This window comes from Juglans regia, chromosome 8 (assembly GCF_001411555.2).
Source record: "Juglans regia cultivar Chandler chromosome 8, Walnut 2.0, whole genome shotgun sequence".
Classification (NCBI taxonomy): domain Eukaryota; kingdom Viridiplantae; phylum Streptophyta; class Magnoliopsida; order Fagales; family Juglandaceae; genus Juglans; species Juglans regia.
Genome location: NC_049908.1, coordinates 28,073,591 through 28,142,026, shown reverse-complemented (window position 1 = coordinate 28,142,026; position 68,436 = coordinate 28,073,591). Strand labels below are relative to the sequence as shown.

The 68,436-nt window shown below is 35.1% G+C and overlaps 8 protein-coding genes across 17 annotated transcripts; 4 read left to right on the top strand and 4 right to left on the bottom strand.

Annotated features, from left to right (window-relative positions):
* Nucleotides 1-8,367: 8,367 nt before the first annotated feature.
* LOC108987712 (transcription factor bHLH149-like) lies at nt 8,368-9,377 on the top strand. The gene is made up of 2 exons (XM_018960688.2): nt 8,368-8,488; nt 8,594-9,377. The coding sequence occupies exon 2, from the start codon at nt 8,615-8,617 to the stop codon at nt 9,197-9,199; it is 585 nt and encodes a 194-aa protein (XP_018816233.1). The 5' UTR covers nt 8,368-8,488; nt 8,594-8,614; the 3' UTR covers nt 9,200-9,377.
* An 8,041-nt stretch (nt 9,378-17,418) lies between these two features.
* Nucleotides 17,419-20,255, bottom strand: LOC108987709. Its single transcript, XM_018960686.2, has 3 exons — nt 20,083-20,255; nt 19,207-19,355; nt 17,419-17,794 (listed from the first exon to the last, which is right to left on the bottom strand). The coding sequence occupies exons 1-3, from the start codon at nt 20,189-20,191 to the stop codon at nt 17,717-17,719; spliced, it is 336 nt and encodes a 111-aa protein (XP_018816231.1). The 5' UTR covers nt 20,192-20,255; the 3' UTR covers nt 17,419-17,716.
* A 10,028-nt stretch (nt 20,256-30,283) lies between these two features.
* On the top strand, nt 30,284-37,876 carry LOC108987754 (rhodanese-like domain-containing protein 6). 5 transcript variants are annotated; one of them, XM_035693612.1, is made up of 10 exons: nt 30,284-30,521; nt 30,649-30,810; nt 31,630-31,735; nt 31,871-32,069; nt 33,023-33,104; nt 33,893-33,975; nt 35,179-35,311; nt 35,449-35,611; nt 35,977-36,459; nt 37,364-37,876. In XM_035693612.1, the coding sequence occupies exons 1-10, from the start codon at nt 30,348-30,350 to the stop codon at nt 37,411-37,413; spliced, it is 1,635 nt and encodes a 544-aa protein (XP_035549505.1). In that variant the 5' UTR covers nt 30,284-30,347; the 3' UTR covers nt 37,414-37,876. The 5 variants fall into 5 exon arrangements, with proteins under 5 accessions (XP_035549505.1, XP_035549504.1, XP_035549503.1 ...); XM_035693611.1 differs by having other exon boundaries at nt 35,446-35,611; XM_035693610.1 differs by having other exon boundaries at nt 35,446-35,611; nt 37,312-37,876.
* A 2,055-nt stretch (nt 37,877-39,931) lies between these two features.
* LOC108987755 lies at nt 39,932-40,703 on the top strand. The gene has a single exon (XM_018960754.2). The coding sequence runs from the start codon at nt 39,995-39,997 to the stop codon at nt 40,484-40,486; it is 492 nt and encodes a 163-aa protein (XP_018816299.1). The 5' UTR covers nt 39,932-39,994; the 3' UTR covers nt 40,487-40,703.
* Nucleotides 40,704-44,744: 4,041 nt separating this feature from the next.
* Nucleotides 44,745-50,290, bottom strand: LOC108987751 (pentatricopeptide repeat-containing protein At3g62890-like). Of its 4 annotated transcripts, none has more exons than XM_018960741.2 (4): nt 50,219-50,290; nt 46,423-50,148; nt 45,678-45,887; nt 44,745-45,021 (listed from the first exon to the last, which is right to left on the bottom strand). In XM_018960741.2, the coding sequence occupies exon 2, from the start codon at nt 49,380-49,382 to the stop codon at nt 47,022-47,024; it is 2,361 nt and encodes a 786-aa protein (XP_018816286.1). In that variant the 5' UTR covers nt 49,383-50,148; nt 50,219-50,290; the 3' UTR covers nt 44,745-45,021; nt 45,678-45,887; nt 46,423-47,021. The 4 variants fall into 4 exon arrangements, with proteins under 4 accessions (XP_018816286.1, XP_018816287.1, XP_035549017.1 ...); XM_018960742.2 differs by having other exon boundaries at nt 46,423-50,143; nt 50,219-50,272; XM_035693124.1 differs by lacking the exon at nt 50,219-50,290 and having other exon boundaries at nt 46,423-49,971; nt 50,060-50,212.
* A 227-nt stretch (nt 50,291-50,517) lies between these two features.
* Nucleotides 50,518-52,255, top strand: LOC108987753 (psbP domain-containing protein 1, chloroplastic). Its single transcript, XM_018960748.2, has 3 exons — nt 50,518-50,809; nt 51,066-51,500; nt 51,732-52,255. Exons 1-3 carry the CDS (start codon nt 50,618-50,620, stop codon nt 51,951-51,953), a joined length of 849 nt encoding a protein of 282 aa, XP_018816293.1. The 5' UTR covers nt 50,518-50,617; the 3' UTR covers nt 51,954-52,255.
* A 1,336-nt stretch (nt 52,256-53,591) lies between these two features.
* LOC108987752 (AP-3 complex subunit mu) lies at nt 53,592-58,776 on the bottom strand. Of its 2 annotated transcripts, XM_018960745.2 has the most exons (8): nt 58,606-58,776; nt 58,223-58,322; nt 57,523-57,633; nt 57,263-57,352; nt 55,680-55,927; nt 54,852-55,061; nt 54,418-54,625; nt 53,592-54,096 (listed from the first exon to the last, which is right to left on the bottom strand). In XM_018960745.2, the coding sequence occupies exons 1-8, from the start codon at nt 58,638-58,640 to the stop codon at nt 53,851-53,853; spliced, it is 1,248 nt and encodes a 415-aa protein (XP_018816290.1). In that variant the 5' UTR covers nt 58,641-58,776; the 3' UTR covers nt 53,592-53,850. The 2 variants fall into 2 exon arrangements, with proteins under 2 accessions (XP_018816290.1, XP_018816291.1); XM_018960746.2 differs by lacking the exon at nt 58,606-58,776 and having other exon boundaries at nt 58,237-58,323.
* Nucleotides 58,777-60,779: 2,003 nt separating this feature from the next.
* Nucleotides 60,780-64,538, bottom strand: LOC108987707 (Golgi apparatus membrane protein-like protein ECHIDNA). Of its 2 annotated transcripts, none has more exons than XM_018960682.2 (6): nt 64,324-64,538; nt 63,348-63,404; nt 63,028-63,231; nt 62,833-62,892; nt 62,216-62,342; nt 60,780-61,149 (listed from the first exon to the last, which is right to left on the bottom strand). In XM_018960682.2, the coding sequence occupies exons 1-6, from the start codon at nt 64,336-64,338 to the stop codon at nt 61,058-61,060; spliced, it is 555 nt and encodes a 184-aa protein (XP_018816227.1). In that variant the 5' UTR covers nt 64,339-64,538; the 3' UTR covers nt 60,780-61,057. The 2 variants fall into 2 exon arrangements, with proteins under 2 accessions (XP_018816227.1, XP_018816229.1); XM_018960684.2 differs by having other exon boundaries at nt 63,028-63,123; nt 64,324-64,510.
* Between the last annotated feature and the right edge of the window lie 3,898 nt (nt 64,539-68,436).

Here is a 68,436-nt window from a genome sequence, read left to right as displayed (position 1 = left end):
GCGCATAACAAATCCATCACAACAGAATAGATTCCAGCATAGTGCAGTGCGTCCTCCTTCCAGAATATTCTTGTAACAGAATGCTCAATACGTGTTCCATTGTAAATGGCCAATGGCCATAGTTTGTTATACGATGATGCCTTTATAAGGAAAGGCAATCTGTATCAAATGAATAAGAAAGGAAATCATTTTTACAATACTATTACTTTCTCTCTACTCTGTCTATGGCCTTTTCACAAACACGTTGTGTATGCTCTTCATTTCTATACTTCAACATGGTATCAGAGCCAACTAGACCTGCGTCTCTTCCATGGCAAAATCAGATAAAACAACCCCACCCTCACCTTCCCTCAACTCGTCCATTGCTACTGCTGCTTCTCATCTTGTTACTATTAAGCTTATAATCGACAACTACCTTCTTTGGAAGGCTCAAATAGAACCTTTTCTTTGTAGTCATCAATTGTTTGATCATCTCGATGGCTCTGCCTCAGCACCTGTTCCAACCATTGATGGCAAACTCAACCCTGCGTATACAACTTGGTCTCTACAAGATCAATTGATCTTATCGGCTCTTAACTCAACTCTCTCAGAATCTGTTCTTAATCAAGTCCTTGAATGCAAAACTGCTCAACAGGTATGGCAAACCTTGCAAAACCTCTTCACTGCCCAGTCCTCTGCCCACATAATGCACACTCATTTTCAACTAGCTACCCTAAAAAAGGGCTCCGAATCCATTACTGAATACTACAACAAAGCAAAATCTCTCGCTGCCACCCTTGGTGCAGCTAGTCATACACCCAGTGACCAAGAATTTACGATTTACTTACTTGCTGGCTTAGGGTCCGATTATGAGTCACTTGTTACTTCTCTTACTACCAGACCTAATCCCCTTACCCCTCATCAAATCTATAGTTTCCTTCTCAACCATGAGTCTCGTCTCTCTCATCAGACCAACTCTCTACTTTCTGGAATGACTATTACTGCCAATAACACTCACATTCGACCTCCTGATACCTCTGGTTCAGCTGCTCAAGGACGTAACTCTTCCTTCCGAGGAGGTCGTCGAGGCCGAGGTTATGGTCGTCGCGGTGGTGGTCGAGGTTCTTCTCCTCAACAAAGTCATTTTTTCCAAAACTCTGATTCACGACCACACTGTCAAGTCTGCCATAAATATGGGCACACAACTGCCACCTGTTACTATCGCTATGATCACTCTTATCAAACCCCTCCACCATCATCGTTTGCAGCTAATTTTACCTCTGTTTCCCCACCCATGCCTCCAAACGTAGCTTGGTTCCCTGATACTGGAGCCTCTCATCACTTTACACCTGACTATACAAACCTCAACCTCGACTCTGCGTCTTACCAGGGGTCTGATCAAGTAAGCATCGGAGATGGCAGCTCGCTCCCCATTCAGCATCATGGTTCTGCTATTCTTAACTCTACCTCTCGCAACTTTCTTTTACATAACTTACTTCATGTCCCTTTAATTTCTCGCAATTTACTTTCCGTCCGCCAATTCTGTGAAGATAATGCAGTTTTCTTTGAATTTCACTCTAGTGTTTTCTTTGTGAAGGATTCTCGTTCCAAGGTGGTGCTACTTCGGGGAACCGTTGAGAATGGCTTCTACGTCCTTCAATCCACCAACAATCCGTCACCATCTTCCTCGCCTCCTCAAGCCTGTGTTGGTACTCGGACTACACCTTCTCTTTGGCACCTCCGATTGGGTCACCCCTCCTCTCGCACCACTGCATTCACTTTGCATCATCATCGTCTCCCTACATTGGGTACTAGTCTCTCCACATGTTCAGCATGTCCTCAGGCTAAGGCCCATGTGCTTCCTCATCCCACGTCGTCGACCCGATCCAATAAGCCTTTTAGTTTAATTTTCCTTGATGTATGGGGCCCGGCCCCTTTACTTTCCACAAATGGGTGTCGTTACTATCTTTCTATTGTAGATGATTTTTTCAAGTATATTTGGCTTTTTCCTATGCAAACTAAATCTAATGTGTCGGCCTTAGTTCTTGCATTCTTACGCTTTGTTCAAAATTTTTTTTCCACCACCATAAAATCAATCCAATGTGATTGGGGTGGAGAATTTCGTCCCTTACGCTCAATTTTCCAAACTCATGGCATACAACATCGCATCACTTGTCCATATTCTCATCCCCAAAATGGAAGTGTTGAGCGCCGTCATAGACATATTGTCGAGACCGGTCTTGCTCTTTTAGCTCATGCATCCATGCCTCATCATTATTGGGCTGAGGCTTTTCAAACGACTGTCTACCTTATCAATCGCATGCCCACACCTTTGCTCAAAAATAAATCTCCCTATGAAATTCTCATGGGTCATGTTCCTGATTATGGATTTCTTAAAGTCTTTGGATGCACTTGCTGGCCCAATCTTAGGCCTTATAACAAAAATAAATTGGCCCTCAGATCTCTTCCTTGTGTCTTCATGGGCTACAGCCCAGACCATAAAGGATACTTCTGTCTTCACATTCCCACTGGCCGAACATACACCTCCCGAGATGTCACATTTCATGAGTCCAATTTCCCGTTTGCGTTTGCGTCTGGGTCGGGTTCTGCTCCTCCTCCTTCGTCTACATCCCAAGCTCATGGGTCGATCTTCCTTCCCCATTCTATGTCCGCACCTTCTGAGCCCACTACACAAGCTTCATCCAGCCCAAATACCCAGCCCGACTCCACAACTCCTATTTCCTCTAGGTTTTCATCGCATTCCCAATCTCCTCCCTCGTCTTCTTCTTCGTCGCCTCCTTTGGAATCTGATGAGCCTCCCACAGTATCTCTCACTGAACAGCCGCCTCTCACCACTACTCATCAAATGCTCACTCGATCAATCCCCAACAAGGCCGCATGCATGTAAGCTGCCTCGAAAGTCTCACTATAAGCTGCAGAAGGACATTAATCCCCAACATTGTCTTCCAGTAATCTTGGTTTGGCTGTCGTGTTGGCATGATTGATCAGGTTTTACATCTTCAACTGAAGTATGTATAGCTTCGATCGGATTGCAAGCTTTGCATGGATTCTTGGGCATGCTTTGTATTTTAGATTGAGTTGCAATTTATTTAGAAATATCAATTTTTCATGAGTTGCTGATGACTGATGGGGATTCTAATGGAACCCGTAGCTTGTACGATGTTCCGTACCTCTCATGATTCTATTCCTCCAATTTTTGTTTTTTGTTTTTAAAAAAAGGAGAGGCGAGACGGTTAGTGTAATAATCCTCTTTAAACGTGACTATATGAGTCATTCTCTGCTGCAAGATGTTCGGTTTGAACCATAGCTATTGCTCCAAGGACAAGCTTATTCTCACAGCACTCCCAAAATTTCTAACTAGTCGAAAGCCCATCTCATGACCCAAAGGCTAGGCTTTACTACTACAAGTAATTTCAACTTATGTCTTGACTCGAATTCCTAACCTCAAAATCATAAAATACGAGCTCGTACCAACTGGACCACCACCTTAATAGTCTATTCCTCCAATTAAACTTTGGTCATCAATCTCTATTCTTTTACGTGTACATGTTTTCATCAAATTATATTATTTATAAAGTATTCTAAGAGTCTCCAACACAACCAAGTGGTGTGAATTCGGACACGAGCATGAATATGTAAGGACCGACGAATAGAAGAAGATTAATGAATGTTTAATACCTGAAAACCAGCACCAGCATATTAAAGTGGCACGACTGACCTGTTTGCATCATTCTTGGAAAATACCACTGCATGATGAGCGAGTCAACAACAACCTCAACAACTTATATTATGCGAGCTATACAACATATTTTTTAATTTTTAATTTTTTTTTAAAATTTTTTTTGAATTTATTCTTTTTAAACTAATTTAAGTCTTCTATTCATTATTCATATATTAAATATTTGATAAAAAAATAAAATAAAAATTAAAAAAAAAATATGGTGTGTGGAGATTGTGTGAATAGTATGAAGTTGTGTAGATTTTTTCATTATGCAATTGGTGGTACTACTCCCACTGCTGGAACTCCCGTTAGTTATTCTCTAGTTTTTTTTGTTTTTGGTTTTTTTTACATGTATTTTTTAACATTTTTAAATATTTTTTAAAAAATAAAAAAATTATAATATTATTAAAGAATACTTACATAATCATTAAGTAAATAATAAAAAATAAAAAATAAAAAAGTCCTAGTGGTAACTTCCAGCATAAAGAACTAGTGGGAATAGTAGTATTTTTTATTATGCAAATGAGTAATGCTATACACCATATTTTCATCCTATTTTGATTATACTATGCAGTATGTAACACATTCATCATCATTAAATGACAAAGAAGCATGCAATAAATGATTATTTAATAGTGATAAATGTGTTACTTCTTACTTAACAGGATGATAATATGGTGTATAGAATTTTCTTATGCAAATTAGATGGTTTGTATGTCAAATTCAAGCATTCATAAGTTATTTGTTAGTGGAAGGAGAGAAAGTACTGGCAAACCATAATATAATATATTGTTAAAGTATTATTTTTTAATATTATTATTATTTTAAAATTTAAAACAATTGAATTATTTATTATATTTTATATGAAAATTTTAAAAAAATTATAATGATGAGATAAGATGAAACACTTTTACTATCCAAACGAGTCGTTAATTTATTTTAGAATGATCAAAATATCACCCATGGCCAACTTAAAAAAGAGAAAAAAAGAAAATATCACCACAAGGCCTTTCCTTCACACAAACGGGGGAGCATACGCTGCATACCCTTGTGATCCTTATTCCTCCATGTCGAGCTACAGACCTATCTACAGTGAAAACGCCAGTTGGACAGAATATTTTGAATAAAATATTCATTTGGCTAATCAAATACATATATTTTTTAAATAAAAAAAAATTCTTCTCATCAGTTATTATTTATTATCTTATATATCACATCTTAGACGGCCCACATCTTATAAAAAAATTATAAATATAAAACGTGTGACGTGAATAGTTACTGATTTATAACCAAACTGGAAAAAATTTGGAGGAGCCATAAGAAAGAAAAGGAAAATTGCAGAGGCGGAAGGAAATGTGGATCAAACGTGGCCACATCTATAAAGTGGGGTTGAGTCGAAAGCCTCCAATGCAAAAAACAAACGTAATAAAGGCCCAGATGGTAGAAAGTGCCATGAAAATATCCACATGCTTTCCCTTTTCTATTTATTCGGTGCATCACCCACTAATCATTGCTCTGCAAAAAGACAAATTATTCCATAACCTATTTCCACATCATCAACCAACTCAAATTAAAGTCTCATTTATTTTTAAAAATAAGATGAGATGAGATGAGATGAGATAGAATTAAAGTTAAAAAATAAAATAAAATATTATTAAAATATATTTTTTAATATTATTTTTATTTTGAGATTTGAAAAAATTGAATTGTTTATTTTATTTTGTATTAGAAATTGAAAAAATTGTAATGATTAGATGGGATGAGATGATATATTTTCTCAAAACAAACGAGGCCTAAGAGCTCCCCAACTTTTATTTCTTTTTTATCCAATAATATGTAAAATAATTAATTCATTATAATATAAATGCTCATTTTTTTGTGTTACTTTTTATTGCATGGCCTTACAACTTACAAGTATCAAATGGGGCATACCATACCTAAAATAATGTACTATTGACTGTTATTTCCCAAATTGCACTACTCGATCTCGACCCATCCAATGAGAATGACACTCTTTGATTGGTCATTTTCAGCTTGGTTGCTTGGTGAAAAGCTAAATGCTATATTTAGATAGTGAGATGACTTCAAATAATAATAAAAAATTATAAAAAAATAATGATAAAATATTTTAAAATACTTAAAATATTTTTTTTCTTTCTTTTAATGTTGTGTTGAGACGAGATCACAACAACAACATATGATTCACTTGGCGGGTGACGTACAACTTAGAACATTTATCATCACCAAACACTTCACAAGTCCCTTCATAAATAATTATGTCTCATTTAAGCCCTTTTGGTTGATTTAATCAATCTTTATTATTGTCACAATTTTTTTTTTATTATTTTTTTGCTTAACTTTGTGTTCAAGGTGATATGATTGAATTAACATTTTGCCTACAATATCACATTCACCATAAGCAAAATGTTTGAAGATTAGATTAGATGATTTTAGATGAGTTAAATAAAATATTATTAAAATTGTTAAAATCTTATTTTTTAAAATTATTATTATTTTGAAATTTGAAAAAGTTGAATTAAATTTGAAAAAGTTATAATGATGAGATGAGATGAAATAAAATGATTTCTGTATCCAAACGAGCCCATATGCTTCAAGTGATATGCTTGAATGAATCACTACTTATCTTTTTGTGGATGCATATTCATTATTAAAAAAATTATATAAAAATTATGGAATAGTTATGTCAAAATCATATTTATTTATAAATTATATCCTTGCATCTAGGTGCATATTTGAGCCCATGGAAGCTCATTTGTAAGGAATAAAATGCACTTTATGATTATAAAAATTCAAAAATAAAAATGAAAAGATTGAGCTTGCTCATGGGTAACGTAAGGCACTCTCAACCAATAACAATGTGAGGTGGTATCTTTTGATCTTTACTACCTAGCTAGTGTAAATTAATAGTCTATCACTATTAATTAATAAAACTTCCCTGTTAAGCTAATTAAGTCCATGTTCATGATACACGCACCAACACTTTTTACAATCATTTATATTGTATTTTAAAATAAAAAGTAATGTTATTTTTATAAAATATTTTTTATTTAAAACACGGTTATATAAAGGTTTGTAGACAACATTGGATGCCTATCATTTTTCATTACCAAATATTTTCATATAATTACATAGAGAAATTTTATTTGTAATCTTCATTTAGAGACTGTATGTGCAAACTCTTTATTAAATAAAAAAAATATATCATTTTAATAAGAATATTATTATAATTTTAAAAAAATTTAAAGATAAAATTAATTAGATTTGTAATGTAGTCTCCATTTAAAAACTATACGTAACATTGCTAAATTATATATATATATATAATTATTATTGCTCTCTTTTGTTTTCTAACCAACAATAACTAGGATCGAAGTTCACATACCATTGGCTATACACGCACGTTGTAATAGGCTAATCAACTTAACCACCCGACAAAAGCAACCTCTCGAAGACTTATGGTTTGTTTGTTAAAATTCTCATCCCATTTTCTTCTATTTTTTAAATTAATTATTATAACTTTTAAATAAAAAATAAAAAATAATTTAAAATTTTCAAATCTTTAAATAAAAATAATATTAAAAAACTATATTATAACAATATTTTAATTTTATAATATTTTTTATTCAACTTTTTTCACTCATTTTCTAAAATCTCATAAAACATTAATTCAAATTATCTAATTACTATTTATAAAATTCTCATATCATCTCACTTTTCAAACTCAACGTAGTGCTATATGTACTTGTATTTTTAGTTATAATTTTACTTATAAGACTCATGTTAATTTTTTTAGAATTTAAAATTTAAAATTTCATGATTTTCAATATCACCCGCCCTTTTCACTGTTCTTGAATAAATCAATACCGCGTTTAGATATTGAGATAAGATGAGATAGTTTTATATGAAAGTTAAATAAAATATTGTTAGAATATTAATTTTTAATATTATTATTATTTTAAAATTTAAAAAAAATTGAATTATTTATTACATTTTGTATGAGAATTTTAAAAAATTTATAATGATAAGATGAGATAAAATAAAATTATTTATATATCCAAACGGAGCCAAGTGAAACCATTTCAAATGGTGACGGATTAAGTTATCTTTGTAAATTGCAATTATCTTAAATTTTTTCCTCTTATGTGATTAGAAAATTAAATTTTTTGTAAATTTTTATTTAAATACATTTAACATTTTCCAACTAAATTTGGTCACTCTCTTTTTATTTTCACTAATAGTCATTGTTGAAGTGCAAAATAAATAAAAGGGCCAACAACAAGTTATTCCACCAAATAATTCGTTCCTAAAAAACAACTAATTTTCTTAATTACATTTCTTAAATAAAAATTCTTCAATGGGCCAAAAGACGTTGCGATTTAAAATTCTTTGAAGATGATTTGAGATGAGTTGAAATGAGTTGAGATGGATTGTGAATAGTAATGAGATGAGTTGTGAATAGTAGTGAGATTTGTGAGTTAAAATTGCTGAATAATAATAAATAGTAATAAGATGAGTTGAGATAAGCTGAGATGACTTGTGAATCCAGTCTCCCGAAGGACTAGTCCGCGTGGTTACCCACCCCTCCCCGTGACTGCTTTTAAAGTCTCCCCTCTCCTCTCCTCTTTCCCATCTCTCTCTCTCTCTCTCTCTCCCGAACTAAAATCTCCAAAACTACATATTTCCCCCTCACTCTCACACAACCTCCATATTCATTCATTCTCCTCGTCGTCGTCTTCCTCCTCGAAGGTATTATATTATTCATACATATATATACATACATTGCAAGGCAGGTTCTTAAAGTTTGTTTCTAAAGTCATCTTTTCTCGTTTTTAATTTAGTGATCCATCGAAGGTTGCTGTTGGATTGCTTTCCATGGCATCTTTGATCTCCTACTTAAACTTAGAAGAAGAGTCGAAGCGGAAGAAGCTGTGGAAAACCAGGTTCGAGCTGAGGTATCCGAATTCGAGACCCGAAACCAGCTGGAGATCCGAATCTGAGCAGAGGATCTACTCCACCAAGCTTGTTGATGCTCTCCGGCTTGTCCGCCGGAATCCCTCGGCAGCGGATAAGGTATCCAGCTTCCGTGAAATACGGGAAGCTGCGGACCGGGTCCTGGCCGTGGCGGCCAAGGGTAGGACTCGGTGGAGCCGGGCGATTCTGGCTAGCCAACTCAGGTTGAGACTCGCCAACAACATGAAGCATAAGAGGGCGAAGGTGACTTGCTGTAGCCGGCCGAAGAGGATGGAGAAGAAAAGATTTTCACCGACTCTGCAAAGAAAAGCAAGACTTCTGAGCCGTTTGGTTCCCGGTTGCCGGAAGGTCTCGTTCCCGAACCTTCTGGAAGAAGCCACCGATTACATTGCAGCTTTGGAGATGCAGGTCCGAGCCATGACTGCTCTCACCGAGCTCGTCACCGGTCCACCGGTCGATCGGCTCGGCTCGACCTCCAACTCGTAAGACCTTGGCTTTACGTAGGCCAGGTGTTCTTTTTTTTTTCCCATTTAAATATTGTTTTATGGATTTATATAATCCTGTATTTTACAGTGTACATTACCGTCTCTGTCTCTCGATCTCCACCATCTTAGTTTATTCTTTATTTGATTGAATCGGAGATGCTACCCAATTTTGTTCTCTTCGAACAGATATCGCCTGCATGATGATTTTTTTTTTTTTTTTTCCTTCTTCTCTGATATTTTAAACTATGTAGGATTAAGGAAAACACTTTAGACACAAAAATATTTTTACATTAAATCACTTTAATTTATAAATATATTTTTATAAAATCTTTATAGTTGTAGTATTTTATTTAGAGAAAATATATTTATAACTATGAATTATACAACCGTCACGTAATTATTTTAAAAAAAATAAATAAAATATGAGTCTATTATTTTTTAAAATGATTATATTCTGTTCACGCACCTTACGATTATATTCAGAATTACTTTTTTGCCCCATTTCTTCCTAACAAAGTCAGTTACTATGTATGGACATATTTGCCTTAAACTTCAAATGTCCATTTTTGTTCATTTCCCACTTGGGAGGGGGGACAAATGAATCTTTTGGCAAACAAATATGATCTCCTCAAGATATTGCTGTAAGAATTATATTTTCTCTGGGCTATTTGCAAAATTTCTAGAAGACAAGAAATGTCACTTAAATTCAAGTAGCCTGCATTTATCAACCAGCTGTCTAGTAAGGGTCCTAAGGGAAATGTTAAGTGGCCCCTAGTTTTGTATCTTCATTTTGACAGCTTGTTTATTTTGTTTTATTTTTATTTCTTATATTTTTAATAGTTAACAAATGACTTTTAATAAATTTATGTATTTTTTAAATTTTTAAAAAATATTTGAAAGAAAAAAAAAAATACAATTACTCTAGGATTAACTTTGAGAAGATAAAATAATGGAATTGAGGAGCAACAAACAATTATTTTTATTTTTTATTTTTTTTATTTTATTCATTTTAAATTAATTGAATTTTTTTTATTCATCATTTATATACCACATATTTAGATTGAGAAAATAAAAATAAAAATAAATATAATATGTAGTGTGTGAGAATGATGAATATAATTTTTCTTTGAGAATAACATTGACCAATGCACAAAATCCATGAAATCTTACTAGAATTAATAGCCAATTTCAGTCAATTAAATGGCTTCAAGCCTGACATTTGAAAAGTATCTATAAACTCTAGAAATCCTATTAAAATGTATACTCTTCTTAAAATGAGGTAATTGAATCATTCTACATCTCTATCTGGTTTAAAAATTTCTCTTCATGTACATAATTGGTTGATTTATAATCATTGAAGTGTTTTCCAAAACACGACCATATTCTTGTTTTTAAAGAATTTTAGTATTCATTTTTATGTTCTTAAATGCGAGAAAAAGGAAGGAGGTCATGAAGATGAAAGGTGAGAAGGAAATAGAAGTGATATTTACAATTATAGAATGTGTAAGCGCCGCGTAATTCCTTTAAAAAAATGAGTAATTACGAGATTTACATGACAACAAAATTAATTTTTTAATAATAGACTAAACTTTTTTCTAAAGAATTATACAACGCATACACACTTCACCATAATATCTAGCATTATTTCGTTTTGAAATGAGGGGAAGCTGCGCGCCACACCACTTCATGTGCCTCAACATGCATGCATGCCCTACAATCTCAAGTGCTCTGACCCTCAACCCCACTCCTCTCCCAAGCAATATTGGCTTGGATGTGAGTATGAAAAATCTTCAGTGTTTCATTAATTTTAAGAATATTACGATTTTGTTTTTCCTTTTACACAATGTCCATTCATCTACATTGTTCCGAGAACAAACATTATGGTGGAGGACAAGGCATTTTGGGGACCAGCCGTGGAATCACGTGGTAGCCAGGGCGATGGCCCCCCTCCGCCCTCTAGCTAGAAACTATACTTTCTTTAGCTCCAAACAAGAATTTAAAAAGAAAAAAACAAAAGTAAAAGAAAAACTTCTTTGACTTTCTCAAAAAGAATATGAAATATCTCTTGACCTCTCTCAAAAAAAATGGTATGATTTTAAATAAAAATTAAAAGTTAAATAAAAAATTTATTTGAAAACCTGCCTGGAGTGAAAAACGGTGAGGCCGAGACCCAGGACGACAGGAGGAGATAGCTTTATTTTTTTCCAACCTTTAAGGGCGAAGGCGTGCGCATTCGAGACTGCCCTAGCTGTCAGTTTTTGGATCAAGACAGGAAGACCGAGCTAGATAGGCTGATCGAGTGAATTTTATTAATTAAGGACCACATGAAAATTTAATGTGTTGTTTTTATTGAATGCTTTTGTCTGTCCAGAAAAACCTCATTCATGTCTCTGTTGTTTGCTTTCCTTCATTTCTTCCTTTTATCTTTATGCACCATAATAACTCACATGCATCCATGTGCCTTTTCTTCATTTCATTTAACAAACAATCTCTCTCTCTATTGATGAGAAGTATTACATACAGTCGTAGAATACGTAAATGATGTACAATCATTTTAAAAAAGAATAGAATCTACTCATAAAAAATTAATTTCTTTTCATGTGGATCTCATATTTATTTACTTTTTTCAAAATGATTGCACGGCACTTACATCAATGTTTTTAATTTCGTACCGTACCGGCCGGTACGGCCGAAATTTTTCGTTTCGGCCGTCCGGCCGGTACAGGTACTAGATATATACCGTACCGGCCAAAATACCGGCCGTATCGGCCGGTACCGGCCGTTTCGGCCTAAATTTCGGCCTGTACCGGCCTATATTTCGGCCGGTACCGGCCGATATTTCGGCCTGTATTTTTTTTTTTTCGTTTTTTCAAACTACAAGTTTATTTTTTGACCCCCAATTTAGATTAGACTATTTATAATTTATATGTATGTATGTATTTATATATAATTTATTTATATATAAACTATTATTTTAGAATATAATTGTTATATATATTTATATATATAATTTATTCATATATCGACTATCCTGAAACGGTACACGAAACGGTACCGGTATCGAAATATTTCGTTCCAGTGTCTTGACCGGTACGCCATCCAGTACAGTATTCAAAACATTGACTTACATACTCACGACTGTAAGTATCATTTTTCTATATTGATATATAGCATATTCATGTGCATTTATGTTGTAAGGAAATTAGTATATAGCTGTCTAGCGAGAGCTAGCTACTTGCTGAAAACAGCATAAATTTCTGAATCTTAGTCGATGAACCATTTAAAGCCTGTGGATGTGGTAATTGATCATTTATGTCTCAGTCTCTCCCTTCAATTCTCTAATGCATGAATTGCTTTTTGGATCTTCTAGGAAATATACCAAATACTATATATGCTTTCAATTTAAAGTGTGCACCTCCTCATCATGTATCTCCCATGCCACATTTAATTCTAAGCTTATTCTTGATTATGTTTTAAATCCTCCTTTTCACCCCCTTTTTTTTTTAAGCAAGTTACATAATATTGATAAAAGTAGAGTACATAAAGTTTTGGAAACAGGAAATTAATAAGTTACATTAATGGAAGGATCCTTCACGCTATGGAATTGCAATAATGAATGGAGAATTTGGATTAGATGGATGTTACCAAAGGCTTACGTTGCCGCTGCCCATTGCGTTAAGTTATGTGCACATCGATTTTTGGATCGATGAATTTTTCTTATCTTCCATTCGTTGAATGAGTCTAGATGATGTTTGAAGCCTCCTTTTTATCGTTTGCTTGCTTTTTCTATTTGACATTTTGCAATCTCAAGCTCAAATACTTTTTTTTAACGAGTAATGCTATGTACAGTTGTAGAGTATGTAAGTGTTGCACAATCGATTTGAAAAATAATGAGTTCTATTATTAAAAAATTAATTTTTTATTTAGATCCCATATTTATTATTTTTTTAAAACAATTGCGCGATATTTACGATTGTAAATATCATTTCTATTTTTTAATTATGCTATTTCAATGACACCACATGCATGTATTCCAACTTGCTTGTTTATGATCTCATAAATTAAGAAAATAATAGGGTTACTATATTTCTACTAATTATGTATTATTTTTTTATATTTAATTTTTTTAAAATTTTTTATTTTACTTAATGGTTAAAAAAGTTATTATTAGTAAAATTATATATTTTTAATTTAATGATTAAAGATATTAAAAAAATATTTAAAAAAATAATAAAAATTAAATTCACTTTAAATAATAAATAAATAGCAAAAAAAAATACTAACCCTTCACTACCAAGTTATATCCCTCCAAAATTAGGATGAGGTGTCCTAAAAATGGCTACTGAATTCCGACACGTGGACTAACTCTGTAGGCCACATTTAAACTTCTGAGTAGTATTTTGAAACTGACAAATTGTCACCACATGGCACCATCATTGCACCTGCACCGAATGGCGTGTCACCATTTTTGATCAAGTCCACGCATATTTAAATATATATATATATTTATATATATAAATATTCTCATTTTTATTTATATAAATATTTATTATTTATATATATATAATAAACATAATCGGAGGAGTACTTCAATAAAAAAAAAAAAAAAAAAAAGCATGCAGAACTGAAGGAATTATGTTCTTTATCATGGTTTTATCCAAAAATAAAGAAACAAGCAGCAACTTGACCATCAAAACTTGGGGATTCTATGTTTCTATGTTTTCATTGAGGGTTTAAGGCCTAGGCTTGGGTTCTAACCACTAGTGTGATTATTTTTAAAACAATGAGATTATGACTTATTTGGATTAGAACTCACCTTAATTTATTTTAGAGTCGGGTTATTTATAGTCCAGAGTAACTCACTCTACTTGATCGTTAGTTGGTTTTTAATTTTTTGTATTCATATTTTTTAATATATTTAAATATTTTTAAAAAATAAAAAAATATATCATTACACTTAAAATTACTTATTTAATCACTAAATAAAAATAAAATTTTTTACCTAACGATCAAGTAAAGTGGTACAACTTGGGAGGTAAAATAATTTTTTTTAATTAATTAATTATTATTATTATAATTTTTTTAAATTATTACATAAAATATAATAAATAATTTAATTTTTTTAAAAAATTAAAATAATAATAATAAAATAATATTTTATTTAATTTATTTAAAATTATCTCAACTAATTTATAAATTCAAAGGAGTGAAATGTGTATTTTGACCATTTAACTTGACAACCCAAGTTGCATTCCAAAAGCACAAAACGACAAGGAGAAAGAGAGAACTGAACTTTTGAGTTATCAAAGTCGAAGGACAAGCACCCCAGAAGTGCGGGTCACATACTCACGTTTTTGGGTTGGGACCCTGACAGAGTTAGAGACAAGAAATGATTGTCGAATCAGGCTTTTGGACAGGTAGTCTTACCGATTAGCAACATTGTGCGTGGGGGTCATGTGGTGCCATAAATTAAATTAAATTAAATAATTGAATGAACACGTGGCACGCACGGCACCATTCATAATCAGCACAATTTCCTCTCTAATAATATTAATACAGTCGTAAAATATATAAATATCATACCGTTATTTAAAAAAAATAAAATTTATTATTAAAAAATTAATTTCTTTTCATGTGAATCATATTTATTTATTTATTTTAAATCAATTACATAATATTTATACATTCACATCTATAAGAATCATTTCTTTAATATTAATTGGTTCCTAATTTGTCTTGTTACAAACATAAAGTTTGATCCAAACATCAAACACGTACGTGGTTGGTTGCTCTGTGGCCTGGAAAATGACACCTGATTCTTTCTAGTTTCTATCTCTCCATCACCATGGACAGGATTAATATTGCAGTAATAAGATATGAAAAAATGGCAATGATTTTCTGAAATTAATTGGATAGTATTTCTTCACATGTACATTAATATTTTATTCTAATTTTTTATTTCTTTGGATTCTAATTTTTCATATAATACATGCAAACGGCACGTTCTACGATGATCGTTGAGACTTTTTTTATGCTTCTGGTTTCACTTTTTGTTTGGTTGTGGAGAAAACCAACGAAAAACATTACCAAAGAAATTTTAATCTTACAAGTCGTTTTTTGTTTGTTTGTTTGCCTAAAGGCCAAATGAAAAAACCCATGCTAGCTAATTCAATTTAACTGTTTATGGCTCATGTAATAAGTACGGTTTTTTATTTCCTCGTCCAATTCCGAAGTTATTTTTTACGTTTTCTCTGCGACCAAACGGAGCCTTCCGGTTCTTCCAATGTGATTGCTTTGTATTTTTTTTTAATAATATATAGGTTTAGTAATAATGAGATGAGATGAAACATTTTACTATCCAAACGGGTCTTAATGTTAGAGGACTAATTTGGTGTAAACATTTGGGTTATTGAGATTAGACAGTTGGAGGGAAAGTGAAAGGAACTGTTTATGTAATGGATCATAGTTATTTGGAGGAAAGTGATTCAATGGTTGATTTGGAAAGTGGCGAGAAAACAAGCGAAGCTGATGGAATTGAAGATTTGGATGTGTTTGGTAAGAATGCAAAGAAAATGTTGGGTAGTCCGAGGAGTGTATGTAAGAGAAATGATACTTGCAGTCGTGAGCGTGCAGTCGCCGTGCAGTCGCTTTGAAAAAAGTGAATAAATAAGGGACCCACCTGAAAAGAAATTAATTTTTTAATAGTGGACCCCATTCTTTTTCAAAGCGACTGCACGGCGTTTGCGCATTCTACGACTGTATGTAGCATTGCTCGTGTATGTAATGGTATGTTTTACAGTCTGCTGAGGTGGAGGGGAAGGCAGCAAGAATGGTGGAGATGAAAATGGCAAAAGAGAAGGAGAAATAGGAGCTCTAAGAAGCCCCTCCCAAGCCACCTCGACCTCCTAATAGTCCATCATTGGATGTAGCAGATATGAAGTTGGTCACAGAAATTTCTGAGCTTGCAAGATTGAGGCGTGCAAGGATTGAAAGAAGGAAGGAAACAAAGAAAAGGAGAGCAGGTAAAGCATCATCGTCAAATGCTAACCTTATTGCGTTGGTCATCACCACACTCCTCTGCTTTGTGATAATCTTCCAAGGTACTTTTGTCCTACTAATCAAGGTTACTGCTTTGGAGATTGCATTACTAATGAATCAGCACTACTAATTGCATTTTTATGATACTTTTCAAAGCAGAGGACTTTGTAGTTTTACGTAGCCTTCGATAGCACATTGAACATGCCGTCATGATTTCTTTTTTTTTTTTTTTCCTGTTCAAGTTTGCTTTTGCTGTTTAATTCCAATATTGCTCGGAGTATGTTAATTATAGGATAATATCCTTAGATTTGAGAATAGGCATGTAAAAAGCTTTTTTTAAAACCAAAAAAAGAAAAACTATTCTACCACTCAAGAGTGATTACATTGCAAAAATTGAGAAATGATAGTTGCAGTCGTGAATGTGTAAGTGTCGTACAATCACTTTGAAAAAAATGAATGAATACAAGACTCACATGAAAAGAAATTAATTTTTTAATAGTAGACTCTACTCTTTTTCAAAGTGATTATATAACGCTTGTACAATTTACGACTGTATGTAGTATTACTCGCAAAAATTATAAGGTTATAAACTTATAATCCTATCAAATTTCTATAACAAGGGAATTGCGATGAAAATGAAGGCTCTGTGTATTAGGCCAAATTACCCCTTATAATTTTTTTGCTTTGTTTTGTGTTTGCTTGTACATTTCCATATCTATAGTTGCTCTTCATTAAGGAATCATAATGTGTCTCCTTTTTTTCAACTTTCAGGTATCTTGGATTCTCGTGTGTGATGTCTCTAGAAGTGTTGGTCTAGAGACATCACGTATATCTATTGTTTTGACCCTTTTGTCCTTTCTCTCCCCTGCTATTCGCATCAGCATAGCATGATAGAACTGAGATGAAAATGTAATATAACATAAATCTTTCTCCATCCTATACGGAGATAAGATAATGCAATATCTAGCATAATTATCCATTTTATGTATAAAGTCTGGCGTTTGCTTTGAACTATAACTTTCACTTTTAGACACATTGCTAAATGCTGGGGATTTTGGAAATATTAGGCAAACAATCTTGAATCGCAGAATTCAAACCTCTCATCCTAGTTAGATTCACTTTAATCAGAACAGAAAGATGGAATCATATGTGCTTAGAACAGAAAGATAGAATCCAACTCCATAACAAGGCCTCCTGCATTTTTTTTTTTCGTTAAGAAGTCACTCTGCTATAACAAATTATATGGTTAATGCATGCAACTACCAAGCTGTTTAACCATGCATGGTACACAACGCACAAGTACTTAGAATTAAACCAACGAATCCTGTCCATTAAATTCTTCAGAAAGCTTTCAAACATTTAGATGCTAAAACTCTTCAAGACAAAAACAGTTTCATGTGTAAATGTCTAGCTATCATGTTCTTCAGTAGACAACCATCTTGCTCTTAAATCCTTAAATGACTAGTTACTAAGAAACTAATTACGATTTCAAAGGCTTAGCTTGAGGCCTCCAGAGTCCCAGCCGATACTTGTGGGCATATTTCAATATCAGCTTCCTCTGCAAAACAAAAATGAGATGTCAGAAGTTATGGAAGTTGACCAGAATATATCATGTCTACTGTCCGCAATCATGCCCCAAATATAATATATAGACCTGATCATGACATATTTTCCCCCCTGAAAATCTCATAATCGAAATTCATTCAGGCTAAGCCCAATGTTCTAAATGTAATTTACCAATGCAAAAAAAAGTTAATGATGAAATTCATCCATCAGACCATGAAATGACATCTGGCTAAGACAGCCATGGTCAAAGGTCTAAACATTCATACTCACAAGTAAACAGTTACATATATCAAATAAAAGAACCATAATCAAACAATACGATGATAAAATAGAAAAATGTGAACACTAAAGTTGTTACATGACATCCTCAAAACCATCATAAATCTATCAGTCCAATTATCTTTTGGCAGTCAACCAAAGTCCCATATTCCATAGACCAATGTCTATCAGATTCTCATAGCATAGAAAAGAATAACACTAACATATCATGACATGCTAACTGCAACCTTCGTGTGATAAATGCCAAGCTGTGATATCAGCCAAAAGCCACGAAAGAAGATCACAGGGTCATCAACATGGAAACTCAAAGAAAAATAATCAGCTGCCAAATTGGAATGTATTGCCAGTGATTTCAAACAAACAAAAAAACAAAAAACTATAACCCAACACACAGCAAGAAATTTGAGGCAAAAAACATATCATCTAGAGAAACATTATTCGTTGCAACTGCGACAGAAAATTGGTTGCATAAATACAAAATAGTGAAAATGGAGCAGATTTGAATGTTAATCAATGCAATGTGCATCTCTCTTCTTCAAGTCATCTGACTCATCTTAAAGATAACAAAGTAATGAAATCTCAAACAGGTGTATAGATTATTGTGCCAGGTGAGCAAAAATGGAGCTTTGCATATGTTATATGAGCTTCTATCTATCCTTTTGCCAACCTAATACCGTGCAAAAATTAAGAAATAGTTCATTGTGATTCTGCACTTAGTTAGACAAGCATATCATAGCTAGGCTACTATGGACAAAATATAGAGAACCTTTCAGACAAGACATGAATCAGGCTGTATAATCTCTGGCCTAACTTGAAGTCCTTGCACTATATCGGCATAATGGGGCCATAAGGTAAGTTATAGTTTTGTTGCAAGCTCTGGCTTTATATGCATGTATGGCAGGACAGAACTTAACTTATTGATTTAGGAGCAACCTTTTGTTTTTCTCTTTTATATCTTACATCTTATTTTCTGCCCTAGAAGCAACCTTACAAAAGGAGAAATGAGAAACTTCTAGATACAAACTCCAAAGTACAAATATTTCTAGCCACAACTATGATGAAACCCATGTGAATATCAGACATGAATGCATGCAGGCACAACTAAGAAGAATTTGCAGTGACTACCTGTTGGCATGGAATGCCAAGTTTCTTGAGCTTGAGAGTGCGAGTGACGAGCAGCTTCTGAAAGTCACCAATCTCAGATTCAAGCTTAGCCACGTGGGATTCAACCCCTTTACCAATTCCATTTAAAAACTCTGGTATGCCAACCTTTTCTGCAACGACAACAATCAGAGCCTCAAACTCAATTACTGGGCCTCAACAACCAGAACCAAAATTGGTGAAAAATATTAGTAATTAGAGGCATGAGAAAACAAGAACTCTCCTCAACTGAGCCTAATCCAACGATTTGGCTTAGTTTAAGCACGTTTTTTTTAAAAAAAAAAAATTCAAAAACAAAATTCAGAAAACCCAGTCAGCTCAAAAAGAATATCGTGATCAATTTCCTTTTCCTTTGGAATTATCTCAGTAATTCAGAAACCAAAAAAGGTCAATGCTTGGTTTGGTTGCAAAGAAATGGAATCAAATTGGTGCAATTTCCATTTTTTTGGAACATCCGGGACCCCATAAAGAACCAACCTTTACTCTCACCCGACATTTATATTCGTTGATATATGTTTTTCGTTATTTAGAAAATATAAACAACATCAAATCTTTGGAATGCCATCCTAAGTTTGTTCAGAAACCAAATGAAAGTAAAAAGTAATCATACAAAGCAAAGAAAAAAAAACAAAATGCTTCATATTACCTCGTATAACTATTTAGCATGGTAGACACAAATTTATTTTCAGCAAGATCCGAAAAGAAAAAAAAATAAATCCTTACACCCAGTAATTGCTTTTCCTTTCCCAAAATTTCTTACATTTGTAAGCAACGAAACGGGGAGAGAATACCGTGTGATGGCACTGATGGGTATGTGATAAACTCAGAGAAAAACCTCACCTACATAAAGAGATGCTTTGGAGAAGAATCTAGAGAACCCAGGTGTTGTATGCGGCTGTGGGGAGATGGAAATCGCTCTCGCTTTGAAGATTATTTGCCTCCATGCCATCGTCTCCCCGCCAGCCTCTACCAGAGTTGAACTCGCGAATACAGACCATTGCAGCTCTAAATGGGGGAGGTCTCGTGATAGGACTTCGAGAGTGATTCACAGACGGCATGTCGTATATGAAAATCCAGGAAAGGAAATACGACTTTAAAGAAGCCCAATTCCACGGCCCAAGCCATCGTCGAATGTATACATATTACAAACAGACATGGATTAACAATTAATTAATTTTTATATTTTTAATAGCGAATAATGATATTAACCATTCCAGACTACCAGTCGTAGTAAAAATGGGCAATCGACCAATAAGTACTTTTGTTTAACAAAGATATTTGGTGTGAGAATAGGTTTGTTTGTTTTTTTTTTCTTCTTCTTCTTAAGAAACAGATTTCATTCAACATCTAATAAAACTCTAAGCTGGATAAAATCTGGATATTGATGCCACTATTGTATAGTGTCTTCCACAAAACAAGCATGTCTTGCAAGTAAGTGAGCGGCTTCATTTCCTTGTCGACCAACATGAATCACATGATCATACACTTTGAACCGAAGAAGAAGACATTGAATTCTACAGTCACTAACCCCTATCTAGATAAATTTGATTATTTAGAACGAATCACTTCAATAATAGTCAAAGAATCCCATTTTAAAATCATATTAGAAACACCCAAATGCAATATTAATTATAAACCCCGTAATGCAGCTAAAACTTCAATATCATCTACCTTAAACAACACTTATATCATCTCTTAAAATAACACTAATACCAAATAAGACACCATCAAAATTAAGTTCAACTGTATTTTGTGGAGGAGCTTCCAAGAGAATAGTTGAAAGAGGTGATTTGTTGCAGCCTATAGTCCAACAAGGGAATTGAAAATGCGCTGGTCTTGACTCTTTAGGGGAATTTGTTGCACAGTCTGGGGTGGGTTTTGGAGAATTTATCTCTTTCTTGAAGTGTATAATTTCTCATATGAAATTACTTATAAAAAAAATTTCTCATATGAAATTATTTTCTTGTATGGAAGTTGTGTAATTAGTACTTGTGTTATCAAGTGTGCTGGTCTTGACTCTGTATTCCTCATCCTTGATTGACTATTCTTATTATTTATTTCTTTCCAAGTTGTTTTCTGCAATGATGGATGATCATTTTTCTTGATAATTTGCATGTTGGTTTCTCTTACATGTTTTGCATGAAAAGAGATCACACAACATAATTGTTTTGTGTATGTAAACCCCATCCCTCTTTTTTTTTTGAGTTGAGGGAGGGGGGTTTCGAACTCCAAACCTTCATTTTGAAAGTTGGGGGTTATGCCAATTAAGCCCGTGGCCTTTGGTTGTAAACTCATTTTTTAATGGTGAAATAAATTGTATGAAAACCCACTTGTTCACTGAGAAAGATTTTCCTAGGAGCCATTGTTTTAGGTGGTTAATCATTTAATCAAAACCATGTGGTCAGCAAGAAATGCTGAGAGTTGTGGGTTTGCATGTGTTTCTCATTGAATGGACAACAAGGTAACAAAGTTAAACACATCTTACACTCACTTCTTTATAAGGCAGCAAGCAAGTTTGATGAATATAGGTGTTTTAAGTCTAAGGTGCCATTTCATCTTCTCCAAAATGCTGAATTTGACATAAAAAAGGAGGCTGCTTGGGCTATATCAAATGCTACCTTTGGAGGACCTCACGAGCAGATTCAGTAGGCTTTACTCTTACACTGGCTTTTCTTCTTTACATTGACCTTTTCTCTTGCATATCTATGTATGTGATAGTTGACACGAATAGAGAGATATTTGGGTTGCTGATGCCCTTATTGACTGGTCCGTTTTATATTCTTTTTATCAAGTTTTTCATTTATCCGTTCCCATCTTCCCTCTTTGCTAAACTAAACAAAGTAAGCACCATATCACTTACTTCTCATTGTATTGCTTGGCTATTCTTATGCTTGTTCAAGGTAATTTCTTGAAGACCATTCTTATCTTTGTAATTGTTAGTAGACTGTTCTAATTCCTACAATCGACAAGTTGGAATAACATCTTTTGTTGGTTTTAAGTTTTGACCTGAGGGACTCATATCTCGTAAAATGCATCATTTTCATTTTATTTTATCCATCTGATAAAGTTCGTCTTGTATTTTTACTACCATTATGCATGGACAACAAAGCCTTACACTTACATGCCTGGTCTATGCTCTTGTAGATTCCTGGTGAGCCAAGGTTGCATTAAGCTGCTATGTGATCTTCTAATCTAGCCAGACCTGATGATTGTGACGGTGTGCCTAGAAGGGCTTGAGAACATTATGAAGGCCGAAGGGAAAATGGGAATGAATAATGCACAAATGATTGATAATTGAGATGGGTTGGATAAGATTGAGAATCTGCAGACCCATGACAATAATGAGATTTATGAGAAAGTCATGAAGATCTTGGAGAGATATTGGGCTGTGGAGGAAGAGCAAATCCTCAAGGAGAATGGGAATGGAAATCAACAGGGGATTAGTTTTGGAACAAACGAGCCTAACCTTCCCCCTGGCGGCTTCAAATTGGGTAAATTGACAGTTTAGGATACTGTCTTCCCCTTGACAATAATTGTGTTATGTTTTACCCAAATTTGAGTTTATTATTGTGTTATGTTTTAGGTTTATAAATAACTTATTTAATTTTTTAAACGAGCTTAAACTTGTTTTCGAGTCATTTAATTTTAAAAAATTAAATTATTTATTTCATCTCATATAACTTTACCTATAAATATTGACATAAAAAGATGAGGATTTGTAAATCTATTTAATAGTTTACACACACACACACACATCCCATTAAAGCACATGGAGTAATTGATTGAATAGAAAACAATGACTTAAGATGCTGTATGTTGGATCTCCCAACTCCAAGATGAGCTCTCACCACCTCCCTAGTGAGTCAAACCCATCCTAAGGATCTCCCAACCAGCTTCCCCAGCTTAGAACAAGCTTTCCCAAACAACATCTCCTAGTCCTCCCATACTACTGATTAGATCTCACTACTGTCACAAATCCTCACCAACAACACTTAACAAGTACCTTTCTTATTAATCACCACAAACAAACCTCATTACTACCATTAACCAACACTCCCATCCGAGCTTCCGAATCTGTCATTCACAAGAAACTAGAAAAGGAAATGGCTGCCCAGGTGCTATAGTCTAAGGATCTCCCAACAACCAAATCTCCCCAGCTCAAAACCAATTCAATAAAAAATCACCAACTTCCTCCTTAGATCATTTATCAGCATTGAAGCCTCACTAACCAAACCAAAATGGGCATTCCTCATTAATCACCACATCCCATTACCATCTTTATTTAGAATCCCACACATGAACCTTTCAATCTGCCACTCACAAGTAATCAAAAGATCAACAACCAGATTTTCAGAACCCAAACCTCGAGCCATGACTTCCACCCCTGACACAGAAAGCCAGTCCTCAACATCCATAACCCTAAACTGGAAAGAATTGAATCTGGAACCATAAACTGAACTTGTTGCTTACCTATCCAACAATGCACTCATAGGCAAGATAGTATCATCCAAACCTCTCAATAAGAATGCCCTTCATTCTACCATAAAGGCAGTTTGGAGCTTTGCTACTGGACTAACCATTGAAGCCATGACCATCAACACCTTCCAATTTACATTTTCATCTCAACAAGAGAAGAATCGAGTGATGGATCAAAAACCTTGGAACATCAAGGGTTTTAACATGTTGATACGTGGCTGGCCTCCATGTTTGAGTTTACAAAAATTGGATTTAAAAATTACTTTGGATTCAAATCCATGGGCTTCCATTAGAGTTAATGACAAACCAAAATGTTGAAAAGATAGGAAGGAAATTAGGAAACTTCATCCAAGTGGAACAAACAAATAATCCAGGCATAGTCTTTAGAAGATATATGAGGATACAAGTTGAGATTAATGTCGAAATTAGGAAACCCTCTGCCAGATGGATTCCCTCCAGCAAGAAAAAGAAGGCCTGCCACTTGGATAAGTTTTGAGTATGAGAGGCTATCAGATTTTTGTTATTGTTGTGGCTGCTTAGGCTATATCCAACAAGTTCAAACTGAGGTTACTAATTTTGGACCATGGATGAGAGCAAAAAATCAAGCCTTTAGAATAACACCCCTCGTTGTTAACTATTATGAGCATGTAGGAATGCAATCAGTTGAAATGGTAGCCTTAGGAGAAAATGCAGCAGGTCAGCCACAAATTCACCAACAACCACCTGCCACAAGGCAATTCTTCCCACAAGCTCCTAGCAAAGGAAATGACAAAATGATTCAAGAGGAGACAAGTCAAACTGTGAATCAGAGTTTATGCTAAGATCAAAATAATGATGCAAGACCCAATTGCATCCAGCTTGAAGCTCGAGGCTCACCCTTCCATAGAAGCCAAACCTGCATGGGAATGAGATTTTTTGAACTGCAATCAGTCACACGTGCTAAGTATACAGTTTAGAAGACAAAAAATCATCATGATTTTCAAAACAAGAGAGACTATCACATATGATCCCCTAGACAGACCCAGATGGTACAAGCTGACCTTCCCATCACATTGGTCAAGACAATCCAGCCATTCCATACAAAAAGTGAAGATCCAATGGCAAGTATCAAACCTCATGCATTAAAACTTAGCCCACAAACCTCCTCACCTATCACTTCATCTGCTACTAATTCCCTCTCTGAACAAAGCAACACCTTAGATTCCAACCTGTTCAAACAAATAATCACTCAATTTGAGAACTTCCAAAGCCCAACAAACCTGGACCCAAAGCAACTTTGAATTTCACTCCTTGTTAGTCCATTTGGCAAGTCTTGCCTAGCAATCAGGCCTACCCCACGTATACTCAGCAACACAGACAATATATTTGATCCAATACAAGAACTCAATCTGTTTGACCTACATTGTAATAGAAATATCTCCTCAAACAAACCAACTCTTATCAACTCACTCCTGAATAACCCACCAAATCCAAAGATATGAATGGTATTGACTCAAGGGGGACAAGGGGATTCGAGCAACCTTGGAGAGAAGGGACTCAAACTGCAGATAGAGGAAGAGGATGTGCCAATTGCTAAGTACATCCAATCAACAAAGAATAAGAGAAATGAGGCCAACTGCAAGAAATCCAAAAGATTCAGGTTCTTTCCATATCAGAAAGAGAACCACCAATCTGGTAATAAGACTCAGACTCATTTTCTTGAAAAGGCTAGTGTGACAGGGCTCAAACTGCCACCAAAGCAGAAATGAAGCTACTTTCTTTGAATTGCAGGGGTATAGCCCGACCCCATGCAATCAGAAGTTTGAGGGCTAACATCAAGGCCTATAACCCTGATGTTGTCTTTATCTCGGAGACCATTATGATGCATGTAAATATTTCTAGCATTGTAAATAGAATAGGGTTCTCCATGTATATAGAAGTGCCTCCCACTGGCAGAAAAAATGGGTCTTTTGTTCATAAGGAAGCATGGTCTAGATATGGAACCAGTTTATGTTAATAGCAATATTATGTCTTTGTTTGTGTATTCTGACCCTACTCACAATCCTTGGCTTCTTTTAATCTTGTTCATTGTCTTACTCAAAATAGTCAAAAATGGAAGTTTTGGGATACCATGAACTTAATTGCTAATAATTTCAATAGACCTATCTTAGATATTGGGAATCTTAGCTCAATTCTGAACCAAACTGAAAAAATAGGTGGGAGACCCTTTGCCTGCTCCTCACATGGAAATGGACTGAGAATCTATATGGATAACACTAGCAAGATTGATCTTGGATTCCATGGTCCCAAGTACACTTGAACTAATAACAAACAGTAATTAAGTAACATAAGGGAAATGTTTGATAGAGGGATTGCTAACCATCAATGGATGAATCTTTTCCCTAATGCAAATATACAACACCTCCCAATCAATGCATATGACCACTCCCCTATTTTACTTGATACCTCAGGGAGAAAACATCATAAACCCTCTTTTAAATTTGAAGAATTTTAGATGAAGGGCCTATCCTGTCAGATGGTAATCTAAAAGGCATGGAACAACCAATTCTCTGGAACACCTAACTTCATTCTTTCAAAGAAACTGAAGGAGGTTAAAAAAGTATTGAAGATCTAGAATAGAAACCATTTTGGCCATATTCAGACTGCTATTAGATACCTCACACAGGAGCTTTCACAAATCCAATCAAAAGATCCAGCCATTCAGTCCATGAGCAAAGAAAATGAAATCAAGGCTAATCTCAATGAGCAACTTAGAAGAGAGGAGACCATTTGGAGGCAAAAAGCTAGGTTAAGTTGGCTTACCACAACTGATCAAAACACCAAGTTTTTCCACATGTCCACCACTATTAGGAGGCTCACCAATTCCATTGAGAGCCTTAAAATAAACCCTCAAACATGGACAACTGAGACCTCTGTGATACAGAATAAGTTCCTCGAACACTTTAAGGATATCTTCACTACTTTTAATCCAATTTTAAACACTGAGTTGAATGACCTTTTCCCTGACAAAATCACTGACTTGGAGAACCAATTCCTCTATGAAATCCCTTGTGATCTTGAGATCCTATGGGAAGTTGCTTAAAGAATGGAACCACACTCCCATTGCTCTGATCCCAAAGACTAACAGTCCTAATACTGTTCATCAGTTTATGCCAATTCGTCTTTCCAATTTATGCTACAAAGTCATTGCAAAGCTATTGGCCAACAGGCTTAAAAAGATCATTCCCAAAATCATTTCTCCCTACCAAACAACCTTTGTCCTAGAAAGAATTATCCAGGAAAACACCATAATGCCTCAAGAGATATTCCACCATATCAAGAGCAAAAAGAAAGGAAAAAAAGGACTTATGACTATTAAAATAGATATGAAAAAATTCTTTAACTTCATTGGGTGGAATTTCCTTCTTAGCATTATGTCCAATCTTGGTTTTCATAGCAAATGGATAAACTGGATCAAAGAATGTATTTCTATAGTCTCATACTCAATCCTCATAAACATCAATCCTTGTAGCTATTTTCATCCATCCGGAGGTCTTAGGCAAGGGGATCATCTATCCCCATTCGTCTTCATTCTTGGTACTGAGGTACTAACTCGAATGATCATTAGAGTGGAAAGTCTAGAGTAGTTAAGAGGAATTTCTATTAGCAGAAATGGACCCAAAATCTCCCATCTGCTTTTTGCAGATGATCTTATCCTTTTTGGTTTAGCCTCTAAAAACAATGCTCAGAATTTAAAAAACTGTCTTGATAAATACTCCCTCTAGTCTAGCCAAAAAATCCATGCAGCTAATCAATCCAATTCAACTGTAACACCTCATTTCACTCCAGAAGAGAAGTGAAAGAAATATTGGATTTCAAAATTGCTTCTTCTAATATAAAATACTTGGGTTTGCCACTCCTTTTCAAGGCCTCTAAAAGAGAATAGTTTAAGGAAATGCATCAAAAGATCGCTTAAAAATTGGCTGGGTGGAAAGCTAAGCTTCTCTCTCAAGCTGGTAGGACCACCTTAATAAGATTAGTAGCAAGTTCTATTCCTTTATACCAAATGATCATTCTCTCAATTTCAAAATCAGTTGCCCAATTCATTGACAATTCTTTTATGAAATTTTGGTGGGATTCCCTTCTCAAAAAACTCACAATTTCACTCATAATTCTCGGAAGTCCATCTATAGACCTAAATCAATAGGTGACCTTGGACTAAGAAACACTTCAGACTTTAACAATGCCCTCGTTAGCAAGCTAGGCTGGCAGATGGTAAATGAGAGTGACAACACTTAGAAGAGAATGCTTCTGAGAAATACTTGAATAATTCCTCATTCTTCAATATTAGTTCTAAACCCTCTGATTCTTGGACTTGGAAATGGATACTTAAGCAAAAGGATTTCCTAAAAATCAGTGTCTGTTTTTATGTCAACAATGGAGTGAATATTTAAGTTTGGATTGACCCCTGCATCCCTACTCTCCCATCCTTCCAACCCAGTCCAAAATCAATTTTCATTCACTAGGACCTTGACCTTACTGTTTCTGAACTTATAATGGAGGAACCAAGAAGATGGAATACAATCCTACTTCAATCCCTCTTTCATCAGGACACTGTGAATGAGATCATGAAAATACCTCTTGCTCAATTAGACTATCATCACCAAAAAGATAGGATCCGATGGACCCACCATAACTCAGGGAACTTTTCTGTTAAATCAGTATATGCAGCCCTCTCCATGAACCAAGTCCACACTAACTCCAGTGACCATTTCACTAACTGGAAAAAAAAAACTTTAGAAAATTCGAATCCAGGATAGACTCAAATTCTTCTGTTCGAAAGTTATTCACAACATCATTCCCACCAAGAAGAACCTGAAGAGGTTCATCCCCTTGAGTGAAGAGGGCACTAAATGCCCTATATACAAAACTGAGGAAGAATCTCAAAACCATCTTCTATTCATACTTTGAAGACAATCCCCATGGCCTATTGATACCACTAACTTTGCAAGCAGGGACATACAAGACTGGCTAGAATGTATAATCACCCCATCTAGGAGACTGAATATCCCTGCCAGTGATGAGCATCATTTCCAAATCTTTGCTATCATAGCCATAGACAACATATGGTTTCTTAGAAATAAGATAGTCCATGAAGACACCCAACCTTGTGTTAGCAGTTTTGGTAATGGCACCATCAAAACTTTCAATGAGCACTGTTATGCATGAGGCACTAAACAGGTGAATAAAAGCCACTAATGGAGAGCGCTACCTAGAGATCACTATGCCATAACCTTTGATGTGGTGGTCAGAAACTTTGACAGTACAGCAGCTGCCATCTGTGGAATAGAAGAAGGCATACGAGTCTTTGTTCAGACAACATTCATCCCTAGCCAAAACCCTAATCAAGGAGAAGCCACAACACTGCTTATAGGAGTCAAGGAAGCAATGGAAAGAAGCATTGAAAATGTTGTAATTGCAGGGGACTCACTACTCACCATACAAGCAATGAATGATCCTAATACCACAACAACTTTTATGGGTAGCTTCCAATACAAGTAATTGCAGGAGACTCACTACTCACCATACGCGCATTCTATTGCACAATGGTTAGCTTCCAATAACTTTTATGGAAGCATACCCTTCATTTTTATTCCCTCATGCCTCCTAGACTTTGTAGAGGCAAAGACCCACCAGTCTCTAATGTTAATTCCTTTGGTTAGTAATGTGTTATGTAATGCTGTACTTAGGATGAACTATGTTGTACTTAGTTTTTCAGGTAATGAAGCTCTATTTGCCGAAAAAAAAAAATCATTAAAGCATATTCAACACTTATTGTGTTATGAACCTTTTTTTTTTCATCTTTTAAACATTTAACATTGTTGCTGTAACGCTAAAAATAGAATTATAAAATATAATAAATACAAAATTATAATTTTATGTTTGAGATCTTGGTTCATTTTATAATTATAATAAATGATTTGAGTTGATGTCTAGTTTGAAGTTGAAGTTAAAAAAAAAAAAATAGCTTAACTAAGTTGATTTTAAAAAATTTGCTGAGTAGTCTTATTTACTTGCATTTCTATTTTACTCATTCTTCACTTGAATCGGCAATTGTGCAAAGGAAAATGATATTACCCCCATGAGCTTATCTCCTCAATTTAATAGTTCATGTATTTTATTTTATTTTTAATTTTTTATTTAATAATTAAGAAAATAAGTATTAATATATTAATAATTTTTATATTTTAAAAATATTTTAAAAAAATAAAATAACTTCCACTAAGAACATGTCCAGTGATAGCATAATATAAAATTGGACTAAAAAAAAAGAATAATATTAGTATAAATCTTAAATAAACAAATTTCATATAATATTTTTATAAAATAATGATTCTTACTAATAAATAATAAGTTTTTTTTTATATTTTTTAAGGTGAGATCTATTTTTTTTTACAAAAATTTACATAAAATTTATTTATTTGAAATTTGTAAAAATATTAAAAAAAAAAAGAAAAAGAAAAGGATGATAATAAGAAGAAGTCTAAGGGCAGAAAAGAATTTTCAAATAAATGATAATTCCGGACTCACCTTCTTCCTCCACCATATTAGCCTGCAACTCAAAGATAGCTGCCATAGAAACCCTAGCAATGGCGAAGACCCATGCCGAAGAGCAAGACCGACAGCAGTATGGCGTCCTCCTCTACTACAAGTACACCGAAATCCCCGACCTGAACGATCTCGTGGCCTTCTACGAGTGCAACTGCAACTCCCTCGGTCTCCTCGGCCGTGTCCGCCTCTCACCACAAGGCGTCAATGTCACTGTAGGCCCCTCCTTTCCCTCTTCACTCTCCTGTTTCTCGAGAGAATACAGATTCTTTACCAAGTGCGGCATTAATATATGTTCTTCTGTCTCGCTTTGATGAGTTATTGTGATTGGTACGTGAGTAGGTTGGTGGGAAGTTGTCCTTGTTGGAGAAACACATTGCTGCTGTCATGTCAAATATTTTGTTTGAAGGGACTGACTTCAAGCTCGCGACTTGTGATCACCCACTGAATGACAAGGTTGCAAAGGAATGTGGATTCACTTCTCTTTCTATTCGAGTCGTCAAGGTAATTGTGATTGATTTTTCTTCCTTACAATTTGAGTAAGCTTGAAGACATTTTATACACACCCTGTACATGAGGGTTCTCCTCTTTCTAATGAATTCTCTTATTACTTGCAAAATTGAAAGGACTACATTTGCATACACGATCTTCTTTTCATGGTTCCTTTGTGTTTTTTTCAAAACTTTAGCTTTGATTAATCTATATTTAGTTTTATCTAATTTTAAATTTAAGATTTAAATTCTTATTTTTCTTCATTATGTCATGGGATACTAGAGGGACTTCTTCATGACGTATGCTTGCTGTGGCGTTTCGTTTTGCTGAGTAACCGTAAGGAGAGGGGATAAGGATGGGGTCCGTAAATGCACTCCCAAGCCCACCCCAAAAGGATTAATCAATTCTCAGAATAACTAGATTGTTATAAACCATCATTCGTCATCTGTTGTTAGCAGTGTGAGATTGAACTTTCTGGTGTGGAGGCTGATACTTTTGCACGCGTAATTCCTCACACAATGACCATAAGGAGTTCATTTGTTTAGAGGTTGGAATTAAAATTTACCTCCAATTGGTTAGGTCTAATTGCGCTGTACCTCCATGACTGCTACAAAGTTATTGTAAAGGTCATTTTACTTCAAATTAATTATAGGAAAATTGAAGACAAGCATGGAGGAAAGATTATGGGCAGTCAAGGGATCAAACAGATGAAGATGATATGGCATCACTTAACTAATTCACCAAAAAACTATCAATTTAATTCAAATAATTGCAAGGTTTAGTGTAAATTTCTTTCAACCATTTAATAATATAACTTTACCTCATTTTCAGGATCTGGTTACGCTTAGTTCTCAACCCATGTTAAAGTCACCTGAAATTTCTAATGCTGGGACACATCTCTCTGCAGTTGATTTTCATTCTGCCCTTCAGAGTGCTGGTAAGTTTTTTGGTTTTGGCACACAGAAACTCTTGAATATGCTTCTCTCTCTCTCTCTCTCTCTCTCTACACTCTTATGGAGGAAATATTTGGAAATTGCAATGGTCATCTTCTGATTGCGCATATGTTTGCCAGGAAAACTTTTGGAGAAAGAAAGTCCTGCAGACACCGAAGGACTTGTTTTATTGGATGCAAGGAATTTATATGAGACAAGAATTGGGAAGTTCCATGCACCAAACGTGGAAACTTTAGATCCAGGAATTAGGCAGTATAGTGATCTGTCCTCATGGATTGATGATAACTCCGAGCAATTGAAAGGGAAATGTGTTCTTATGTAAGTTCACCTCTGGAACTCGTACTCTTCTGGATGGTTCCTGCTATTCACTTTCTGTTTATCTTACTGCATAGCTGGAACAACATTATCGTGTAAGATATTTTTGGAATTTTTTTCCTGGGGTGCAAATTGTTTTGATACATATTTGTTGAGATGAATGATTCTATCTGCACTTCAGCTTTTGGTAGAGATTTAAGTTGGGACAACATGATGTATGCATCTTATCTCTAGCTATTTGTGGAGCCTGCTTATGTTTATGTTGTTTATAACATTGGTCTGTGTTTCCCATTGCTGTTTTGTTTATCACTTATCAAAAAATGGTGTTTCCTTGTGTAGAAAGCCTTGTTTCCACTATTTTTTTTTTATTAAAAGCAAAGAAAAGTGCAATCTAATACATGGGAAAACCGGAGAAATGCCAAAAAAGAGAAGTAGCAGCTTCAAATCCACAACAGAAGCTTCTTAAGCCTAAAAAATGCAAGCATTCATTTCCCTTCATGAACACCAAACAAGGCCCAACAGTTTTGATACTGTTTCTTGCACCATATGTTAGTACCCTCAGTTTTAATTTACTGGAGCCAATGCTCAAGTGAGTAGCTCATATATTTTTATTGATTTATATTTCTGCAGTTGAGTCTAGGAGATTGTAGGCTGTAGCTGTTTGAGAAAGTACAAGTTCAGTGCAGTTCATTTTTAAACTTTTTTATTTGCATTTCAGGGGGTTTTACATTTTGTCAATTGCTTACTGATTGATTGGAAAAGCCAATATGTTACTTATATAGTTTTTCTAATGTACCTTGCTTGGAATGGTGATTTAACTATGGACTACCACGACAAGCATTTCTTATTTATCGATTTCTGTGTATATGGGCAATACTACTTCCGAGTCATTTCTGTTTTTCTAATCCTGTGATGCATACTTCATTTTGGCTCCTGGTTCGTTGTTTATGTTTCAGGTACTGCACTGGCGGAATTAGGTGTGAGATGGCATCGGCCTATATTAGGTCTAAAGGTGCTGGATTTGAGCATGTGTTTCAGGTGAGCTCCTGCAGAGAAAGTTTTCTTCCCCAAAACAATTTTTTCTATTGGCGATGTTGCTACTACTTCTGTTTTCTTGGAAAATTTTTCCTCGCCATAGGAAGTATTTATACTTCAATAGTTGCTGTATCCATATCCGGTATGTATCTGATGGGATAATCTTGGATACAGCAGGATACTTGTTTGCTCTCTCCCTCTCTCTTGATAAATACTCTCTCTCATTAATAGCTTCTTAGTTAATTTTATTATTTTGACACATTTGATGTCTTCTAGCCTTTTGATTTTTCTGTTGAAGTAAGGCTAAGCATATTATATAGTTATAAAATATTTACTTATATCTCAATACATTAGAGAACCTGTATTGTATCATATCTTAAATTTTAGAGAATTGATACTTGTGTATTCCGTATTTATATTAGTGCTTCCTAGTCATGAACCATAGACTACGACAAGCTTATTTGAAAAGCTCATGAATTTGTGGTCTATTTTTCATTTTCATTATCTTTCCTAAGACAAGGATTGCGTTACCATATTTACCCGAGTAATTGTGTTGTTTGGTCATCTTATTGTTTTATAGAGATCTGCTAGAACTCATGACATGATACATACCTCTATATTTTGTTTGGGTGTTATCTACATAAAGATAGTGTATGTACTTCTAAAAAAACGTACTTTCCTTGATAAAATGGCATAAAAACATGGCTCTTATTAATGATGATAATGATTATATTTGTTGACAATATGGTCATTGTTGCAGTTGTTTGACTTAGCAAAAAAAATTATTGCAGTTATTTGGTGGGATACAGCGTTATTTGGAACAATTTCCGGACGGCGGTTTTTTCAAAGGAAAGAATTTTGTTTTTGATCATCGGTATGTTGTTTTAATCTCTCAATGCCTCTACTTATACAGATACTGCTATCTATCATGTCAGGTCTGGAATGTGGTACATCCAATTTGAATTTGCAAGTGTTACATATTCAAAGCCTCTATTGGAAATACGTTTCTTTAAACTGTCACAACGTTTCCCAAAGAAATTAGTTGAGATAGTCTCTTGTTTCTCATTATCTCAACCTAAAAGAGACATCCTAGATGTCCTTGTTCATGAGCTTTGGTTCCAGAGTACTATACAAGTGATTTGAATCTTTATAATTATTTTAATTATGATGGTATACATGGTTTTACATAGACTTCAAGGGCTATGGTTTTGTGCTGGTTGGCTTAAAGGTTTTATCATCTTATAAATAGTGAATTTTTCATGTTATAAATAAATTAGTAAATAGTGGTTGTGACAGCTATCTATATATGGACCCTTCACTTTTTATGTAACAATAAAACTGCCTTTGGTTTCCAGGTTCTTTTGAGAGCCCTAGATTTGCTAGATTAAACACCTAAGAAGAGGCTTTCCCTTTGTTTTACCGATAAAAAAAAAAAAAAAAAAAAAAAGGAACAGAGGTTTTACCAAAAAGATACGCTATTAAGATGAGAATCGCTATTGAGATGAGAATCTCATGGTTTGAACTTCAAACGTTTGAATTTTTTTGGATGTTTATGTACATATATGTGTGTATAGTAAATGACATGCATACGCGGTTCACCCTTCATTTGGTTCTTAAGGCTTTCTCTTTGATGTCATTAATATTCTTAACTATAGGATGCTTATAATATCTGTTTCCATTTTTCTTTTAACTTCAGGATCTTTCTATTTTAATTTTTTTTTTCTCTATGTATCAATTTTTTGTTATTTTTTTCTTCCTTTATGATATTATTGTCGTGTCCTCTTTTGATGATCCTTATCTAGTTTTATTAACATTGAAAAAAGGTAAATGACATGCCCCATGGGTGCGTGCTTAAATATGCCAAGCAAAAAAGGAAAATGTAAATGACTCGTGCTATATTGCAATATAGGCTTTTTTGATACATACACAACTTTTTTTTTATCGGTGATACATATGCAACTTACATTGTGAGAACTGCTGAAATAACATTGACAATGTTGCAAACGTAATTCCTACTCTTTTGACTTGTAAAAAGAAAAACTTTGATTCCTACTATTTTTTGTTTTGTGGCTGGTAGGATATCAGTTGGGAGCTCGGATGCGAGTGTCATTTCCACCTGCCTACTTTGTGGCTCTGCATTTGATGATTATTCTTCACGCTGCCGATGCACCCATTGTAGGATGCTAGTTTTGGTCTGTGGTAGTTGCAGGGTACAGGCAAATAATCCTTCTCATGATTAGAAATTGGCTGAGCTATTTTAGATTTCACTTTGTCTTGGTTTTAAATGATTGTAAGTGCTTCATACCTTGTATTTTTTTCTTCTGAATTTTGTTATCATGGTCAGCAGAAGGAGAAACCTCTATATGTTTGTGAGCTTTGCCAGAAACATGGGAAGGGTGTTGGATCAGTGCCATCAATCGAAAATGGCGAAACACAAGCAGGATCATCAGAAGAGCTTAAAACTGTTTTCTCAGATACAGAGCTCTCACGTCAAGTGCCTTGGAGCCATGGTAAGGTCTGAAATTTACATCACTCCAAATGCCGTTTCTGTCCCAACTAGCCAGAGCAAATTAATCAATATTCCTGATTCTCTGTTGCTGGCAGTTAACACTTATCATACACAAAGACCCCAGTATATATTAGCCAAATCTGTAACTTTCAGGAACACTATTTTTTGTTATTTTCCCTTATTTGGATGAATCGGAAGAGTCTTTTTAACAATGGTATAATATTTTTTGTGTTTTTCCTTTTTCAGTGGTTAAATTAGAAATATTCATTTAGTGATTAATGGCTTTCCTGAATTCCGAAGAGTTGAAAGTTGAGGGTCCATGTTTTGGCTTCCTTGTTTTCTTCCTAACATCCTGATACATTGTAGATAACCAACCTCGAAGAAAAATAAAAATATTATGCCTGCACGGCTTTCGGCAGAATGCCTCCAGTTTTAAAGGAAGAACTGCATCATTAGCCAAAAAGCTCAAAACCTTTGTTGAGCTCGTATTTGTTGACGCACCTCATGAATTGCCATACATCTACCAGCCCTGCTTCACAGAGTCGCATGGAGATTGCACATCACCTTCATTCGAACGAACCCAGCCTCCACCATCTGAGAATTGCAAGAAAAAGTATGGATGGTTAGTGGCACCTGATTTCAATGGAAGGAGTGAAGCAGATTGGAAAATTGCAGATTGTCCATTTGATCCTCTCCAGTACCAGCAACAAACTGATGGCTTTGAGGCATCACTGGCATACTTGAAGACCGTGTTCTCTCAGGAAGGGCCATTTGATGGGATATTGGGATTTTCTCAGGGAGCTGCAATGGTGGCTGCTTTAGTTTCTGCACAAAAAGGGAGGCTAACAGGTGAAATGGATTTTAGATTTGTGATTTTGTGCTCTGGATTTGCTCTTAAATTGCCAGAGCTTGAGTGTAAACAGATCAATTGCCCTTCGCTTCACATTTTCGGCAGTGACCATGGGAAGGACAGGCAGATTGCAAACCAGGCTAGCAGGGACCTTGCTTCTTTGTTTGATGATGGTTGTCGTGTGATTATTGAGCATGACTGCGGTCATATCATTCCTACACGGTCTCCTTATATTGATGAGATCCGAAATTTTCTTCAACGTTTTCTCTAATTGGTACTCTTGAGTGCAAGATTTGGACCTTTTTTTGGCAACGAGTGGACTATACATAAGAATTAGAACTGAGATTAATGTTTAAATATTTTAGTCTTTATATTTAGCCAAAATCTTGTGAGAGTAGATTTCTTGATGGCGAGGTCATGGTGACCCAATTGCGCAAGTGCTATGGATGTGAATATTTTTTGTATAATTATAATTGGTTTCACAAATAAGTGGTGTGTTTAGACTGTTTGTAAGCAGCAAAATTTGTGTATCTTCTTGCTATTAATAGAAATTATGATGGGACATCTGGTATAGATCTCATGTTTAGATTCATTTGAACTCCACATGCCTTTCCTTTTCTTTGCAAATGTCCACTTCTCTAGCTTTAGCACTCTTCAATGCCAGACACACCTTGAATGCTACTCCCAAAGAAACTAGCCATGACTATCATTACTGCTATTTCATTCTATATAATTGCAACAAAATGCCTACTGTGCCAAAACCTTCAAAAGGAAACAACTTCATAAGATATAATTGACAGCTCCTATCCTCTCCTCCTTTAACAGGACATTGCCATTTCTTTCATATGCAGGTGTTTTCATCCAGTCAGTTGATAAATGTTATTTATGCTGGGCTTATTGCAGGAATATATGATTTGGTAAGAGATTTTGCTGCAAAAGACAAGTATTTCTAAAATGCTGTTTTGGATGATACTTGAACCGTTCCAGCTAGGCCAAAGAAGCAGTGTTTCAACTTGGTTATTTGCTGAGGTGGATATGACCCTGGGTTCAACCTCCACTCAGTGTCATGGACCAGGGCAGGAGGCATTTTGGTTGGTTTAGGTTGTGTTGGGTATAGAAGCAATGTTGAAGTTGGTAATCAGGTGTGGTGAATATGCGCCTGGGTTTTACTTCCACTTGATGTCATGGACCTGGGGTAGGTGACAATTAGGTTTGCATCAGGATGCAGTTGGTTGTTATGGGTTGTGAGAGGGACAGTTCGTATTTAAATGCTTCATTCATTAGCTGATTAGGCAAGTGATGGGCTTCCTAATGTTAATTTTCACCAAGCTCACTAATGATATCAAACTGCCTATATAATCACATGTCCCACATGTAATAAATGGGATCTAACTTAGAATCTGTTTGGATATAGAATCATTTCACTTCAGCTCATTTTGTCTCATCTAATTTCAACTAATAATCTCACTACTATTTACAAGTCATCTCAATTCATCTTATCTTATCTCACTATCCAGGACCCGTTTGATGAATCTGTCAAACACATAGAAAATATACCTTTCTATGATACAAAAATCGATATCACACTTGGCAAAGGTTTTTCTTTCCAATATCCTACCTTCCACAATATAATTATGAATTTAATTGAAAATATAAGATGTTTTAATTATTTTTATTTATCATTATTGATAAAATCACTTTTATATAAATAAAATAATCAAAATTTCTCATTTATTTAATTGAAATGAATAGATCCTTGGATGAGATTGATATAAATTACTCGATGTTTGAACAAATAAAAATAAATAACAACAAAATACATTAATTTATTTAGGTGTGGTGTTTGTTGGCGGATGGATATATACTTCCCATATATTCAATTGACAACTCGGTCATACACGTCGAACTCCCAACCCCCAATACATAGATCAGCATTCCCAACTGCATCGCATGTGGCATAATATAATTGGCTGCTTCCTCAACACACCTTAATTCCACCATAAATGTTCAACCATAATATCATTACCAATACCTATATATATGTTGCCCTTATTATTTAATCTTCATGTATTAATCGTGCCAAAGGAAAATAATTTATGTAATAATTCATTTGAAAAATTATAGGATCTATATATATATATAAATTAATTTAATTTAATTTAAATTTTTTTATAATGGATATCTTTTTCAAAGAATTTACTAGAGTTTTGCACTCTTGTTGAAAAAGTGAAACTCATAGATCATAATGAATTTTAATAAGAAAAATTACACCAAGCCATCCCAAACTTGGTGGATAGATGGGAACCAATAAAATCTGAAATTTAAAATATTTAAATTGAAAGATCTCTTAGAGATTATATAAAAGTAAATTTATAAATTGACGTTACTAATTTATGTGATCAGTTAAATTTACCTTATAATAAAAATAAATTTATAAACTGACGTATGGTATCAAATTACGTCAATTTATGAATTTGATTTTATATAATCATTTTGTGGCTAAATTATTTCTCTACTGATAATATCTTTTTCATTCCAATGATATAAGTTCAAATTGGCCGTGAGCTTAATTCTAATTGTTTTGGTTCAAAGAAAATATATCCGTTAAATAGTTTGTCCATTTTAGATATTCACTATCATCAAGAAGTATTATATCTGTTTTCAGGTAGGCTTTGAAAGGAATTATGCATTGACTTACTCATTAAACTAGGATTTTTTTCATTTTAAATAGAATGGATAGTATCCATAGTACAAAATATGAGAAAATAAGTGTTATTTACAAAAAAAAAAAAAAATATTTCATAAAAATAAATTTATAAAATGAAATGATCATAATAATCTTACGGTTTATATTAAATGATTCCATCAATTTTAAAGAATAAAATGATCCAATTTCCTTCAGTTCACCTGGAGTAGATGGTATCCAAGTATACAATATATTTAATTATTTTATTTGTCAGCATAATGCGAAACGGATAAATTATTTTTTAATAATGGATTTTTTTTTTCCTAAAGAGAACACGAGACTTATATATTCTAAAACTATATCTAACGTTAGTCTTATGTTATATCTACAATTAAGATAATCCATAACCAAATTAAGATTTATAAACAAGTTCTCATTTTTTAAAGAGAAATACTCTAACTATAAAATGATTATATAAAAATAATCTTACAAAATGATGTGGCTTAATGTGATTTATCATTTATTAAATAGAAAATACTCTAGTCATAAAAGGATTACAAAAAAAAATAATCTCACAAATTAACGTAATTTGATGTGATTCGTCATATTATTTTAAGTTACTTTTATTATAAAGTAGATCTAATAGATTAGATGAAGTCATGATAGTTTATTGGATTGTTTTTATAAACCCCAGTGGCATTATTGAAAATTTTAGAAGAAACAAGGGTGACTTTATAGCTTCACAACCATATAAACCCGAGCTCTTCCTCCGAGCTTTTACACATTCATCTTCCTCTCACTTCATCAAACGAAAGGAAGGAGCACCCAAGAAGGAAGCTAGAGCAAAAATGTCTACGGTCACAGATGAGATCAAAGCCAAGGCAGAGTTCTACCAAGGAGACGAGATTTGTCAAGCAAAGTCGAAGGAATTGCTCATAGAAATGGGGTTGCCAAATGGTTTACTGCCGCTGCATGACATTGAAGAATGTGGGTATCTGAGGGAGACTGGGTTTGTATGGCTGAAGCAGAAAGCGAGCATAACCCACAAATTTAAACAGATTGACAGGCTTGTGACCTATGGCACTGAAGTCACAGCCTATGTTGAGCCCGGAAAGATCAAGAAGCTCACCGGGGTGAAGGCCAAGGAGCTCTTGGTCTGGCTCACACTCACTGAATTCTCAGTGGCTGATCCCCCTACGGGGAAGATCACTTTCAAGAGTACCACAGGTCTCTACAGGTCATTCCCTGTGTCAGCTTTTGAAGTTGAGGAGCATGTCAAGGAATCTGTGAAGGAAAACCTGGAAGTGAACGAAGCTCATGTGGAAGTGCAAGAGGTCTGATTTTTAGGAGTGGATATATCTCTTTTGAGTTAAAAAAGTGTTACCGATAATAAAATGGAGTTATCAGAATAATTTCATATGGGGAATCATTGTATGGTCATAGATATTTTTAAGTTTGTGAAGCAAATATCGATCTGCAGAGTGCAGAAGACTATCTTTATATTGTATAAGCTGTTATTTCAATTGGGACAAGTAAAAGAACCGTTTTAAGGATTTATTCTGAATGCAATATGGGAAGCAAACATATTGTTTTTGTCATATACCCCAACAGGAGGTGGCTCTGTAAGGATGCCATGGTAAACATGGAGTTATGGTAACAAGACATAACTGCTTAGAGGGACCAAGAGATCAGTAGGTCCCTAGTTTGAAACCTTGATACGATAGATAGATCCAACACTTTTTGAGGGTTTTCCCATATTTTTTATGTTGATTGAAAACAAAAAACAACCTATTCTTTTGTCCCTATTGAACTTGAGTACTTCAAAAAGTACTTTTAATTAAAAAACTTTTAAGTTCAGGTAATATCTAATTAAAACGGGGGAGGACATGCTTAAGGGTCACTCAGAGTCTACCTAGACCTAATAGTTATTGGTGTGTGTAGAACAAAAGGATTGCAAATGCTGCTTAGATCTTGAAAGAGTATAATCAAGGATGATCCATTTAAAGTGTTAGGTCATTTAATTACTGCTTGGCAGGCTTGCCAATTTAACAAGAGTAGCGAGCGTTGGATACAATTATTAAGTATGTATGTTACAACCTGTTTTGTAGGGACAGACTGAAGAGGGTGAAGGGGTCATTCCCAGTGCACAGTGACGATCGAGTCTCGAGTGGTTTGGATTCGGGTGCTCGGTGGCGATCCGGAGTGGCAATATAGTGTGCGTACGTGTGTCAATCATAGTGAATAAGAAATAAGCACAACAAACATGAACGAAGAATAAGACACACATATTTAAGTGTTTTGGTACTAGACTTACGTCCATTGGTCATTTAGATATAAATCCACTATAAATATGAGTGTTTTATAGTCTCTCATAATCTCTCTTGATTCACTATACATGTGATAAAGTTGTGTCTCTTGTCTCGATGTAGAAGAAGCTCTACTTCTCTCAATCGCCCAGGAGCCGTGCACGAGAAGCCTGGAAGTTCTCGTCTCTTTTTTTTTTTGATCTTCCATTATTTCCCTCTCACCCGTTGTTTTATGTCCCCTCCATCCTCCTTTACGTCACATTTCCTCTTTCTCCTTGACACCCTATCACATCTAGGGAAGCAAATGGTCCGGTTAAGTCCGGTCTGGCGATGGATCGAATATTTTCGATCCATCATTTTTTCGGACCGGACCGAACACCCATAAGGACCGAACCGGACCGATAGCTATTAGTCCAGTCCGGTCCGGCCTAATTTTTTTATTTTTTTAAATAATTAATAAAAAAAAATCTATTTAAAATACTAAATTAAATCAAGTGACTTAATGTGGATTATGTAACAAACTCAATAAAAAAATATTTTATATGATTAATGATAATAAATTAAATGACAATTATATTATTAATTTATATAATTACTATATAATTAACTAATTGATATTATATATTAATTAATTCATAGAATATGAACAAGCATTAGTAACATATTTAAAATTTTATATTGTTAATAGTGATAGGTTAGATAAGATATATATAAAATATTGTTAATTTATAGAATATTAACAAGTATTAATAACATATTTAAAATTTTATATTGTTAATTGTACAATTATTATATAAATCATATATATAAAATATTTTTTTATTTTTATTTTCATTCGACCCGGTCCGGTCCGAAAAAATCCTAGACCGTGGACCGGACCAAAACTTTTTGGTCTTCTAAAACGTGGATCAAGACCGACCAGTCTCAATTTCGGTCCGATCCAGATCGAAACTGTCAATCCATTCGATCCGATCAGATTATTTATCACCCCTAATCACATCCCGACCTTTGTCCTCTATATTCCATTCTCTCTCTCCCCTCCTATTGTAGGGATACTTTTACCCTTTCCAATGTAAGCCATGCCCTTTGTCTCCCATACTCCATTCTCTCTCTCCCCACATTTTGTAGGGATACTTTTACGCTTTCTAATATAAGTAATGCAAGTTCCTTTTGAAAAGAAAAACGAGGTTATTATAAAAAATTGATTTCTTTATGTAGATTTTATAATATTTCTTCTACTTTCTTCAGTAAGAGTACGAGCCTTGTATATTTTAAAAGAATAAATATAGATAGAAATTATTATTAGGAACATTCATTTTGCACACATAATATAATATCATCTAGACTACACATTTCCCCAAATGAGTACTGGAAACAAACAACTAGAAGCAGCCACACAGTGAGTACAAAGTGTGCACTATTATAGTGGCTTCTCTCTAGCATTACTCATTTTAAAATTATATAAATCATTTCCTATTTAGCAAACATAATGTCGATATTTACAATTTTATAGTGTACAAGTCTTTACACTTTTTTTTTTTAAATCTAAAATTAAAAAAAAAAAATTATTTTTTAATAATAAATTTCACATTTTTTTTTTTAATGAGTGGGTGAGACTCATTCTAAAACTGTATATAGGATTCCTTACGTCGAAAATGGTCTACCAATCACTCTATCGATCTGTAACGTCTCTGCACGTGGTATATAAAACGGTCGTAAAGAGATTTGGAAGATAAAAACTCGCGTGTTTTTTGCAGTTGCAGATAATTAAAATTGGAAAAATATTTGCATCAGCCCCACGCCAGCACACACTCAACCTATTGAGTGTGAAAAAAAAACAAAAAAAAAAAGTGATGTGAAGTGTGTGCCGGTGTGGGGCTAATGCATAGCATTTCCCATTAATTTTAAATAAATCAAGTTGAGGAAATACGCAGCCAGCAGCCTCGGCTAATCTTGTTGCTGTTGGGCCTCTGCACAAGAAAAAAAGAACGAGCAGTGCTAGCGGGCCGTACCGCTAGTGTGTTTCAATTTCTTCATTTTCCTTTTATTTATTTTTCAACAATTCTTAAGATCCTTAATTATTAAAAAAAATAAAAAAATACACAATTTTATTAATATTTAGTTCTTTAAGTAAAAAAAATTAAAAATTAAAAATTAAAATAATCAAGCAGTAATTTTAAGCGGTATCTTTGAGGGGCTCCACTAGTCTTTTTTAAAAAGAAAACAATTTTATCAAATATTATCGCTAATTATATGTTATAAAAAAAACCACAATTGTCTAAATTATTAACAATTATAGTATGTTATTCACATGCCTTGTACATTTTCTGGGTAACTGCATGGTCTGTGTTTCTTGTAATTTTGATTGAATGGTGTTATTTAGTTTTTATTTTCCATCAATGGCACCATTTAAACCTTTGCTCAATAGACATGTGATGGAAGTGTATGCAGAGTAAGGGCTTGGTGAGTGTTTGGATAATAATATCATTGTATTACTAATGTCTGTGAGAAAACTATTTATTAGATCAAATCATTTTTTTAAAGATAGAGGACGGTACTATAATTTTATTAATAAGCTTTCACCGGTGGTTTAAAAAAAAAAAAAGCATGGTAACAATTTTGAATACCTTGGCAATTACAAGTATTTAATGAATTCAAAAAACCAAGTATCCTAAAATTCTTAGAATTTAAAAATGTTAGGACATAAATCTTATACCTTAGTATGTGAATTCAAATACTGATATGTTATATGTAATACGTTAGATTTATTTTATAATAAAAGAATTTTACAATTTGATGTACCACAACAAGTCTTATCCAATTTGTGAGATTGAATTTTGTAAAATAGATCTAACGTATCTCCTCGATCTGCTTGAGGGATTGTATTGAAGTTTTATCCGCTTGTAGACTCTTTGCACTTTATTCCACTGCATAGTTTCCCCTTTTTCCTTGTCCAAACCTGGCAGTATAGTGAATTTGATTTTGCATGGTGTGCTTTATCATTTTCAATTAAATGTTCGTATTGTGTGCAAGAAGAGGCGAAATGCAAATTTTGAATAGTCCAGCTGAAATGGTACTTCTCAAGTTGTGACCTTTGTAAATTAACCTTTGTAATGAAAAGTTGTGTAATGAAAACAACTTAGCAATTGGTTCGGATTAAACAACGTTGTAATGAAAAGTTTTGTAAATTAACCTTTCTTGAATTGAGTTCATAACTGGAGAAGTTGAGAGTAGCCCTTTTTATATTACTTTTAAATGTCTTGGACGTTAACAGCATGGCAGGTAGATCTACTCACGTTAATAGCATGGCAAGATTAATGGTACTGCTGCTCTACACTGATATCAGCACATACAGATATTACAGCAAATGAAACACAAATCAAACAAATATTACTTGATGTATATTACAGGTCTCATTTTCCCTTTTATTTTCCTCTTACAATCACTTACAATCAGTGCATCCTAGTCATGTATTCGCTTCCAATCTTGTCAAAATCCTCCATCCGAAAGAAGTGCCACAAAGCCATTCAAAATACTTGGTGGAATGTTTACCAAGTTCAAACCCAGATCTGAAAAATAGCATAAACAAACATATCAAATACTCAATTAACATCCTGCACATATTTAACATCCTTATAGTCATCCAAGACTACAACGGAACAAATAAATGCAGCCTTAAATAGAAGACCACGTTCTACCAAGAAATAAGCATGGAAATTCAACGACCTATATTGTAATAGATAAGATGAACAAAGCAATTAGTGCATAGACTATAAGCCATATATTATTACTACTAATGAATCTCGGAATTTAGTCCCTTTTCCAATAGATTGTTACAAACTTACGGAGAAAATATGACTTCTCATCATTAACTGACAAAGCTACGGAGAGCAGCTTTAGTAGGGAATCAACACAAGAAACTAATGGTGGATAAGCATATGCAAGCGACTATACATCTAAATTTATAGATGTAAAGCAGGTTTTGTGGAAGAAACTTCTTGAAAAAAATAACTTGCATCTTTTAGATCTCAGTCACTGCCTTTCATATGCCTTCATTCTACAGATTATATAGGCATAAAAGGCTTGAGTTTGAATCTTCTAAGAAGAAAGTGCGAAGAGGATGGAAAGGGAGGGTCTAGGTTAAGGTTTAATTAACAGAACAAAAAGGAATCCAATAGAGTAATTAACACCACAAAAACAATGGATTTGTATACAAGGAGCTGACCTTGAAGATCCTGCTTATACAGATCTGCACTATGTACTTGCTCTGCGGAGGGGCGGCGCGTTGGAGGAGTGTCACGGGGTGGCGCTGGGCAGAGGGAGGCGATGCAGGGTGGCGCTGGGCAGAGAGAGGCAATGCAGGATCGCGCTGGGTTAGGAAGTGGTTTTCGCAGGATGTCAATTCGAAGTGGGGCTCAATCCAAAACGCGCATTTCTGTAGTGGGGGAAAAAAAATATTCCAGCTCAGGTGTGGGGTGTGGGGTTATAAACAGTTGCTGGTTTGTAGCATTTCTCTATAACTTGAATGGCTCCAATGAATTTCCAATTAAATTAATCCACTATCTTTAACAAGACATTAGCATCAACTATTGCCAACGATATAAGGCATAGATTTATGTCCACAATGAATTGTAAAATAAAGTTACAAAATAACCAAAATAATTTTGTTTACTCCAATGAATTTCGTTTACTTCCTCAACCACAATATTAGAGTGCAAGAAAAAATAATTTATTTGACAATGAATAATGTGGATGTGAATGGGGTAGCTTTGGGGTAAATTTTCTGGAACAAAATCTAAATTTAGAGTGCAATATTTTTTACTCAATCATGCCTTCCATAAAGGTTCAACCTTATAGACCTGGGTTAAATTTTCAGGTACAAACAATATACCAACAACTCCTACAAAGATGCATTTCAGAATTTAAAAAAAAAAAAAAAAAAACAGTAAAAAAAATTTAGAAAGACAAACCATTTTCAGAGGATGGAGATAGACAGAGGACGACGGCAGTCTGGTTGCGACGGCGAAATGGTCCCAACGGCAGCGAAATGGTTGATGGTGTTGGGAAGAAAAAATTGTAAGGCTGTGGAGAAGAAGTCCTGGGAGTAAGCCAAGTGAGAAAGCAGCGGCTCATACACAAAAGGCAGGATTTGTTTTCTCTAGATCTCCTGTTATGCGGCTCAGGAGCTTATTATGTGGAGGGCTTACATGTCTATATGCTATTGGTGTCCGTTATTCTCAATAGAACAGCAAATCCGCTCCAAAGCGGAACTGTTCCTTAAAGCCTCATTATAGGCCTTAGCCTTCCAAGTTTTCCTTTTCGTCGTAGGAACTATCTTCAAGTCTCACAAGAGTGGTGCTGCATCAATCATCGCCAGTAAGCAATTAATTGCTGCCATGGTGGTTCACCAGCATGCAACTTGGAACTGTAAAACTATCAAGCTTCACAGCAAACTATCAGGCAGCAGTGAAGCAGATGTCTATTGTACAGCCAGAACTGGATAAGCTCTCGGGGAATAAGGTGAATAATCAATAACATTGAAATATATTTGGTTGTGTATAATATATTACTACCAATAGTCCGTGCATGAACAAGAACCTTGCTTAAAGTGGTGAAAGCGATGCCGATCCCTGATCACAATTTCCCGATTAAAAGCTCTAGAAATGAACTTAGCTGCTGCATGACAATCATTACAGATTCGTAAATTCTTTATAATCCTTATTGGTGTTGGTGGACTGATAGCAATAAGCCCAAAGGCAATTGCAAGCTTCTCACTATGCCTAAACAGAGAGGTTTCCTTCTCTTCTTGATCAATATCAAGGGAAATTTCATTTGTGTCTGGTGCATAACCTTCCATTTTTAATTTCTTAGCTATTTCATCCAGCTTATCCTCAATCTCCTTCATCCAAGGATGGGTCTTATCTCCAGCTAGAAATTCATGAACTACTCCTTTTGCTTCAATCATGCTACAACCTGGGGTCTTCACCACCCCATGTCGCATCATCATGCCCCTAACTTCAAGAGCACCATCCCAATTACCTTTTGAAGCATATATATTGGACAATAACACATGGAAACCATCATGGTCAGGTTGAAACTCAATGAGCTTTCTTCCTACCCTCTCTCCCATTTTATTGTCACCATGTTTCTTGCAAGCCCCAAGCAAGGCACCCCAGGTAGCAACATCTGGTGCCATGGGCATAGTTTCGATGAGTTGCTCTGCTTCTTTGAGCATACCGGCACGCCCTAGAAGGTCCACCATGCATCCGTAGTGCTTAATATTGGGTTCTATCTTGTGCTCTTGAATCATTGAATTGAAGTGTCGATACCCTTCATCTACTAAGCCCATGTGTCGACAAGCCCCAAGAACTCCCATAAATGTTATTTCATTAGGCTCTACACCACATCTCTTCATCTCGGAAAACATGTCAAGCGACTTATCTACCAACCCATTTATTGCCAAACCAAGAATGAGAGCATTCCAAGTTGAAACCCACCTTTCCACCATGCCATAAAAAACTTCCAATGCATTTTCCACACACCCACATTTCATGTACATGTCTATTAGGGTTGTACCCAAGATGACGTTAACCTTTAGACCATTCTTCTTTATATAAGCATGAATCCATTTGCCTAGATCAAGGGCAGCCAGGTGAGTGCAAGCTGATATTACACTAACCAAAGTTGTCTCATCGGGGCTAAGTCCATCAAGCTGCATCTCCTGGAAGAGTGCCAATGTCTCTGAGAAACGGTCATGCTGAGCATACCCCGATATCATTGCACTCCAAGACACGACATCCTTGTTGGGCATGGAATCAAATAACTCCTTGGCAATTTCAACTGATCCGCATTTCAAGTAGCCAGATATCATGGAGTTCCAAGATATCTGATCCAAGTGGCAGCCTCCATTGAACAGTTTTCGGGCTGCTATTATGTCCCCACATGTTGAATACATGTGAATAAAAGCATTTTGAAGGTTAACATAAGATTCAATGCCAATTTTCACAACCAAGCCGTGGATGATTTTCCCTATCTTGACAAGTGATAAATGAGCACACGCAGAAAGAACACTAACCACCACAACCTCATCGACCATAATTCCATTAGCCTTCATTTTCATAAACAGAACCAAAGCTTCCTCGTACATCTCATTTTGCTCATAACAAGAAATCAATGCACTCCATGACACCATATCTTTCTCTGGCATCTCATTAAATAACTGAAGAGCCTCAATCAGGCGACCTGTCCTACCAAACAATACAATCATAGAATTTGAAGCAATTGTGTTCCTTTCCGGCATCATATCATATATATAATTGGCATTATCAACATCCCCTATCTGAACATACCCTGCCAAAATTGAATTCCATGAAACTGAATCCAAAACTGGACTTTCATCAACCAAGTGACGTGCATCACCCATATTTCCACAAACTGCGTACATGTTAATCAATGTGTTCTGTACATAAACATCCGAATCAAAACCCGTTTTCAAAACGTGATTATGCAGCTCTTTCCCTTCAAATTCCGATAACCGGATAGTACAGGCTTGCACTAGAATTGGGTACGTGTAATTATCGCAACCCACATTCCTATCCAACATCAACTTGTACAAGCATATAGCCTTTTCAGGAGAGTTTCTTTGCACATATGCTCTCATCATGGTGTTCCAAATGAAGCCATTTGAGTTATCGATGTGGTTGAATATTTGGAGGGAGTGATCAATGTGAACGAAGGGTGAGTCGGCCGAGCACTTGAGCACTCTACTGGCAGCAAAGGTGTCCCTGATGAACCCAGTGAAGATCATTTGGGAGAGGACTTGGTTCAGCTGTTTGGGACTTTGGCATTTGGGCAAGTGGGCCTCTAGGATTGAGAGATTTATGCTTGGTTTGAAGGCGGGTCTGTGATTCAAAGCTTTGATGAAATTCATAGGCCCTCAAAAAAGAGTCCTACTAGGGATCAGCCAATATTTTAACACACTAGCCACACCGGCCAGGGTGTACAGTGACGTGGCTTTAAACAAATATAAGTATTCCGCTTTGCAACTCGGCAAAGAAAGGTAGAAGAAAGAAAGAAATTTCCTCGGAACAAAAACCATCAGCAGCTCGTCTGAAAGCCCTAGCAAAACCATCATCGTGATTCATCTTCTTCCTCTGCATCTCTATTTCTTTGAGATAGCCTCTGCTCTGTTGCTCTTCTCGACGGCGATGGGAAAGGAGCTAGCCTTCCCACTGAGATCTGCTCTTCTCGACGGTGACGGGAAAGAACCTGTTATTCCAACCGACTAATGTTCTTCCACAAACCGTGGACTCCTCCCTCTATTTTGTTGCTCTTCTCGACGGCGACGGGAAAGGATCTGGCCTTCCAGCCAACCTAAAACCTAGCCTTAGCCTTCATCAAAGCGTGGTATATAATGTGCATTCTCAAATCTGCAATTTTTTCATAGTGTCTGCGCATCCAAAATGATATATAACCGTGGTATCTCATGCATTTGGTAGACCCAACTTACGAATTTATCTCTGGAAGCATAAAGGTAAGCACACCAGATATCGCTCAGAGAATTACAAAAGCGAATGAGAAATTAAAGCTTAACAAATGTGAATTTACAAGCGGTATGATGAGTCTACTTCTGATGAGTCTATGAGACAAAACGCGAATTTGGTAACCGGGTATAGCCCTTTCAGTATTGCCCTTCCCTATGCAAAAAAATCAAACTCAGGATTTTCCAAAAAGGATAATCAATACATTACACTTATGGGAACTTACAGAAGCCATTTTGGCGATTTTGGCCAAGCTCGAGGCCACTCTTGAGGATATTCGACCCTAGCCAGACCAAATGCTTGCTATCAGAGCAGAAGAGCGACACGGTACTTTGAGGAAGACTAAGCAGCCAACATTGGGCAAGATCATTTCTTGTCGTTGTCGAGAAGAGCAGCAGAACGCCAAACGCTTGAGTAGAACTAACTAGGTTTGAGGAACCGTCGGGAAGGCAAGAAAAGAAGGCTGAGTGTTAATGAGCTGCTGCGCTCCAGGTCGATCATGTAAATAGGTCTCCTTTATTGATTGGCCAACCAGAGAGAGACACGTGTGCTCGTTATCCCTTTCCATCTCTTTACAGTGAGTTCTAGCTCTCCCCCCTCTCCCTCTCTCTCTCTCTCTGTGAAAATGGCCACCGTCTTCTTCGGCTCCCTCCCTTCTCCCCCGACTCGCTCTTCAGAGATTCACCCACCCTCGAGGTCAACTCGTTATACGACGCCGTTCCATCCCCGCATCTTCACTCCTTGGCTTAACCATTCACTTCACAGCCACCCCTCCGATTCCACGCACTGCCGCTCAGTTTCTTGCAAAGCCCAAACGGTAATTCTTCCAATTTTCAAACTTCGCTTCAAGACCAAAATACTGGAAATAAAAAACAGGGAAAAAAAAAAATTTTCGTTCTTCTTTACATGTACTCCTTTAGTTCATGTGAGTACTGGGTAGTTTTCTTGACAACTTAAAAAGACAGCATACTTAAAGATTCTTACTTTTCTGGGTTCCTAATTTTCAAGGGTTGTCTGCATGACTTTACAATCTGCAGTGATTTTTAGTTATTCGTTTTCTAATATATAATCAGACTAAAGCTTTTGCAGTTCCTAGGAGGAATGCGGTAGCCTTGATCTTCTCGACTGCTTTCTTCTCAGGAGTTAGTTTGAGCGATGCTGCATTTGCTCAACCGTCCGTTGGGCTAAGAGAATACATAGATACGTTTGATGGGTATACGTTCAAGTACCCTCAGAACTGGATTCAAGTCCGAGGTGCTGGGGCTGACATATTCTTCAGGGACCCTTATGTACTAGATGAAAATATCTCTGTGGAGTTATCCTCTCCCTCGTCCTCTAGGTACAAGAGTGTTGAAGACTTGGGTCCGCCTCAAGAGGCTGGACAGAAAGTGCTGAAGCAATATTTGACTGAGTTCATGTCTACGAGACTGGGCGTCAGGCGTGAATCAAATATTCTTTCCACGTCTTCCAGAATTGCCGATGATGGGAGGACTTACTATCAAGTTGAGGTAAGGTATTTGGAGTGCTGAAAATGTTGAGTGCTTGCATTGCAGAGATTATACTCATTAAGATTGTCCGGTCAGATTGGCTCCCATAGAAGGCTAGTTGCACAGAGATATAGAGTGATTTAGATTAGCAGTAGTGCATCAAATTTGGCTGAATCTTCAGCATGTATATATTTTGGGTGATCTAAATACAACTGTTTGAGTTGCTGACAACGTGTTTTTTATTGACTTTAGGTGAACATAAAGTCATATGCAAACAACAATGAGCTGGCTGTTATGCCACAAGATCGTCCGGTTCGTTTGGAATGGGACCGGCGATACCTTTCAGTTCTTGGAGTTGAAAACAATCGGCTATATGAGCTAAGACTGCAAACACCTGAAAATGTGTTCTTGGAAGAGGAATATGATCTTCGCCAAGTCATGGATTCCTTCAGAGTAAACAAGGTGGTTGCTTGATCAATGCCGCCTTTCCTTTTTTGTTTCTTTTATTCTTCCTTTTGTTTTTGTACGAGTAAATTTAATTTTTTGTCTACTACATGTAATGAAGGATAATCCAGCTTCGGCACTCTTCTACTTCATATCCTATCTTTCATGTGCTACTCCCTTACTCGTGCATTAATTTGTTCTAGCTGAACGTCCTGTGGAAAATGTTCAGTGGTTGTGAGTTTGTGACTAGTAATGGTGACAGATAAAGGGGAGTACTTCTAAAACTCTGTAGGAAAAGCTCGTCTTACAGGCTAGCTCAAGCTTCTTTCATATGATTTTGATTGAGTTCTATGTCCATATTTGTTTATTACTCCATGATCATGTTCACTTGCCCTGAATTTGCATTGACCAGTGGTTATACTTGGTTTGGATTCAAAAACCACTTCAACCATTCCCAACTCATCTCACTACTATTTACTACTATTCACAAATTTCAACTCACAAATCTCACTACTATTTACAAACCATCTCAACTCATCTCAGCTTATCTCTAAATTCAAACGGGGTCGGAAATCAACAATATATGTGAGTCAAAGGATGAAGCTCTGAAACTATAATTTATGAATCAAAGTCTTTTGTCCTTAAGCAATCGCATTGCATGGATGATGGAACCAGTTTGCAATCCATTCTTCCAACTCATTAGTACAGGCCTTGGAACTTCGAATGGTATAGAGAATATAAATGAACTTGCATGGCTGGCTGTTCTTTTTCCACTTGGGTTTACCTGGTTATGTTCCTGTTTGTTTGATGGTTGCATTCTCATAATCCTTTTGGGAGGGGGCACTGAAAGGTGGATGTGGTAAGAGAATATGGCATCAACTTCTAGAGCCAACGCGTACTACTACATGTAACTCGGTAATTGTAAAATACATCCTAGCCAACACAAGTAATTTTTAACTTCTTATACTACTGCAATATTCAGAAGAAAATAATGGAGAGAATGAGGCAAACACACTCAATTCATAACAGCTTGATGAGCGAAACTCTCTCCAATTTCCAAACTCATCCTGCTCTTCTTTCAGCTTCAACACAGTTTTTGTATTATGCCAGTCATAAAGCCGTAGCACGATATGCAGGAAAATGGATAAAGTTAATAGATAAGATTAACATATGTAATTTGTAAACAATAAATAGAACAGAATCTCAAATTTAGTATCTTGTGTGATAAAGAAAAAAGAAAACGGAAATGTTTTGGCTACAAAAGAATTTCACAAAATAAATCCATGCACTGATATGGCTTGATGTAATATTTCAGATTATAAACTTATTTTTATTGTAAAATATATATAACGTATTACATCAAGCCATGTTAGTTTATAAGTTTATTTTTATAAAATATGTTAACCGTAGCACTTATCTTAAAAAACACTCACAAATTTTGCTTAAACAGAGAGAAAATCAAAGGATTATTTACATGATATTCCTAGAAAGGTCAAAGGTTGTTTTGAATATGGACCGTGCGAGTCTTTTAAATATTCGTACTCAGATTTGTGCAAAGGTGTTGCTCCACGCTGATTACTAAAATCCTCTATAATGAAAACGCACCTTAAGATTTAATCCAAAATACCAATAAAACGAGATTTAATTCAAGATCATGAGAGAAGATATGGAAGATTCTGATATAGATGAAAAGCATCAAAGCTCATTATAGGCTAATGCTCCACAATTATGTATTTTAACAGATGTTCATGACATTAATCATTCAACTGAAGCTTAAATCTATCTATCCACCGAATGCTATCTTATTAACTTGAGTGTTAAATGAAGTTATTGCTCAAAATCCTAATGACACAAAAACCTTGAAATCCAAAACAGCAACTATCTTGCTCCAAAACACATCAATTGATCTTGATGCATCAAATTGGACTCATGATCTTACTTCAAATTCTCCTGCTCGGGTAAGAGCTCGAAAACCTTTGTAAGGGCGATTAGGTAGATTCTTCAGATCCAATTTATCTATTTGCAGGCCAGAGAGGGCAACACCCATTATTCTAAAAGCCACTTGAAATGTGGGAAATACATGAAGGCGCTCTAACCCTGTCTCAAGCACCAAGGTTCCAGACATTGAAGGGGCTTTGTCTTTAGGAATCCGTTCAATTGACCACAAGCAGGTCTGCATAAACAAGATAGAATCAAATTCCAAGGAGAGAAACAGCATATGTTTTACATTTTATGTTCTTGAACATGGAAGTTTAATGACTGCAAACAGCCAATAAAAATCATTAATAAAAAATCTAACTAGTAGCCTATGCCAGCAGTAGAGAACCAGAGATGCATATTCTGATATTCCAACTCAAACATTGTAGGCTTCCTCGTGTATGTATACAACGAACAAACCATGAGATGAAGTGCAGTATCGAATCTTCCCTCCAGAATAACAACCAAAGGGGCCAGTATTTACACCAAATATATCACAATGAAAACAAATAGGTACCTTATTTGCAAGGATGTTTACTGTTCCATGATTTGAAGTCATATCAGCTGATAAAATGCAATGGGGCAGTTGAAATTGCACAGTTATGGAGTCAATTGTCTTTCCAGGATCATTTCGTATTCCAACCAACACATCGATACGACACGTCCCGCCACCTGATGTTAGCTGTGGTTTTACATATATTGGAGTACTCTTCAATTTTTTTACCCTGCATAAAGGTAAAAGGGTTGTTGAAATTATAAATACATTTTATAGGACAAGTAAGAAGCAGATGTACAGTGTTGTTGTCCATGTTTCCCTGAACCTACCTATGTCACCACATTTTCTTGGTACACAATTAATATGCCACTCATAATAATTGCTAAAAGTACAGCAGAACTCCACATGAAGAAATAAGAATTAAGGGATTAATATCTCCTCAAAACAATATGCACCTGTAACTCATTAGCTTAAACTGTCCATCAGGAGGCACAAATGACAGAATTTGATTGGACTCCCAAGGCCGAAACCGAACACAGGGATGGAATCTCACATCATCCAAGATGGAAGGGTTTGCAAATGAAAGAGTTAAATCTGGAAGACCTGAGAGATGGGAGTTCACTTGAACTTCCCCATAAATTTCGCATTTCACCAGTACTCCATCCCTAAGGAAAATTTGTAAGGGGAAAATTGGTTAGCACCTCAGGTACGAAACAAGAGTGTAAAAATAATTAGCATCCTGTTCTAACTACTAAACTGGAAAGACTCTTTTGATAAGTTCAATGGGAAAGCTTCTACAAGAGACATTCGAGGCTTCCATATTAAATACAATTACCCACTGCCAATTTTTAAATGAGGAAATGTCAGATCTTATCCCATTCAAAAACCTTTCAGAAAGCAACATGGATAAGCAAAATTATATTCATTCACCAAAAAACATGTGATTTATACTTCCAAACAAGAATTAAATGCTACTGTCTCTTGGCTTGTGTAAAAAGTCATCAATTACCAAGAAAAATGCATCTCCCTTCCCGACACTCAATTACTCAATTTCTCAAGTTATTATTATTCTGTTTTGCAAATTACTGTACATAACTTTTAGATTACATTCCAACCCCCCCAAAAGGCGCGGTGTCACACGAGGCAGCACTGGAATGCATGCGGCAGTGTGGTGATGTATAAATACCTGTACAGCTAATAATAAGACCTGAGTTGCTTAATCCAAACCAATAGATAAAGGATCACATAAAGAGGCAATGTCCAATTAAAACTTGATATCATACCTGTTTATAGTTGCATCCATTTCTTCAACAAGATCTACATAAACTTCATTATTAGCATATTTTGGGTCTGGTGTCCGCCATGGAACACATGATGCTGTTGCACCTGGAAGGGTTTCACTGACATTGGAACTATTACCAGTGACAACACTCAAAACTTTGCTAACAATGCTTGGTTGAGCTATCATCTCTCTCAGTATGTTAGGCTCCGTAGTGAGAGGGAAGCCATTGTCTATCATCTCATCCAGAAGCTGCATGTATAAACAAACATAACGGTGTATTCAACCAAAGAAAAACCAAAAGAACAAGGAAAAACCTACATAACAAAAATTAACATGGAGAAATCGGGAACGGACTGAATCTAAAGTGGTCTTTTAGAATGAGAATGCTCTTAACTGAGTCTAAAGTGGAGACTCGTGTGTTTCTTCTATGCCTTCCTTTTGAAGAGTAAAATGAACATTTACAATATAAAGTCAAAATTGCTATTTTTTTATAAGGAAAATGATATTCATTGAAAAGAGGCATAGTCCAAGTACACACTAGGAACTAGAAATCGATACAAGCAAATTATGAAGACTAATCACATTACAATCAATGACCAAACCCCAAGAAAATAGAATATTGAAGAAGAACCTTTTCAGCTCCTCCAAGGAATGCTCTAGATCTTCGAAACACCGATCATTCCTCTCCATCCAAAGGCACCACTTAAAACAATGAGGAATCATTTTCCACACCGCAGCAATATGAATATTACCCCGAAGACCTCTCCAATACCTAAAAGTCTCCACTACCCTTCTAGGCATAATCCATGCCTCACTGGTCCAGTTAAAGCTATCATCCCACAAAAATCTGGCCACCTCACAATGTAACAATAATCCATGGTTTCCCCATCTTTCTTACATAAATAACACCAACCCATAATGAAAAGACCACATTTCCTCAAATTGTCAATGGCAAGAATATTCCCAAGGGAAACAGTCCAACCAAAGAAAGCAATTTTGGAAGGAACCTTACATATCCAAATACTCTTCCAAGGAAAATGGTTTACTATGATGACCCAAAAGAGCCTTTTAGAATGATCTAGCTGAAAAACACCTACTCACCCCCGGATTCCAAATCATCCTTTTGAGCGCACACTCTCAAAAATGCTATTTCCTTGGCAAAGAGGATTAAAAAGTTAACCTCAACTAGTAGTTCAGTTCCAAATCACTAACCTTAACGTGTATTGAATGACAAATCAATCACCTAATGGATGAATAATTCTGCATATTTTTTGAACTCTAAACCCATAGCACAAGTTATAGAAGAAAACCTCATGTAGATTAGTTTTATGGACATAATGTTGATGTGTGGCTTGGCTTCCTTCACAAAAAAAAGTCAAGTCTAATACATATATGGGATTTATTTTGAGCAAGTTTTTTGGGCCTCTTCACGTGAAATGATTTAGGTGCAATAAATGTGCCACCTTTCATGCACAGTTCCACATGTGATTGTTTTGGTTTTTTAACCGACTTGAGTGCTTCTATCCCTGCCCTTGTGTACTCCAAAGCAACAATCAGCCTGGAAAGTTTATGTCATAAAAGTACCTCATATACAATGATAAAGTTATCCTTTATCACATCCTCATTCAACCCTCCAAGATAATCTGAGAGGACATCGGCTACTCTGCAAAGAAACTAAAAATAAATGATCGAGGGTCAAGAAATTTTATTTTATTCAATGCAAGGATAAACACATTTTTTAATCGATAAACAAAATTTTATTGATAAAAGGGATAGGCAATAGCCCAAGTATGCAAAGATAAACATATTTTTAATTGAAAACTTTATAAGGCTAGAAGATCTACCTCGATGGCCATCAAAGGTGGCATCTCAACTTGAGTGCATGCTAAAAATGTGATCCCTTCACGAACAACTTGGAAAAGGTAATGTGTTGGGGATGCAATTACTGGTTGTAGCTATATAAAAAGCAGCAACCAAAGTATAAAAGATGGGTCGACAAACACACAAAACGGCCGCATCAAAATAAAGCAGACAAAATTGAAAGGAAATGAGAACCATATCTTAAATAAAGAGCACTGCTAAAAAAACGTGGAATACAAAAAAATTAGGAACACAATGTGAAATACAAGACTAGCATACACAAAAGTAACTATGTCAAACAAACTGGACTGCAGAAACTAAACTACGAATAAAAAACTTCAAAGCAAACATAAATTCTGATATCAAGCTTCCGACACAATACATAAGAGATGAAGCGTGAAAACACAAAAAATAAAATAAAATCAGTCTCAGATACAAATAAAACAGAAATTAACTAAGATTGACAACCAGGAATGAGAATTCAAAAACCGAAGAAAGTCTTTGTCTAAAAGCTTGAATTAGAGGAGCACAATTTAAGTAAGAAAACCAAACACAGAAAACAACTATGTTTAGCTCGAATTATTCTCTAAATTAAAGTAGAAAAATAAAGAAATTACCAAAAACTTAAATATAAAAACAAAGCTATACATTTTTCTTTTCCCAAAATAAGTAATTTACAGGTACCTTGAAGGAATCACCTTGAGAAATAGCCTGCTCCCAGAACCACGCACATATGGACCGGTCAACTCGATGCCCGGTTAGCTGTTTCTCCAGCATTACCTCTCTGTGCAACCCAAGATTGACAAAAATAAGCTTTCAACTTAAACCAGTCAAGGGAATTTACCACAAATCACGAGAAGATAACACAGTTCATGAAGAAAAATTAATGAATCCAAATCACAGCCTGGTATTTGTTTATCGGAAAAACCCAGTCTGGTATTCAACTTAAGGTCGACATGTTTTGGGTTTACATGTTCTGCAAGTCTTCTCAGCCAACAAATCTAAAGGGTCGGAATTGGAATTGCGTTGAATAATAAACAAAAAGCAAAGAAAAGTTTAGTGCTTACCCGGAATCTGATAGAAGAAATATACACTGCAACATCTCTATCTGGATTCTGAAGCACAAGCTCGGATCGACCAAAAAAAAAAAATGACCGGGACTGGGGACGCCAATGGCGTATATTAAAATAAAAACAAACCGTTTGTCTTACAACCGGTGTAAGAACGCAGGAAGGCCTTTTTATTTTTGGGTGATCCAGTATATATATATACATATTTTTTTTCTTGCACTCTCTCTTTAGTTATAAGATTGTTATTTTTTTTTATGGAGTTATAAGATTGTTATTAATCAAAATAAATATTAACTAATTTCTAATTACTGAAAATAAGACTACTCGAAATTAGTTTGATCGAATTTAGTTTATTAAATGACTTATTCGTGAATACAAAATTATGATCAATTGTAAGTTATTTGTAAATACAAAATCATAATTGATTATTAAATAATATAATTCATATAAAACTTGGTTTGATTTGTATAAATTTATAGAAACTTGAATAAGTTTATATTTATTATTTTTTAATTTATAATATGAATATTGGGTATTTAAAAAGATAAAAGAAAACAATGTTCCTAATATTATGAATGTTGTTTGAATCCTTTACGATTAAAACTAACTAATTTTTTTTCAAACACTTTCCCATTTATTATAGACAAGTTAAGACTTTGCTTGAAACAAATAACAAGGAACAAGAGTACAAGACTCTGTCACTCGTTTGGATTCAGAAAGTATTTCATCTCTTTTCTTCTCATCATTATAATTTTTCTAAATTTTCACACAAAATATAATAAATAATTCAACTTTTTCAAATTTCAATTAATAATAATATTAAAAAATAATATTCTGACAATATTTTTTTTAATTTTTATCTTTCATTTAAAACTATTTCATCTCATCACAAATTCTAAACCAAAAAATACATATCAGTAGATGAAAAGAGTATTTTTCTGAGCCCAAACAATAACCTTAATGCACATCAAATTAGGATTACAATGGACATTGACACAATATTTATGCTTTTGGACAAACCATTCCACCGACTTGGTTTTATTGAACAGTTCTGCTACATACAGTCGCCAGTTACAGTTGCCGCACAGTCGGATGACATGGATTGATGACATGGCAGTTGCTATTAATTAAAAAAAAAATGAAAAACAGAGTTTCGATTCCTGCTTCATTCTCCTGCACGTCTTGCAATTTGTGGTCTTCGACTTTGGTTTCCTTCGACAAGTTATGGTCTTTGTTGGTGCTGTTGGTGTTTCTCTTGCGTTGTGGTCTTCGACGATTTGTGGTTTTCACTCGAGCTTCAAGTGGTTGAGTCTGTAAGTATTAAGGAAGAAAATAAAGCAAGTGCACAAACAGTCGCCCAAGAAGAAGAATGCATCAGCACATGCACAACTGAAACTAACACTCAGGCAAATACCCACATTGCAGAAGCAAGAAAAACATAGCAGAAATTTTCTCTTTTACACATTCTGTCGAGCAATTGATCAAACGCCCACCATCAACCCATCAACTCAGGCAAATACCCATATTACAAATTTTCTCTCTTATACACCAATTTTTTTTTTCTCTTTCTTCTGTTTTTTCCATGGCATCCGAAGACTCTTTCCCCATCTCCTCCATACAGAACCCAACGCCCACCATCAACCCATCCATTCTCAACTCTGCAACTCACTTTATCACCACGTAACGAAGACGAAGGCGACGGCGATTTGTGATCTTAGATTTCCATAAGTCGGTTGAGGGAGGGAGGGTGGCGGGTTCAAGGGGAGGGACATTGCCGTCGAGGTTTCTTCAAGCGGTTGCTGACTCGTGATCTTCGACGGGATGTGCAGCTTCGTAGAAGGATCTAGAGATAGAGAAGAAATGCAGAGAGAGAGGGTCTGATGAAGAGAGGGAAGGAATGAAATGAAAAAAAAAAAAAATATTTTTGAGGGAGCTGCTTACACGCCGTTTGCCCAGGTCGACTGTATATAACTTTTTTCTTTACCGAATGATTGGAAATGGCAGAGAGCAGGACATGCAAATGGGAAATAGCATGCAAACGACCGGATGCATTGATTAGATGAGGAAAAACTTATGTTCAAACTTTTGGCCAGGGAGGGCTCTAATGGGAAGCAGCTCCACTAAGAAGACAAGGCATCTTTGGATGATGACCAGTAGGCTCTTACCCATCATTGCAATCCAAAACTAAAATGAATTGAATGATTTACAGGAAAAATATCATCTGATGTTTCTGATATTGCAATTCACATGCTTTTCATACAAACCATTAACGAATTTAGACAGGAATATTAAACAAAAAGAAGTCGAGCAAAACTTCTGAACTGTTGTTTGCCGTACAGTAAGGTTCCGGACTGAGGGGCAATATAATGAGCATTTACACGTTTCTTCCACTTGTCAAAGTCTTTCACAAGTGCATTCCCGTTTTACTTCTCCAATGAATAACTCAGAGTCAGACAGCACTGAATATTGCTGACTGTATGGTGGATGATACCTGAGCTGCAATGGTCTGAGAAGCAAATTGTTGAATCTTCTGCTTAGCATCTGAAAAGGACACCGTTTTTTTCATCGTGAAAGTCCCATATTAAAAATGATTTGGATAATTAGAACATAATATAGCTAAGCATCTGCACAAATGGTACAAGGTGGCAATAACACTACAAGTTGCAGCTGTAATTTGTGTGCTCACTAAAGCATTTTTGGATGTCAAGTAAATATGAAATCACTGCTTTGTTCTTTTTTCATATATACAAGTAAAGATGTAATCCCTGCTTTGTGTTTCTTATTTGTTGCAGATGGGTATTTCTAGATGAATGCATTCATAGGTGTGTCATTTCAAATCCATGCACCCTAATATCTTTCATAATACTGAAGTTTCTAACTTATAATAACAAGTTACATGCTCCAACATCGCCCAAACCAAAGTCACTTGAGAAAAATGAAAGGAGAGCTATATGTCGATGCATCAAGCAATGCACATACAGAGCACAAGAGGAATTCAAAAGACCCAAAGCAAATACAGGTACCGCAATGAGTCGCTATTGAAGTTTGCCTATTAACAGCATAAAAGCTCAATTGGAGTACTCTTCTTGGGTTATACGAGTTCTTTAAACAAAGCCCTATACTAGTTGTGCCAAATTAAACTAAGAACAATTAATCATCTTTCCTTCCATATTAATGTTCATTAGCATGCTCAGAAGACATCTATGATGAACACTCGCTCAAAACATGGTTGGAAATCACCCAAACAGAAACCATGAACAGTGGAGTGTAAGCTACATTAAGCAGCACCCAATTTATAGTGCATCCATTGATTTATTCAACACCTAACCTAGATGTTACTTTTCTCACGAAAAAAACTATCTTGTAGAAATCACATCTTACAGTCCAATCTCCAACCCCAAACCCCCCAAAAATTCTTCACAATGATAATTACCTTTCACAAAAATATTAATTAAAATTGATATACGGTTATTTATTCTTAGATTGTAGAGCGTAAAATTGGAATGCCTATAATGGCTCATCTTGGGAAAGAGACATTTTAATAGGCCGCACCCAGCAACTAATATTACAAGGTTATGAAAGAAAATGAAAAAAACTGCTTGCACACCTTTACGGCATTTCGTAAAGCCAACAATATTTGCAATACTGAGGGTTAGACAAACTCCTATAACGAGAAGATAATCAGCCTGAAGCCTTATAAGAGAGAATATTGCCAGCACAATCCATGCAGCCGCCTAAAAAATACAGAATAGCAAGTTTAGATACTGAAACAAACTACATAAAAAGGCCTAACTACAAGCAGAAAGGTCCAGACCAGCTGTTCAAATTCTGGTCAGTTTTAAATTCTTAAACTCTAAATCCAATTCAAATATATTCTCTGTACCCTTTCTTAGACAGACACTTCTGGGAAAAAAAATTATTTCTATTAACATCCAGCTGTCAAATCTCTTGCATTACAAGTGCACTCTTAGTTCAGTTTATTACACAGTATGTCAGAGGCAGAGCTGGGGGTGTGTGGTGAAGCCATGCAACCTCCAAAATTTTGCCCCCTAACCTCCAGCACCCCCAAATGTAAACTTCCAGTTACACCACTGCACTGCATGCACTTCTTCTTTTTTATTTTTTATATTTCTCGGGAGGGGGGACAGCAGGTTATACTCCAGGACACATGATGCATGGAAGTAAGTGGATTGTCACATGCTATAATAAATCATATTTGCTTACCGTAAGGTACAGGGTCCACCAGAATAGCCACGAATCTTTCTTGTTCATGCGGGCCAAGGACTAAAGCACAAACAAGCACCAACATATATGAGACTCTAGAACTAAAGAGAAAATAGAATTTGAGCATCACCACTAAGAGATATTTACCAGATGAAGAAAAGATAAGTTGATGCTAGAAAAGCATAACATACTAACCTCTTGGTCAAGGGATTCAAATTTCCATACACTCTCACCGAGATCATTTATCTCATTCCACCACCTTAAACCAACCAAGATGCGGCCACTCACATTCTTGACTACCCAAAAATCAAGAGCAGCAAGAAGAACAGTCACCACAAAAATGATGACAAAATTACTAATAAATAAGGCAAAAAGTATGTAAAATGCCAATGCTGCAGCCTGCCAAATCCAAAAAGAACGAATTCATGCACTGAAACATCTTCTTTGCTAATTCAAAAGGTGCAGAAACTGGGTACAGAGAAATATTTTTTAAGAAAATAACCAGGTATATAGACCTTGAAGATAACATGAAAGAGACACGTCTTCGGGTGGGCGTAATTTTCTCCTGCATGCTGCACATGAGTGTAAAAGGATAATCATCTAAAATGGAGACAATATCTGACAAACCTTAAAAAAAATGTCAATTTAGACATTTCTTCGACTCAACAAACTTCCAGATAGCAATACTAAAAATCTTCACAACAATCAGCAATGAAAGATGCACTCAATAGTCCATGTCCACTACCCAAGAAAGTTAGAACTCCTTTTCATCCTAATGATAAAGGGATTCCAGACTAGTCCTTCTTGTGCCAAAAATTGAGTTGCCATTGTCACATTCAGCTTTCAAGTTTATTTCATGACCTTAATGCTGTTTATTGTTTTTCTTTCTATTTTACAAAAATAAAATGGAAAATTTTGTCATAAATAAGTTTTCCCAAATAATTATATTACGTTTACAGGCGTATTGCTTTCTTGGGCCAACAAGGATGAAAACTTTCTTCTTTTTAATATTTCCCTTTTTTTACTCTCTTTCAATGCCAAGACCTTTCATAACAATAATCCCAACTTTTTATCCTTTCCTTCATTTTCTCATAAACCAAAAGAACCCAATGAGAATCTCAACCATACTCAATATGGGCAACCGCCCAACACAGCAAACTAACTTAATTCATGCATTTAGCTTAATCAGGTGAATTTGATCATTTCTTAGTTTTATATTACAGCAAAAACTGTACGAGATATTCAAATCAGAAGGTGCAATTAATTCTCTCTTTCTTTTCCTAAACCTTGTCACAACAAAACGTAATGGCGAATCATCTAGCAACAATAAATACAACCCAAATCGAGTTCTGAAATCCAGATTTACCCACCTCCCAAAACCAAAGCTATCACCATATATTAGCCAAATTTTACAATTATAATACGCACGCTACACTAACACAATGCTTAAAAAATCTGAAGAGGCGACGTCGCAGAAGTGAGTAAACTCACCGGGTTGAGATCCATGCTGGGGAGGTTCAAGAATTTATCAGATGATTGGGGGCTTCTTAAAATATCTCTTTCTCTCTCGCAATGATTTACACGGTGGGAGAGCGAGATTTCATACGGAAAAATTGGTCCTTCGGAGTTCGAACGGATTTCTTTTGTTTTGTTCAAGGTAGCTAGTTCGTAGATCCGACGTTTGTATTAAGAGAGAGTAATTCTATATTAAACCATAAAATTCGTAAAAGCCGTATAATCATTTAAAACAAAAGTAAAATTTATTATTAAAAAATTAATTTTTTTATATAAATATTATATTTTATTATTTTTTTTAAAATGATTATGCGATAGTTATTAATTCACGATTATAAATATTTTTTCACATTATAACAACATATCACTGGCCGAATGAGTACGCCCACTCTCTCCTCAACCCCCCCCTTCCCTCTCTCTCCACCCCCCCTTCCCTCTCTCTCCACAAGCTCCCTCTCTCTCTTCAAACCTATCAGCCCTTTAAGAAAATATAAAATAGTTAAATTCTTCATGGACTTTCTAATGCAAATGTGTGTATGTAAAGAAATAGGTTTTCTTGTTATCCATTTTCTTGTAAATTAAGATCTGGGCATTTGACGGAAGGAGACATGCAATGTTTTTGGCTAATGGGTTTGTCAATGTAATGACCTAATGAGATTGTAATTTAATCTTTTCGATTTTTATTGTAGATTTGGACGCCGCAAATTTGAGTTTTCACTATAAATTATTGTGGATTTGGACCGCTATAGATTCGGCTTTGAGGGGCTTCGATGGTCAAGACAACGGAAGAATGGGTCTTCAGAGAGAGGACACAACAATGGAAGAATGGGTCTTTGAAGAACAATAGGTTCGGAAGTGTTGAAGGAGATGAAATTTGAAGACAAAAATGGCCTCTGTTGAAGGAGACGAAGATGGGTTTGAGGGAGAGCTTCGGGGAGAAGAGGGAAGAGAGAAGAGAGGGTAGTAGAATGTATATGATTCCACTGTAATTTCAATAAGCCTACTACGTGTTACAATTTTACTGGTAGGTGTAAAAATTAAATCCACACCCGACCGGTTTGAAGTTCTTCCCTATCAGCAATTGTAAGTGCCTTTCTTCGGCTAAATAAAATGGTGAGAAATCGTTGATGCTCATTCAAATTGGATTTCACCCATTATTTAGGGTATGTTTGGAACCTTTTGATGCCAAATCCATTTCAATCTATCTCAAATCAATCATTGATGAGATTTATTACTTTTAAAATTTTCTATAAAAAATTAAATATATCTTAACCTACTTCATACATTTAAACATATCTCAATGAGACATTACTATTTACGGATCAATTCATATCATCTGAGTATCCAAACACAGCATTAGACACCCGACTTTATTAAAAGATCTAATAGATCCTTAAACAACTAATACTAATAGTTTAAGGTGAATTCATACTCAATTTGAGTCCAAGATTTAGTACATGTCAAATTATGTTGGTGGAGTAAGTAGTTGATATACCTTTGATTTTGTTCATGCGTTATGTGAGTATATTGTTGAGGAAAACCGAACACTGTTGTTCCTTTTCTTTTACACGTATTTGATTCTCAGCCAGCCGGTGTCTACCGAACCCCAAGTCCGATTTACAAATTACTTTCCCACTTCGAGGCAAGTTATAGATGGTTTAGCCTTGCTTAGTGTTCACCGTTTGGCTGTTTCTGTGAGGATAATAAAGGCAACAAAACCGTTTAGATCTAAAGAAATTTTGTGTATGATCATCTTTTTCAAATCATGATAGATAAATAAATCAGAAAAGGCATTGTCTAAGTTAGCAAAGTAGAGTTTTTTTTTAAAAATCAAAATAGAGATACAAGAGGATGGGATAGGGTGCTCCATACAAAATTCTCATCACAATTTTAACCTAGAATGAGTTTCGGAAGATGAACATTAGCTGATCTGCTCACTAAGTTTACGAGCTCAGTATCTTCTTTATGATAAATGATTTGTACAAGTCCCAAATAGATAAGTCTCATATAAGCTCTTGTAAAAGAGTGGATCTCATCTTAAAAAAGTGTAAAAAAAATTATTTTTTATTAGTGGGACCTATTTTTTTATGAAAGACTTGTATGAGGCTTGTCTATTTGGAGCTTGTATTTAACATTACTCGATAAACTTTCTTTAATTGCTTGCACCAGTACCCTCGAGGTTTGAGGAAATAAGAACAACTTATCTCTTGATTTCAAAGCCTTGTTAGCTTTTTGATCTTCTATATAGCATCCACAACCTTATAACTACTCGAGAGAAGTAGATAATCTTTCTCCAAGCTGAATTATATTGTCTTAATTTCCCAAGCCTGAGAGCATTTCTATGCCTAAATTGACAAAGCAAAAGAGAGTGTTTGGATGGAAACTTGAATTCAAGCTATTGGATGGTCTTGCCGATTCCGACAACCTAGATCATGACTTGATTCTTGGCAAGAGTCTTGTCTAACCTACTTTCATTCTTGTCTTCGATTTCTTTCTAGTGTTTTCTTCTTTCATCCAACTTATTTTTCCATTCAAGTTGAGATCCTTTTTGAATTGTTGGATCGAATTGCATAATTCAATACTCATAAAATAGACATAATATTAAATGCTCACGTGGGATCTAGACTATCCAAAAATTCGATTACAAACAATGTTAAATACTATAGAGTCTATTTATTTCTAATTATCTCAGAGAATTACTATAGACATAAAAAAATTATACAAAATAAATTTATAAACTGACATGACTTTTTAAAATCCTTTAAATTTATTTTATAATAAAAGTAATTTTACAATCTGATATATTATATTAATTTATATTAATTTATAAATTTATTTTTATATAATCGTTTGGCGACTAAAATATTTTCGTTCCAAATAAGTTTATGCAAACACTAGAGTCTTCCTGGCCCATGGATAAGAAATTTTAGGCAGCCCATCCACGAAAAAAACTTGTTGTAGATATGGTGAGAAAGCCCAAAAGAATGATCCAAGACAAGTGGCGCTCTAACATCCTTTGCCAATATTCAAATTCCAATGGCATGAATCTCAATCCATCTGGCTACCTAATCTTACCCTATCTACACGTCTTGACTTTTCTTTCTTTTGATGGCAATACTATAGTTATGAACTTATGACATCATGATTATCTTTTTATTTTTTTAATTATTATCTCAAAGAGACGTTACATTTTAGGAACATTTGTTGCACCAATCCATGTGATGTAGTAGGTCCTCGAGGTGGCAATTTCATGAGCCATTCATGGCCCCCATGCTTTTCAACACCATCCTCTCACTGACAAGTTATTTTACTCATTATTTTTATACTATACATTAAAATAAATAAAAAAATAAAAACAGATATATAGTATAGGATTGATAAATAGAATTTTTTTTATAATATTAGATACAGTCTTAAAGTATGTAATATTTGTACACTCATTTTGAAAAAATACAAAGTTTATTATTAAAAAAATAAATTTTTCATGTAAATTTTAGATTTATTTATTTTTTTTAAAATAAATGAACATATCATAATAAATATATTTTTATTTAAAACATACCTCGTTAGTGGGATTTCTTTGCTCTTTTACGTCAAACATTTGTTAATATCTGAACCTTTCGATGTTGACTTTTTCGCGATTTGGGTATAAATTAATGGCTAAAATTAAGGAGTGACAAAGGAAAGAAATATTTTAAAAAATGCTCTCAAAGAAAATAAATTTAATAAAAGAAATATTATTTTATTCTAAATAAAATACAATGCTAGGCTTATACAAAAAGAAGTTTCCAAGAATTATGATGGAATATTCTCAAAAGCACTGTCCCTAGTCATATTACAGCTATTTCGGAGGTTTTAATAATAATTAAAAAAAAAAGTCTAAAATATTATCCAAAGTGAATTGGTCGGTTCAGTCAAAGTCAAAAAATACCCATGCAACGTGATTCCTTTTATGTAACGAATTTATTTATTGCATTGTCCCCACAAATATAGTTTTTTTAGTTATTTTATTACATAAGTTACCTCTTTTAGACCAACCAACAATACTAGAGAAAAAAGTTTCAGCCACGTGGCGAGACACCGTCCACT

Coding starts and splice junctions, on each gene's coding strand:
- LOC108987752 (XM_018960745.2), bottom strand. CDS start 58,640: ATGTTGCAGTGTATATTTCTTCTATCAGATTCCGG. Junction 55,928..57,262: donor ACTTTATCATTGTATATGAG/GTACTTTTATGA, acceptor TTATACATGCAG/CTTCTGGATGAGATGATAGA. Junction 55,062..55,679: donor ATGGATGCAACTATAAACAG/GTATGATATCAA, acceptor AATTTTCCTTAG/GGATGGAGTACTGGTGAAAT.
- LOC108987755 (XM_018960754.2), top strand. CDS start 39,995: ATGTCTACGGTCACAGATGAGATCAAAGCCAAGGCAGAGTTCTACCAA.
- LOC108987751 (XM_018960741.2), bottom strand. CDS start 49,382: ATGAATTTCATCAAAGCTTTGAATCACAGACCCGCCTTCAAACCAAGC.
- LOC108987754 (XM_018960750.2), top strand. CDS start 30,348: ATGGCGAAGACCCATGCCGAAGAGCAAGACCGACAGCAGTATGGCGTC. Junction 32,070..33,022: donor AAAGGGAAATGTGTTCTTAT/GTAAGTTCACCT, acceptor TTTATGTTTCAG/GTACTGCACTGGCGGAATTA. Junction 33,105..33,892: donor GATTTGAGCATGTGTTTCAG/GTGAGCTCCTGC, acceptor AAATTATTGCAG/TTATTTGGTGGGATACAGCG.
- LOC108987709 (XM_018960686.2), bottom strand. CDS start 20,191: ATGGCATGGAGGCAAATAATCTTCAAAGCGAGAGCGATTTCCATCTCC. Junction 19,356..20,082: donor CAAAGCATCTCTTTATGTAG/GTGAGGTTTTTC, acceptor TTGTCGTTGCAG/AAAAGGTTGGCATACCAGAG. Junction 17,795..19,206: donor TTGGCATTCCATGCCAACAG/GTAGTCACTGCA, acceptor TTTGTTTTGCAG/AGGAAGCTGATATTGAAATA.
- LOC108987707 (XM_018960682.2), bottom strand. Junction 62,893..63,027: donor TTGAATCCCTTGACCAAGAG/GTTAGTATGTTA, acceptor TTTGTGCTTTAG/TCCTTGGCCCGCATGAACAA. Junction 62,343..62,832: donor GGTGGACCCTGTACCTTACG/GTAAGCAAATAT, acceptor TGTATTTTTTAG/GCGGCTGCATGGATTGTGCT.
- LOC108987712 (XM_018960688.2), top strand. CDS start 8,615: ATGGCATCTTTGATCTCCTACTTAAACTTAGAAGAAGAGTCGAAGCGG.
- LOC108987753 (XM_018960748.2), top strand. CDS start 50,618: ATGGCCACCGTCTTCTTCGGCTCCCTCCCTTCTCCCCCGACTCGCTCT. Junction 50,810..51,065: donor TTTCTTGCAAAGCCCAAACG/GTAATTCTTCCA, acceptor ATATATAATCAG/ACTAAAGCTTTTGCAGTTCC. Junction 51,501..51,731: donor GGACTTACTATCAAGTTGAG/GTAAGGTATTTG, acceptor TATTGACTTTAG/GTGAACATAAAGTCATATGC.